The sequence below is a fragment of the Rosa rugosa genome, chromosome 1 (genome assembly GCF_958449725.1).
Source record: "Rosa rugosa chromosome 1, drRosRugo1.1, whole genome shotgun sequence".
In the NCBI taxonomy this organism is placed as follows: Eukaryota; Viridiplantae; Streptophyta; class Magnoliopsida; order Rosales; family Rosaceae; genus Rosa; species Rosa rugosa.
The window spans coordinates 46,500,591-46,567,581 of record NC_084820.1 but is presented as its reverse complement, the minus strand read 5'-3'; the positions used below and the strand labels follow the sequence as shown (position 1 = coordinate 46,567,581).

Sequence of the window (66,991 nt, the reverse complement as noted above, 5' to 3'; positions counted from 1 at the left end):
TTTACAGGTGGAAAAATCACATATTCCCATCAATCAAATACATGTAGTGTTATCCAAACAAGTCATTTGCGTCCTTCCCTGTAATTCCTTCATTTCAAGCTTCCATCACATTGGGGTCCCTGTTTGGCTCCAGTTTTGTTGCACCTGGTCAACAGTCTCTTTTCTGTGCGGGCGTGCCAGCACAGTTCGGGTGCGATCGTCGAGGGTGTCCCTTGACCTGACTTCTTTTGAACGATTGTGGACGAGGAGAGCACCAACCTCATCGCGGGATTCTTTGTGCCTCGTGGTGAAGACTTTTGCTAAGGTTCTTCAAAATCACACAATCGATACTCGACGTCGTAGATCGAGCAGAGCGAAAATCACTGGGAAGTGGGGAGAACTTGCTAAAGCGTAACTTTAGCTTGGCTGGTTTGCGAGGGCGTTACCCTTGCTTGGCTGGTTCAGGAACCGTTGTGGTCATGGTACTACAGTCGGCTCCCGAGGAGACTAGGACCGAAGCACGTTGACAGAGGGTTTGGTGGCACTGACAGTCGGCTCCTGAGGATTCTGAGACTGGAGTGTGGTCACTGGTAAGAGAAGGAGAGGGGTTGCTCTGGGAAGACTTGAGTAGTCGTAGAGATTAGTTGATGAATTGTGTGTGTTGTGTTACTTCGTCGTAACCTCTATATATAGGCTACCAAGCCATAGTGGTTGGCCTTAAACAAATCATGATGGGTTAAGCACTTAAGCACTAATGGAATCATGGTGGTTTAAACACTTAAGCACTAATGGAATCATGGTGGTTTAAACACTTAAACACTAATGGAATCATGGTGGTTTAAACACTTAAGCACTAATGGAATCATGATGGTTTAAACACTTAAACACTAATGGAATCATGGTGGTTTAAACACTTAAACACTAATGGAATCATGATATGTGAGCCCCGGAAAAATTTATCGAGTTTAAGTGAAATAATTCGATAATTTACTTATCGATTTCGATAAAAGTTAAAGTACTCGAGAATATTTTCAGAAAATTTCGTGAAGTGAAATCCTCAATTTAGAAGTTGGATAATGAAGTACACGTCATGACGAGTTCGTGGAAATTTTCGGAGAATTTTTCGGTGACCCGAACTATTTTTTTAACTATTTTCCGAAGTTGAGGAATTTTAGATATTAAATTAAGAAATTAGGAAACAGATGGCGCGATCCTAGCCATCCACCGACTCCACCTCTTGATCCTAGCCGTTCATCCTTAATTGGGTCAGTCTATTTATCTATGTGTGCTCTGTTGGGAGATCCAGAAGGATCGAGAGAGAGGAGAGAATCAGAGTTCTCTCTGACCCGAAACGAAACCCAGAAACCGGCAACAGGGTCTGACCGGCGCTACTTCGTCCGGCCACCGATCGACGACGGACGACCACCATCTTCTTCGCCTCTTCGTCGCCTATAGCCTGATGCTCTTGGATCGTCCATGCACCTGACAAGGACGAAGAGCCGACGGTGAAGGTCCAAGCTTTCGCCGGCGATTTCTGCAAGTTTCCGGCCACCATTCAAGGCGCATTCGGTATGGAAATTCATCCCTTCGTCATAATATACACGATTTGATACTTAGTTTTCGGATTGGAGTGAGTTCTGATGAATTGGGTTTCTGGATTCCTCTCGGTTCCGGTTCTGCTCTTCGACGCAGGCGACTTCTCTGGCCTCTCTTGTTTCGCTCTTCATCTCGTCTCCACATGTTGATGCTTGTCGTTCTAAACTGAAGCTAAATTCCAAAGAACTGCTAGCTGGTGTTGGATTCCCAGTTCGTCATCATCCCTGTTCAATCGAGCTTGCTCGAAGTAGCTTTTCAAGGTATATTTCAACTCTCGAACCAAGTTTTGATCTTGGTGTGATACTTGGAGGTTAGATGAACTGAATGGGTCGTTTGGCTGAGATTGTATTACGCTTGTTCTAAGTTTGGTTGCTCAAGGTTGGGTTTGAAAATGAGTGGATAACCTGTTGTTGTGGCCTTGAAATGGATAGTTGGTTGTTTGAATGTGTATAAGCTCGATTGCATGTGCAGAATGGGTTGTGTGTCGATGTGAATGGATTATGACTATCATGTTTGATTGTGGTTGTTGTTATTTAGGTGATAGCTGTTTAGAATTTATGAATTGGTTGTGGAAAAATCAAAAATATGTTGAAGCTATAAAGCTTGGGTGTCCATAGTAAATTCTGTGGAATTACTATGCCGCAAAACGGTTAAGTAAATTCGAGATCTTTCGTTAGTGAAGTCGTTATTGGTTTGCTTGTGTATTTCGTGGTTTGATAATAAGTAAGGGATTAATATACATGTATTGGGTGGCCTTAGTAATCGGGTGCACTCAATATATGTTTGGTCGATAACGTAACTTCAAGTCAATGTTCGATAATTTAGGTAATTATCGAATCTACCTCGGTTGGTCAAACATGGTCAAATGGTCAAAATAGTCAACCCTTGGTCAACTCCTGGTCAAACCAGGAAAAGTTGGTTTGGACGATATACTAATCGTTGAGATTTCGTTTAACTGTTCAAAAGTTATTAACTATTGAAATGTCGGAATCTAGGACTCCAGTTACCCGAGGAACAGAAGGTTCGTCACTCTCGGAGTACGTGAGAGAACGCATCGGAATCCAGGTAGGGATTCAGGACTCTCCTCGGTTAGTGATTTTCTTATATTGTTATTAAATGATGCATGTTAGTTGGTATGGTTTGGTTATGTTCAAATGCAATGCATACTAACCAAACCATGTGAGAAATGTGATGGCTTGAGAGCGAAGGGTGGCTCTGACTTCCTTGGGTTCGATCCCCAAAACCTCCGGAGGGTTAGTTACACCGGTCGGACGGTGAGCGATCGCAATGACGACCCGATCCGTGTGTGTAGCTAGGTAGCGGACGCTCTCGCTACGCTTACCTGGTGATAAATTAAATTGAGGTAAGGTCGTGTAGTGGGTCTATGGGACCGGCCATCAGGTAAAACTTGGACTTGGCGCCGTAGTTGTTTGAGCATCATGCATCAGTTTTCAAGTTGAAAAACATTAAAGTTTGTCGTTTCTCTTAAACACTTGGTTTAAGCATGTTTTCATACTGGAGCGCTCCAAACACATGTTTGTTAATTTTCAAACCTAGTCGAGTTAGGGTTCCTGTTGAGCAGCGAGGACGAAAGCTCACCCCTACAACAGTATGGATGCAGGTACTGTGCACTGGTGACGGGACAATAGCGGATCGAGCTGGGTGTGCAGAACAAGTTCGGTAAATTACCGTGTGAACCTTATTCTAAATTCTATTTCTCGAACTTTGTGTTCTGGAACTTGTGGTTATCTAGTCTCGTGTCATCATTTAGTTGAATTCTCTTAAAGTGAAATTCAACCTTGTGTGAGTCTTTATCCAAGTTCTGAACGAGTGAAATAGATTTCAGCAACTCAAGTTTTTCACCTCAAGCATATTTGTATCTTCCGCTGTGTCAAAAAGTTTTCAAGCAAAATGCCTAGCGGTTCTCTAGGATGTAAATCGAGCGTTCGGTTTATGTTTTAGAGACTCGCGGCACTGTGACGTGCTTAAGCTGGTGAGGTGCAGCTTGGGGCGTTACAGAAAGTGGTATCAGAGCAATGCTTCCGAGTCTTTGATCTCAACGATTTAAAAAAACCTCTGATACCCGAAAAAGTTTCTGTCGGCTCGTGAAAATTTCCAAATCTTGGTAAAAAGTTGACTTGGGAAATGGTTGTTCAAGAACGTGTTTCGGAAGTCGGAACCTTTGACTTGAAAAGTTGTTAGAATTTCTACCTAACGTTTGAAAAGGTTTGACTTCGGTTATTAAGACCTAGTTTCGAAAAAACGTTCGAGAAAGTTTTCGGAAAGAGGATTTCGAAAATCAGTTCACGAGCGGTTTCAAAGATGTTTTGGGAAAGAGATTTCGGAAAAAGGGAAGTCTTGGCGGAAAACGTTGTTTAACTTTATCGTGGTTTTTACATTTGAGGTTTTGAACAAAACCTTACACTGATTTAAACCGTGTTTCGAGGTTCGTCTAGAGTCTTGAATTCCTGTTATGCGCGAGATTTTAGGAATTCCTTACTATGGAATTCCGGTTCTCTCCCTAGTTGTGAAAGGGTTGTTGCTCGTGTGTGTTCATATAATTACAACTATTCACACGGTTTAGGGCCCGACTGGGCACCGGATCCCCCTAGTGTATACCGAGGTTGAAAGTTGTTAATTACTGAATACAACTTGCGACAAATAAATTACTCTAGAGTTATTCCCCAAAACTTCAACTTGTGGTTAGTCGGAACTATTGTTTGTTTTCCCTTTGGATCCCTTAATTTGAAAATCGTTATCCCTTTTTCGAAAGGTTGACTTATGTTCCGACTTGTCTTTGTAATTGAACTTGTGTTTGCGTGATTTTGTATCATTTTGAATGTTGATATATTGTTGAATTCACTTACCGATTCGGTTGTTTGCCATCGCTCTGTTCAGTGAATCTGGTTTGTTAAATGTTGGACTTGGAAATTGAACTAGATTACTTCCACAGACTCGATTGTTGTGATTTGTCTTAAATTCTTTCAAGTCCAACTGTTATATGTTTATACATTATGTTGAATTGGTTTATGGATTCACTTCCAAAATTGTGCATATTCACGTGAATCCTGTTCATTGAAATATTGTTGGTGGGACTCGATGTTCCATCTGTCTTGTCATCTTTATCGAGTCCAGTTATTGTTCATCCTTTATTTGTTTTTCTTGAATTTGAATGAGTATCGCCACCCAAAGCTCCTCCACAGTGCACAGACCGCGGCAAAGATGTGGGCCCAGTATGAGGTAAAAATAAATGGAGCAAGGTATGTGAACGACAAACTTGGGTTTATGTAAATGTGATTAATGTGGGATGTTGATTGTTGCTCTCATGTTAGCCTTGAAATGTCATTTGACAACTCTCGAGGAATTTGAATCATCATTTCGCGAAGATCCTGTCAAGCGCAACTCGTTGACGTTTCTTGTGCCTTAGGGGTTGTCAAGGAAAAGTGGATCTTCAGCTACTTAATCTACTGAACAACAGAATGAAATTCCTCGCTTAGACCTGTCGGCTTCGAAATTAAGTAAGAGAGATTTAATTGTGCTTTAGTACTCGCCATTTGACGTTGCTTGTGGAGTTTTAGGGTTGTACAATCTGAAAGCATGGTTCGGCGAGTGGTACCATATAAGGCGTTGCTTTGGGTAGCCGGGAAAGCTACGCGATTAGAAGATTTATGGGTTTGACTAAGGTCACCCTATGTTATACTTTGAAGTTTGTAGACCTCCTCGGGAATGATTAAACAAGATAATGCGGATTCAGCATGGACCCGAAGCGTGTCATAAGGGAAGAAGGAGAAGAGGTGTATGTCACTGAGCGACCTCTATGGCGACTTCTCGAATTTTGTTTCTTCGACTCACTCGTATGTGAGGTGGGAACCTCGTGTTAGTTACGGCTATAACTGACCCGAGTTTCTGAACGCCGAGATTCGCGTCTGTACGAGGAAACAAGCCTACTTAATTTGTTCCCTGGATCAATTTGCTCGACTCTAGGTATCAACATGTTAACTATTGCGTGGTTGAGTTCGTTCGGAGCTCCACCATTTGCCGAAGTCAACAACGAAAGGTTATCGAGTAATACGTCTATCAAGGAAGGGCAGGCGAATCTCTGCGAATCTGGCCGTTTACAACAACGCGTGTTACCGGTAAGGACCCTAGGAAGTTTGCAAGTATTTCTTCCTTGCTAATTTTGTTGACTTTTATTTTCTTTTTGTGGTTGGTGTTGTTCTACAGTTTTCTTGCATTATTAAAGTTTTGGTTGTGGTTGAAATCATGCTAGTTCAACATTTAGACTTCTCCATTTCAATTGTTTCCAAGGTTTAAAGGATCTTGTGTTTTGAGAAAGTTTTTCCGGTTGCAAAAGTATTTCGATTAAAGTGATTTGAAAATTGTTTTCAATTCCAACCAATTTCACCCAAAGGTGAGGAATATTAACCCTCCGAAACAGTCTCAAGGCTGAGATTTTTAATCTCAAAGTTTTGCTGATTTTCCCGTTGCAGAAACTGTGGAATCAATTTCTAATGACTTCCAGAGCTTCAAAATTTTGAAAATTTTAACACAACAATGTTCAGCATTTTGGCCAATGATCTGGAAAATTTCACTTCATTTCGACTGGACATAAAGTCGTGGCCATTTTTCCAAATCTGCTTTACGAGAAAGGAAAAATTTGAAAACTTCTCTACAAGTTGTTTTGGTAAAATTTTCACTTCCTTTCTCTTCCCTTCTTGGAAGTTTACAGATTTGGTATTGAAAATCATTTGAAATTTTCTAGAGCTCAAATTCCTGTTCTTAGGAAAGTTGCAAAGCGAAGTTTTGGCATTGTTTTCGGTTGCTTATCCATATAAGCCAATTTCAACATAAATTGTAGTAAGGGAGGATATTCTCTACACTACTAGACAGTTGGCAACCGAAAGGCAAGAAAGAGACGTGCAAAGAACAAAAGGTGGAAAGCTTGCGTCGTCAACATCAGGAACACAACTTGTGACTTCAGCGACATGGCTTGACATGGTCAGAATGACGTGTGACCTGAGAAAGTGTTTTGACGCCAGGTACGTTATGAGTGTTGTTCGTGGTTGCTTAACCATAAGCCCCTCGAATTTTTACGAAGCTTTCAAGATCGACGCTGATCTATACGTGGAAGCGTGTGGGCTTCAGTCTCTATGAGGTAAACCTAAAATTGTGATCCTCGAATTTCGTCGAATCGTGACGGAAACCCCTGCTGGAGCTTGTTATCAAGGTGGAACGTCAGTTCAACTGAGTTAGTGTTCCAAGAAATCCATTGACACGTGGCTGTCGCAAGAAGGACAACATGATTCGATGTTGTTAACACGGGACATATTGTTCACGCAGTTATAGGAAGTACTTCGCCTTCGAGTTCGAGGAGTGCATGCGTTAGCTAAAGTAGTAGTCATAAACGACTACGTAGTGAGCTCGTGGCGAGGAAAAATTGGTAATGTGTCGTCGCGTGGCAATTCGTGGAATAACTTCTAGAAATCGGCTGTTAGGTTCCGTCGTGCTTTTCTCGTATAGCTTGACTAGAAGGACGGATGCTTAGCCAAGTTCGCGGGTATTTGTCCTTCTGAGGACAATGACATCTTCCACAGTGAATTGCGAATTTCATATTAGCGACGACAACGTCTACTTGTTGTTCATAGTTAATGGGAGTTCCACGAGTGGAACATAATTATACCTACGGGTAGTTACGTATGTCTCTGGTTAAGTTCAAATTCCCGGATCACGGTGTGCTTGTTGTGAGCGGGGATTGGTTGAAGACGTGAATCGTCTACGAGTTGCCAACTGTGGCAGTATTGAATAATGGTAATAGGGTTGGTAGTTACCCAGTTTTATTTGGTATAGACATAGATTGTCTATGGAAATGCCAGGTATGGCAGTGTTTGGAGGAGAGTGATAAACGGTTAAATTCCTCATTCTGGTTGTTATGAGAAAGGTCTTGTGGTTACAGAAAAGTGAAAACTAGCGGAGCAAAGTGTATCCTGTTGGTAATAAATGAGGAACACTTGGTAAAGAGAAATGTTAGCTCCGGCGTCGATATGTATGACTAGAAATAGTCGAGTTATACCACAAGGAATTAGGAATTGGAAATGTTATGGGTACTGGAGTCCAACATGAAAGGTGAAATATGGTTGACTGTTTGACCAATCATGAAATTTCGAGGACGAAATTTATTTAAGGGGGGTGGAACTGTGAGCCCCGGAAAAATTTATCGAGTTTAAGTGAAATAATTCGATAATTTACTTATCGATTTCGATAAAAGTTAAAGTACTCGAGAATATTTTCAGAAAATTTCGTGAAGTGAAATCCTCAATTTAGAAGTTGGATAATGAAGTACACGTCATGACGAGTTCGTGGAAATTTTCGGAGAATTTTTCGGTGACCCGAACTATTTTTTTAACTATTTTCCGAAGTTGAGGAATTTTAGATATTAAATTAAGAAATTAGGAAACAGATGGCGCGATCCTAGCCATCCACCGACTCCACCTCTTGATCCTAGCCGTTCATCCTTAATTGGGTCAGTCTATTTATCTATGTGTGCTCTGTTGGGAGATCCAGAAGGATCGAGAGAGAGGAGAGAATCAGAGTTCTCTCTGACCCGAAACGAAACCCAGAAACCGGCAACAGGGTCTGACCGGCGCTACTTCGTCCGGCCACCGATCGACGACGGACGACCACCATCTTCTTCGCCTCTTCGTCGCCTATAGCCTGATGCTCTTGGATCGTCCATGCACCTGACAAGGACGAAGAGCCGACGGTGAAGGTCCAAGCTTTCGCCGGCGATTTCTGCAAGTTTCCGGCCACCATTCAAGGCGCATTCGGTATGGAAATTCATCCCTTCGTCATAATATACACGATTTGATACTTAGTTTTCGGATTGGAGTGAGTTCTGATGAATTGGGTTTCTGGATTCCTCTCGGTTCCGGTTCTGCTCTTCGACGCAGGCGACTTCTCTGGCCTCTCTTGTTTCGCTCTTCATCTCGTCTCCACATGTTGATGCTTGTCGTTCTAAACTGAAGCTAAATTCCAAAGAACTGCTAGCTGGTGTTGGATTCCCAGTTCGTCATCATCCCTGTTCAATCGAGCTTGCTCGAAGTAGCTTTTCAAGGTATATTTCAACTCTCGAACCAAGTTTTGATCTTGGTGTGATACTTGGAGGTTAGATGAACTGAATGGGTCGTTTGGCTGAGATTGTATTACGCTTGTTCTAAGTTTGGTTGCTCAAGGTTGGGTTTGAAAATGAGTGGATAACCTGTTGTTGTGGCCTTGAAATGGATAGTTGGTTGTTTGAATGTGTATAAGCTCGATTGCATGTGCAGAATGGGTTGTGTGTCGATGTGAATGGATTATGACTATCATGTTTGATTGTGGTTGTTGTTATTTAGGTGATAGCTGTTTAGAATTTATGAATTGGTTGTGGAAAAATCAAAAATATGTTGAAGCTATAAAGCTTGGGTGTCCATAGTAAATTCTGTGGAATTACTATGCCGCAAAACGGTTAAGTAAATTCGAGATCTTTCGTTAGTGAAGTCGTTATTGGTTTGCTTGTGTATTTCGTGGTTTGATAATAAGTAAGGGATTAATATACATGTATTGGGTGGCCTTAGTAATCGGGTGCACTCAATATATGTTTGGTCGATAACGTAACTTCAAGTCAATGTTCGATAATTTAGGTAATTATCGAATCTACCTCGGTTGGTCAAACATGGTCAAATGGTCAAAATAGTCAACCCTTGGTCAACTCCTGGTCAAACCAGGAAAAGTTGGTTTGGACGATATACTAATCGTTGAGATTTCGTTTAACTGTTCAAAAGTTATTAACTATTGAAATGTCGGAATCTAGGACTCCAGTTACCCGAGGAACAGAAGGTTCGTCACTCTCGGAGTACGTGAGAGAACGCATCGGAATCCAGGTAGGGATTCAGGACTCTCCTCGGTTAGTGATTTTCTTATATTGTTATTAAATGATGCATGTTAGTTGGTATGGTTTGGTTATGTTCAAATGCAATGCATACTAACCAAACCATGTGAGAAATGTGATGGCTTGAGAGCGAAGGGTGGCTCTGACTTCCTTGGGTTCGATCCCCAAAACCTCCGGAGGGTTAGTTACACCGGTCGGACGGTGAGCGATCGCAATGACGACCCGATCCGTGTGTGTAGCTAGGTAGCGGACGCTCTCGCTACGCTTACCTGGTGATAAATTAAATTGAGGTAAGGTCGTGTAGTGGGTCTATGGGACCGGCCATCAGGTAAAACTTGGACTTGGCGCCGTAGTTGTTTGAGCATCATGCATCAGTTTTCAAGTTGAAAAACATTAAAGTTTGTCGTTTCTCTTAAACACTTGGTTTAAGCATGTTTTCATACTGGAGCGCTCCAAACACATGTTTGTTAATTTTCAAACCTAGTCGAGTTAGGGTTCCTGTTGAGCAGCGAGGACGAAAGCTCACCCCTACAACAGTATGGATGCAGGTACTGTGCACTGGTGACGGGACAATAGCGGATCGAGCTGGGTGTGCAGAACAAGTTCGGTAAATTACCGTGTGAACCTTATTCTAAATTCTATTTCTCGAACTTTGTGTTCTGGAACTTGTGGTTATCTAGTCTCGTGTCATCATTTAGTTGAATTCTCTTAAAGTGAAATTCAACCTTGTGTGAGTCTTTATCCAAGTTCTGAACGAGTGAAATAGATTTCAGCAACTCAAGTTTTTCACCTCAAGCATATTTGTATCTTCCGCTGTGTCAAAAAGTTTTCAAGCAAAATGCCTAGCGGTTCTCTAGGATGTAAATCGAGCGTTCGGTTTATGTTTTAGAGACTCGCGGCACTGTGACGTGCTTAAGCTGGTGAGGTGCAGCTTGGGGCGTTACATGATAGGTTTTCCCTATTGGCCACCATGAAATGTAGTTGAATGCTTCCCCACGTGCATGCCATATTCCTTCATTGAATGGAGTATGAATATTTGCATGGGCGTGCGTTTTCTTGCAGCTTGCATAATCTTCCATAATTCTGTAGGTAGGCTTTATTTAGCCTCTAAATAACATATTTCGAACTTGTCGACAATATATATCTTGAGCCACTGACATTGGCTCAATTTCTCCAAGATACGCCTTGTGAGGCCAAAATGCTCATTTTGGGTTCAAACATTGCCCCCCAGACCTTGAAGTCAAAGGTCTTCGTCTTGACTAAAGAGATCTTGAATCAGCACTGCTCTTATAATGTCGTTGCTCCAAAGCCACTTGTATTGGCTTGACTAAAATTACTTGATTGATTCCATATAGGCCTCTAAATAGGCCATAAAGCTTGAATGCCACAATTTGAATTGCCTTTGTCATGAACTGACGCTTTCTTTGCCAACTTTATTGCCCCCCATGTATCTGATGTTTGGTATGCAGTGAATTGGCGAAACTTGGGCAGGTTGTAGGAGATCAGAATTTTAGCATGCCCCCCATGTGAAGGAGACTGCTTTTGATCGCGAATGAGGATCCTTCTCTTCCTTGGTGGTAGCTTTGCCATGTGTATAGCAGCAAGTTCTTATATCCCCTAGGATAAGGTGTCTGTGTAATATGCAGTGGGAAGGGCCCCTGATAGGCCTCCTCCAAGTTAGGCCTCTGGTTCGCGGCCCTAATCATCTCATCTACCTCTTCTCTCCTTATGTACCCGGGATCCGGGGACGGAGGAGGGACGTGGAATATTGTTTCACCAACTGGCCGGATCAAGGGTGGCGCCTGTGATGTTTGACCAGTCCACGATATGCCGCCTACACGAGCCGTCTTGGGTTGGGCTGACGTCTGCAACGTAAGTCATGCTGCTGTTTGACTCTTCGCGGTCGCGGTGACCTTCGCTGAACTTCCAGCCTGGTCAACCCCTAGAGATTCTTCGAATACGCACTTGTATCCATCGCTGTCGTATTGGGCAGCTATGACAGGCTCAAGGTCGATTCCCCTGGCGCTATTTAAAGTCCCGCTTTTCTGCGTGACCGTTGGTGCCTTATCTACTTTTTCACCGATCGTCAGAGTATTTGCCTTACTCATGGCCAACGTGGTGGTTGTAGCCGGAATGTGGGTTTCCATGCCGCTACCGATGACTTTGTCTCTAGCATTTGGCAGTATGTACTTGCCTGACCCTGTGGGTTGGCCAAGCGAACCAAGGATGGCATTAGGATCTCCCAGAGTTTTATTCAGAACCTCTTTAGCCTGGTCTAAGTCAGCTCTATGCATGGCAACATGGGTCGAGAGATTGGATCCCTCATTTTTGATAGCTGCGACGTCTGTGGCGATGTGTTTGCTTGCGGCCAACAGCTCTTCGTGGTTCTTCTGTATTTTTTGGTTCATGCCATCCAATTGCCCTTGTGTTTGTTGTGCCCCTAGCTCAAGCCTCTTGACTGAGATTGTGAACTCATCAAGCCGTCGGCGGTCCTCCGCAAGGGCTTTTTCCATCTTCTCATGGTATGCGGCAGAATTCTATTGAAGGATATTAAGCCGCTCTTCTATGGTCGCATTCTCTGGAACGGGAATAGGCACAAAGTCAATAGTTGTAACCGCGCTCGCGGCTACCTGGGTGATGCTAGACGCATCACCAGCCTCATTAGGCTGGGTGGCGGGAACTTTCTCGCCTTCAGTAGTAGGCTGTCGATTTCCTCCTTGCTCGGTTGTCATCTTGGTAGATGGCGGATTGAGGGAAAATCTCTGGATTACCAGTTCTTCAGAAAGACCACGACAGTCTGCAAGCGAGTGCGGTCTGTAACTGGAGGTCTTGTGTTTCAAGCAGTTAACGTACACCTTTTGATAAGGGTTTGCGCTTGACTTCCCAATGGCTGCGATCGCGAAGAAACGCTATGCAGTAGGTCCCACCGGGTGTGCCAAAATGTTTGGCTCCAGTTTTGTTGCAGCTGGTCAACAGTCTCTTTTCTGTGCGGGCGTGCTAGCACCGTTCGGGTGCGGTCGTCGGGGGTGTCCCTTGACCTGACTTCTTTTGAGCGATTGTGGACGAGGAGAGCACCAACCTCGTCGCGGGATTCTTTGTGCCTCGTGGTGAGGACTTTTGCTAAGGTTCTTCAAAATCACACAATCGATACTCGACGTCATAGATCGAGCAGAACGAAAATCACTGGGAAGTGGGGAGAACTTGCTAAAGCGTAACTTTAGCTTGGCTGGTTCGCGAGGGCGTTACCCTTGCTTGGCTGGTTCCGTAACCGTTGTGGTCGCGGTACTACAGTCGGCTCCCGAGGAGACTAGGACCGAAGCACGTTGACAGAGGGTTTAGTGGCACTGACAGTCGGCTCCTAAGGATTCTTGGACTGTAGTGTGGTCACCGGTAAGAGAAGGAGAGGGGTTGCTCTGGGAAGACTTGAGTAGTCGTAGAGATTAGTTGATGAATTGTGTGTGTTGTGTTACTTCGTCGTAGCCTCTATATATAGGCTACCAAGCCATAGTGGTTGGCCTTAAACAAATCATGATGGGTTAAGCACTTAAGCACTAATGGAATCATGGTGGTTTAAACACTTAAGCACTAATGGAATCATGGTGGTTTAAACACTTAAACACTAATGGAATCATGATAGGTTTTCCCTATTGGGCACCATGAAATGTAGTTGAATGTTTCCCCACGTGCATGCCATAATCCTTCATTGAATGGAGTATGAATATTTGCATAGACGTGCCTTTTCTTGCAGCTTGCATAATCTTCCATAATTCTGCAGGTAGGCTTTATTTAGCCTCTAAATAATATATTTCGAACTTGTCAACAATGTATAGCTTGAGCCACTGACATTGGCTCAATTTCTCCAAGACACGCCTTGTGAGGCCAAAATGCTCATTTTGGGTTCAAACAGTCCCTTAACTTCAAGCTCCCATCACTTTGAAGTCCCCTGGGCATTTTCCACTCCCTCACCCAAACACTACCAAGAGGTTTTGATGATAGAACTTGAGCATGGAAGCGAGTAGTGACCAGTGAGGATGGCCTCTTTTGCGATCGAATTTTTTAGCAATATTTTTTTGAGTTAATTAATTAGAGTTAGGGTAGATTTAGAAGTTCATAAAAGAAAAAAAAAATTTAGATTGTGTATCTAAATAAATAAAAGAAATGTGCAAATAAAATTTCTCATCGTATTATACTAAAAAACAAACAAACAAAAAACTAATGAGCTATAACATTCTGTAACACCGATTATAGACTGCATGTGTAGAAACTCATCATAGACAGCATATAACAATTATAGATTGCATGTAACATCTATTAAAGAAATTCTTTGGGGTTTCGTGTACCTAACAAAGTGATTATGATATACATCCTAGTGACTGAACCGGAAGAAATTCTCTTCTCACACATCATTGGGGAGTCAAACTTCATTGCAGATGCCTTACATGCTTTGGCTACAAGAATCTACCTACTAATGTCTAGGAGCATAATCTCCCCCTTTTTGAGTACTGCAACTATTATTTTTAATGTGTAATTCGGATTGTATTAGAAAATTGTCTTTGTAATTTTCTCTCTCGTATAAAAAAAAAATAAAAAAAAAATATTTCTCTCCACTTGTGTAGTTGTGTTCTTCAATTTTGTGTTCTTCAATTTTATCTAAATAGGACCACAGCTGCAAACTGTTCCAAGGAATACAACGAAGATTAGGAGATTTTGTGAAAATGAGAAAATCTGTCAATGTTGTCATCGAATAATCTTCACCTGCATCAAATTCCCAAAATTGAGCAACCCGATACATGTTTGTTGCAACATCAATCTCAGAATTCAGAAGGAATTTCAGAAGCTAACCCCAATTTTGCTTCTAAATAAATGAGGTTAACTAGCTGTTTACTTGTCTTATTTATTAGAATAAATTGTGAAAGAAGTCTCCTCCCTGTCCTACCTTAAGGTGCCACCTTAATTCATGAAAGACATGACTCACCATCCCTTCACAACCGTCGATTGGTCTAACTAATTCTTATAAAAATTAAGCTGTCACTTTAGCGTCCGATAGTTCATCTTATCTTCAGATTAGGAGCTTCTTGACAAGGAATCATACAAATCACAACTCATCTTATCATTTACATACCAATTTTTTCAAGACGAATATGACATTTTTTGTCCAAACCAAAGATGTATCACACCACTTGGGCATCATGAACTTCTCTCAGCCTTTATTTAAAAAACCCAGAAACATATCCTCATGATAAAAAGCAGCGGTTGGCAATATGAGTGAGGCCAAAAGTGAAAACAGAATTTATGCATAGCTCCAATATCCCATTGATGTCTATTGTCCTTTGAGCTCTACCAAGAAGTAAGAACCACTCCTTTTAAGGTTTTTCATTTTTTTCTAACACAAAAGTACAAAGTAGAGATACAGAGGCTCTCACATGTGGGTCTCTGATATCTTATAGTATTACTTTGCTAGCTCATGTGGGTTGCGCATCCCAAGCCTAATCTGTTTCATATCCCTCTCAAATAATTCACCACCAATTATTGCTACGTGACCACACTCTGCATCATCATCGTCTTCATCGAATCCTAGCGTTTTTCTGTTCTATATATATAAGCTTATATATACCTATCTTCGATCTTATCGAAAGCTAGCTTCCACAGTTTTCTTTCAACTATGTGGAGCGACCTCCCCTTTGATCTTCTCTCCAACATCTTCTTCTTCCTCTCCCCCGACTCTTTTGCTTGCGCCAAGGCAGCATGTCGAAACTGGCATCAAGCTTGTGCCTCCACACCGAGCTTCAAGAACCCGTTTTTGTTGCAGAAGCAACTTCACCCTCCATGGTTCATAGCATTGCCTCTTCGAAACAACAGCCTTTCTTGCCATGCTCACAATCCAATCAACACCACCAACAACAACTGGTATGAAATTTCTTTAGATTTCTTACCCCACCCAATTCGTCTCGTGGCTCACTTAGAAGGCCTCCTCTTGGTCCGACCCTCGATCTCTACCGTTCTCCAATTGGGTGTCTGCAACCCATTTACAAGGCAATACAAGCAGCTTCCGACATTAAACATCAGAAGAACCAACCCGGCCGTGGGGGTGATATCACTCCCAGCATTTTCAAACACTAAATTAATGTTCGGAACAGATTCATTTCATTGCTTCGGAATCTACGTGGCTGGTGGGATGTCGGAGGCGCCCCGCGGCGGAGCCACGTACGAGCCGACGCTGGAAATGTACGACCCTCAGCTAGACGCGTGGCGAGTGGTCGGGTCGATGCCGATGGAGTTCGCAGTGAGGCTAACAGTGTGGACTCCAAAGGAGAGTGTGTACTGTGATGGGGTGCTGTATTGGATGACCTCTGCCAGGGCATACAGCTTAATGGGGTATGATATTTCTTCGAACAGTTGGAGAGAGCTGAGTGTGCCAATGGCGGACAAGCTGGAGTTTGCTGTGCTGGTTCTGCGCAATGGGAGGCTGACACTTGTGGGAGGGACATGTGCTTTGGGGGTTTGTATATGGGAGCTTGGTGAGGGAGAGAGTTGGGTGATGGTTGAGACGGTTCCTAGTGAATTGGGGATGAGGTTTATAGGGGAGAAGGGAAGTTGGGATAGAACAAAGTGTGTGGGGAGTGATGGGGCTATTTACTTGTATAGGGACCTTTGGGCAGGAATGGTGGTTTGGAGGGAAGTTGGAGAAGGGAATAGTAAGTGGGAATGGTTTTGGATTGAAGGGTGTTCGTCGATTAGAGGTAAACAAGTGAGAAATATGCAAATAAAGGGAGTTCTTATGCATCCTAATCTTGTACCCTCATCCATTTTCTAATCAAATAATACCAGTTGACAACAGAAGATGACTATGTAAACCATGTGACTTGATTTCTTTTTCTTAGCCTTTGCCCTCTTTTTTTCTGTATAGAGCAGTGAAAAAGTCTTCTTCTCTTTCTAGCGTATTTGAAAGCCACCGGCCACCATCAACACTTCAATAGCCACCAACCGCAACACCTCAATTTGGGATGGCAATGGGGCAGGTTGCGTTTCTCATATCCAAATTCATTCTTCGCCCCACTCTCTAATTAAAATTATCGGAGATTCATCATTCTGCGAAAAAGACTGCAAGACAAAAAAAAAAAAAAAAGTGTGCATAAAACTACGTATTTTTTAATTAAAAAAAATTATTAGCGCAAATTCAGAAATGAGAATTGGAATATCATCCCCGCCCCATTCCCCATTCAAAAAAGGGGATCCCCGTCCATTCCACAATTTTCCCCAAGCTCCTTTCCAATTATGATCAGGGATCCAATGAAGACCCGCTCTTTGTTTTTTGCAATTCCTACCCCAAAGCATCTTCTAACAACAGATGAACATAATGTGAAAAAAATTTGCAAGTATAAGAGTCGGGGAAAAGTCTTGAGGTTTGATTCAAATCTTGAAGCATTTGATCCTGAAAATATTGTTGGTAATGTTAATGTGCAGATGGTAGAGAGCGAGGCTATACTCAATTGGTGGAGTCTGCTGTTGCGGAGGAGACGGTGGAATGTGATGTGTCACATTCTAATGATAGTCTAGTTTAATTTTTTTTTTTTTTGTCACAGATTTCAGTGCCATAGTTTTTTTTTGGGCTAAATACAAATTACTACCTTGTGGTTTAGGTCCAAAATCAATTCAGTTATGAACTTCTAATTTCATCAAAAACACCCCTGCACTTTCAATTTTGATCTAATAGGTCCAATTTGTTAGTTTTCCGACAATTGAGTTATTTAACTTGTTAATGTGGATCATATATGGCCTATGTTTTATGATGTGGTGTCGAGGTGGTCTGCCTTGTCAATTTAGGAGTGAGTCCTACTATTAAAAATAAATAGTTTTTCAACAAATAATCCAACTATTTGAAAGAATATTAACGAATTGGACCTATTAGATCAAAATTGAAAGTGCAGGGGTGTTTTTGATGAAATTAGAAGTTCAGGGACTGAATTGATTTTGGACCTAAACCACAGGGTACTAACTAGTATTTAGCCCTTTTTTTTTTTAGGGGAAATTGTCAACTCTTTATTCAAGACTTAAGCGAAATTACAATAAGAAGAAAGTACATTAAGGGCACGTTTACTTACTTGGAATGGAATGGAATGTAATTGAATGATTACGGAGTAAAAATACCCCTGTGTTTACTAACACATAAAGGAATCGGAATGATTCCAGGTAAAAGAATTCCTGTGTTTACTAACACATGAAGGAATGGGAATTGGTGTAGGTTCCACCTATTTATCAGGAATCGATTCCTGAATACTCAGGAATTCGATTACGAAGGGGGGAGATGGGTTTAGGAATCATTCCTCCAGAATCAATACCGATTCTTTTCTTCTCCCATTCCACTTGTCTCCGATTCATGATTATTTTCCATTCCAAGTAAGTAAACGTGCCATAAGAATAAAATTTGGGGGAATGTTTTCCCAAACTAAAGAAGATCTAGACATAGAAGCAAGAGAAGCTAAACAGTGAGCCACACTATTGGCTTGACGATAAGCATGCTTGAACATAGAACCTAGAATGAAATTCAACCCTTCTATGATGTCATCATACACACAACCCAATTGGGAAGTATGGGGAATGACAGCCTGCTTAGTAGCATTAGCAAGAGTTAAAGAATCCGTCTTAAACACTACCGGAGAGAACCCTTTATCTAGTACAAACTTCACAGTTGCTCTACCAGCGAGAGCCACCACATGTTCTGCAGAATAAACATCCTCCAGAGCCTGATAGAAACCCCCAACATAAGTACCAACTGCATCTCTAACAACAATACCAATACCTCCACTAGAACTAGAGCTTGAAAAAGCCCCGTCCATATTCACCTTTAACCAACCTTGAGCAGGAGGTTTCCACCTACAACTCCCCCTCCCAATACTAGGCAATGGCCTCCTATAGAACTGGAAGTCAGTAAGCCTAGCATTTAAGCTGAAAAGCACATCACCTTCCCGGGCCTCTACCTGTTCCCAAACTCTATGATTCTTCTCCTTCCAAGCACCCCATATGAAGAATAATAATTTACACCACCCTCCTTTTGAAAGCTTCTTGAAACAAAAGTTCAACTAATCAAATAAATAAGTAAGATCAATTGCAGTTACCTCATAACAAACTCGTTTGAGCTCCTTCTCCGACTCCAATAAAGTCTTCATAAAAGGACATAAATGATCAGAGGACTCATTCCCCATCCCACACAACACACACAAATAGGACTCAATTTGTACTCCCTTTGACACAAATATGTCAACCGTAGGCAATATGTTCTGAAGCACCTTCCATATGCAAATTCGAGCATTTCCAGGAATACAAGCTTGCCACACACTTTTCCAAACCTTTGAAATAACTACTGCACCCCCACCATTAGCTGCATGTCATAGTCCCAAGAAGATTTTACAAGCACTTTTTACAGTAAATTGGCCTTTTCGGTCAAGATGCCACACTCTTCTATCATTCAAATTTCGTTCTGAGAGTACTAGCTAGAGACTTCACAAGTGCTTCATCTTAAGGAACAAAGAGCTGCTGCACCTTATTCATATCCCACCTCCTTGGAGCTAAAAGAAGATCCTCCACAAGCAAAGTGACATCCACACTAATTGCCCGAGGCACCAGAACAAAAGGATAAGCATTGGGAAGCCACGGATCCATCCAAACTCGAACCCCAGCACCATTACCGATCTGCCACCTCATACCTTGCTTTAGCATATCCCTAGTACCCACAATGCTCCGCCAAGAAAAAGAAGGAGAACTATGATCAGGTGCATCAAAAAAATCACAATCCGGAAAATACCTGGCTTTGTACATTTTGGCAATAAGAGGATCCGGATTCTGTAAAACCCGCCATCCCTGCTTTGCTAACATTGCTTTATTGAAAGCATGAAGATCACGGAAACCAAGGCCCCCTTCCTCCTTAGGTAAAGAAAGAGTATCCCAAGAGCGTCAGTGAATTTTTCTTTTATCCTCCGTACTCCCCCACCAAAATTTAGCACACATATGCTGCAAATCATCACAAAAATTCTTTGTGAGTTCAAAGCAACTCATAGCATACGTAGGGAGTGATTGAGCAACCACCCTAATGAGAATATCTTTTCCAGCCCCAGTCAAGCATTTCCCTTGCCAACCATCCAGCTTCTTCCCAAGCCTTTCTTTAATATGTTGGAAGGTTGCAGTTTTAGCTCTCCCAACATATGTAGGTAGCCCCAAATATTTTTCGTGGGACTCCACCACCACCACCACATTCAACAACTCTGCAATCTCACCCTGTAAAGCTTTTGTAACATTTTTACTAAAAGTAACAGAACTCTTAGAAAAATTTACCTTTTGACCAGACGCCATCTCATAAATGCGAAGCACATCTTTAATCTGATTACAGGTTTTAACAGAGGCTTGAGCATAAAGCATACTGTCATCCGCAAAAAGTAGGTGATTAATCTGAGGAGCTTCAGGACATATAGCTATACTCGGTAATGTTTCCATTGCTGCCCTCTGGTGCAGCAATGCGGAAAAGCCCTCAGCACCTAATAAAAATAAGTAGGGGGAGAGAGGATCCCCCTGTCTCAACCCTCTAGAGGGTATCACATAGCCTCGTGGTTTACCGCCAAAAAGAAAAGAGTAGTGTACTGTAGAGATACACTGCATAATAATATCAATCCACTGCTATGCAAACCTAATACGCTCCATCACCTTCCGCAAAAACACCTACTCCATTCTATCATACACCTTACTAAGATCAAGTTTCAGTGCCATCACCCCATCCTGACCACCCCTCTTATTATGAATATAGTGAGCTACCTCATTAGCAGCTAGAATATTATCAGTAATCAGCCGTCCAGGAATAAAAGCACCCTGACTTGGAGAGATAATCTCTGGTAATAAAAGCTTCAACCTATTTGCAATCACTTTGGAACAGAGCTTGTAAATTACATTACAAAGAGCTATTGGTCTAAGATTAGACATGCAGACAAGATTATGAACCTTTGGGATTAAACAAATATGCGTAAAGTTAATCTGTTTCAGTAACTGACCGGAGTGAAGAAAATTCTGACAGCCATAGTAATTTCAAAACCAACAGAATCCCAAAAATGCTGATAAAAAAGAGGGGGCATACCATCCGGGCCCGGTGATTTTGTTGGGTACATTTGAAATAACACAATCCTTACTTCATCTGCAGAATAGGGAGCACAAAGTTGCTGATTCATTGCTTCAGTAACTCAGGGTTGAATAACATTAAGAGTAGTATTCAAAGCATCAACCTCACAAGCTCCTGTCGTGAACATGTCAGTAAAATACTCAATCACTACTAATTCCAAACCGGTCTCATCCTCCTGCCAAACACCATGGGAGTCAAACAGCCCATGAATCCCATTCTTCCGTCTTCTATTGGAAGCTTTACGATGGAAATACTTAGTGTTCTGATCTCCATCCTTCAACCAAGTAACTTTAGCTCGTTGAGTCCAGTACGATTCCTCCTAAGTTAAGAGCTGCTCAAGTTGTTTATTGAGGACACTTTTCTCATCATTCAATTCATCCGAAATTGGAAGCCCCATAATTTGTTCCAACCTCTCCCGGAGTCTGTGAATGCACAACTTACGATCACTAAAAGTGTTCCTGTGCCAGGCAGTCAAAGCCTTACTGGTCTACTCAATTTTCTTCACAACCTGGAACATAGGTTGTCCAGATAACTCAATCTCCCATTCATGTTGAACAATAGCGTCATAACCTCGCTCCTGCAACCAGAAACTTTCAAACCGGAACCTCCTAAATTTCGGCTTTTCAACCAAAAGCACTGCACTTACCCTTAGAAGAATAGGAATATGATCAGAGCGACTTGGCAGCAAATGAAGAAGCTTAGAGCACCCAAACATGTTTAACCAAGACACTGTGCCCACTGCACTGTCAAGCCGTACCTTAGTCACTGAGTCGCTCCATGTATGTATATTACCAGTAAAACCTAAATCAACTAAATCTGCATATCCCAAGGCTTCACGAAAACCTTGCATCTGGGATTCAGGACGAACCCTGCCTTCTCACCTGAATGAAGGATCTCATTAAAATCTCCAATGGTGACCCACGGCAGAGAGTCTTGATCAGCCAAATCCTTCAAAAGTTGCCATGAAAGGTGTCGATCTCTTTTTCTAGGGTGCCCATAAAAACCTGTCAATCTCCATTTTGGGTCACCTGGACCACCACCAATTTCAACATCGATAAAACGAGGAGAAGAATCACAAACTCGGACGTTCAGACCCTCCGTCCATAATAATCTGAGTCCGCTTGACTGCCCAGTACTCAAGACATGTTCTTCATGTGCAAACCCTAGCGCGCGGTGCAGTTTTTCAAATTCTAGATCAAACTGGATTTTCGTTTCACACAAGAATAGAATAGAAGGCCGGTTTGAGCAATGAGGTTTTTCAAGGCATGAACCGTGGAAGGATTGCAGATACCCCTGAAATTCCAAGACAAAATCTCCATAAAAGAAGAATAGATGCAGGATTCAAAAACCTAAAAAATTAGGTCTTGTTCCCAAACCCTAGAAGAGCTAGGTCAGTTTTTTTGTTAAATCAGTGCCTTAGTTGAATAATTTTATGTCTGCTTCGAGGTTTCTTGGTTTTTGTTAGAATAATGGTGCGTGGATTTCCTACAAGGTGGGTGTACTATGGACTTTTTGGGATTTTATTCTTCTAGAATAGGGTTTTCATAAGGTTCTAAGGAATGATTCTTTCTGTCGACCCCATAGGGGTGTTTCGTTTTTTTTACTACTTGCTGAATTTTAATGAAATGGCTGACCTATTTTGATAGAAAAATTTATAATTGTAGAAGAATTCACTATTGTATTTCCTCAACACCCATATGATAGAAAACATTGTTTATAAGAAATTATATATGCAACGCTTATAATAAAGAAATATTAATTAAATTGATAAGATCAATATACACCTTTAGAAATTGTAATTACAAAATGTGGTATTACAAGTTCATGCAGGTGTGCGTGTCCCTGGATTTTGGAGAAATCAAAGAGAGCAGACCCTGTAAGTGATGATCTCTGAGAAAGATTATATGATTACAACCCCAGAAACAAGGATAAGTACACTGAGCTTGTATCAAGGGCATTGCTAACCACTTCTGGCACTGTTTATTACCCACTTCTGACACTGTTTATTACAGTCAGCATAGCAATTTTCTCGATCTTATTTATTACCAGAACTTATAGGGGGCTTGAGATGGAGGAGGAGAAAACAATTAGAGTGAGAGTGGGAGTGTTACCGGCTTCAACAACTAGTGGGAAAACCAAAGTGAACACCATGATTGACTCTATCAGAAAAATATTTGAGGTGGAATGAATAATTTTTGAGGTGGAATGAATATTCTCATGGAAAAATTTTAAGAACAGTACATGAAGTTGTTTGGACCCAAAATGAACATTTTGGCCTGACAAGGCATGTGTTGGAGAAATTGAGCCAATGTCAGTGGCTCAAGCTATATATTGTCGACAAGCTCGAAATATATATTTAGAGGCTAAATAAAGCCTACTATGGAAGCATGAAAAGTTAACTTTAGCACATTTTCCTACTTCAGCTAGGAGAAACCGAGCTAAACAAGGAAGGAGGGGCGGAAGACTAACCAAATGAAATCTAAATGAGCTAAAACTTTCCAGATTAATACTAGACATCCCAAAGATAATTTCGTATGAAGTGTGACAGAGCTATTTTTGAGTGGAAGGCCTTCAAACAATCAGTCCAATTTTCTACAGAAGCAAAACTGGAAAACTGGATCTGTAAGAGGTCCAGCAGCATTTCCGGCCCAACCGCATGAAATAAAGCTCTGAAACTTTGTCAGGATGATCTACACTCATAGTGGAACATTTTTTATAAAGAAGTCGAAAGCTCATTCTGAATTCTTGTTGGAGAAATAATTGAAGGAATAAAGGGGCAGAAACTGACCTAAAACCAGCTTAATATTCACATGTTCATGTTTCCTACCCACATGAAGAAAGCTAGATGCTTTTCTTTTTTTCCTTGGATATATTTTTCTACTACAATCTCTTTAATAGATCATCATCACTTCCATGTTTCTGCACCTTCATGCTTTGCTTTCATTTCATCATTTCTCTATCTTTTCCATATTTTACAAATCACTTTCATACTCCACTTTCATTATTTTTCTTCCACTCATCATTTCACTCTTCTTTTTCTTCCCTATATAAACACCTTCTCCTCTCATTCTAGACACACATTCACAACATCAAAACATCTCTAAGATGATCTAAGTTCTCTCTAGAGCAACCTCTCTAATAGCAACTCCTCTCCTTCTCTTTCTCTTACCGGTGATCACACTCCTAGTCCTAGTCTTCTCAGAAGCCGACTTTCAGTGCCACCAAACCCTCTGCCAACGTACTTCGGTCCTAGTCTCCTCGGGAGCCGACGGTAGTGCCGCAACCACAACGGTTACAGAACCAGCCAAGCAAGGGTAACGCCCTAGCAACCCAGCCAAGCTAAAGTCACGCTTTAGCAAGTTCTCCTCACCTCCCAGTGGTTCTCGCTCTGCTCGATCTACAACATCGAGTATCGATTGTGATTTTCAAGAAGCTAAGCAAAAGTCCTCGCCACGAGGCACAAAGAATCCCGCGACGAGGTTGGTGCTCTCCTCGTCTACAATCGCTCAACAGAAGTCAGGTCAAGGGACACCCCCGACGACCGCACCCGACGGTGCTGGCACGCCCGCGCAAGAAAAGAGACTGTTGACCAGCTACAACAAAATTGGAGCCAAACAGAAGTATAGGCCGTTCCGAAGTTCGGTGTATTTGGTTTCAAAGAATTAACTTTGGTGCATGAAGTTCCAATCCCGACCCACCTTCAGTACATGACGTCAATAACACCGTTAAACCTATGCAATTATTCAATTTTCAAAGGGTAATTTTGGGTTTTTACCTCTCTTTCTCTCTCTCACATACGGACACCCAATTCTGGGTATCTTTCTCCTTCCTTCTTCTTCTTCCTCCTTTTTCTCCTTCTTCTTCTTCTTCCTCTCTCCCTCCCCGATTTGATTTGGATACCCAAATTATTTGATTTTTTTCCTCCTCCTTATTCTTCTTCCTTCTTCCTTCTTCCTTCTCCTCCTCCTTCTTCCTTCATTCCTCCCTCCCTCTCCGATATCAAGTTTTATTTGGACACCCAAATCTAATTTTCTTCTCCTTCTTCTTCTTCTTTGTTCTCTTCATCCTTCTCCTTCATCTTCCTTTTTCTTTTGCTTCTTCGTTCTTCTTCCTCCCTTCCTCCCCAATTTGATTTGGACACCCAAATCTGATTTTCTTCTTCTCCTCCTTCTTCCCTCTTCTTTTTCTTCTTCTTCTTCTTCTTCTTCTTCTTCTTCCTCCTCCTCCTCCTCCTCCTCCTTCTGCAATTTTTTTTGTTAATTCATGAAGAGACGGATTTGCCCTTACAAATTTGACTAAAATCAGATTGACAAACGGGGGCCGTAACGACATACACTGATTTTGAGTCGGGATTGTAACGTCATGTACCAAAGTTAATTCTTTGAAACCTGATACACCGAACTTCAGAATGGCCAACAATTCATGTACTGTTCTTGAAATTTTCCCTATTCTCATTGATATTAGAAGATTATATACAGACTAGATTCTTGTACAACAAGTAAATTCCTACAAGTGAGGAATACAAGAAATATTACAAATAATCTGCTAAAGATACACATAATTATAATATTAATTATAGAATATTCTTAACAGACTCCACAAGCAGCACTCTACAACTATTACTCGAACTGCATCCATAAAGTTTAGACTTTCAATTTTATGTTAAACAAATCTAAATATTTATAGTGTATGCCTAAACCCTTTATGATCATGTGCAGAAGATAAGATACATTGATTCAGTTTTTGAGATTACTAGCTTGTATTACTCGAATGATGGTCGTTGGACTGCATATAACAGAACATAAAATCCGAATGTCACTTTTTTTTTATATATATAAAATATATGCAACTATGTTAAGTTTTTAACCATTGTTTCTAATGGGACTGGCATTATTCGATACTTTTTTCTTCTTCTTAGAGCCGAGAAAGATAATGCATTGACGAGCAAAGATGACACACGATAGACCGCTATCTCAAGCACGACATTAAGAGACATCATCTAGATAACTTCACATTTCACATATTCTATAGTGCATCACTTTACAGAAAGTGACCAACTATGGGACAAATGGTCCTATTCACCTACTCAGTTAATTCTCTGTTCAGTTGTGCTCAACTATCATTAGACATATACGGCACGGTGGTTTATCGGTAGCATTGAAAAATACCGGGATCCACATATGCCAAGCTGCAGTTTCATTGGTTTAACAGGTTGCCACACTCCCCCACACGTGTGACATTCATTTTCAGCCTCATGCAGTTGACCATCAACTGTGCATCATCTTACTCAATTCTTCACATAAAGTTTGACTTATGGATTTGGGCAGGTCCTATGGATCTCCCCACTCACCCACTAGTTTGATTATTGTCTTTCTCAAGTGTTACTCAATTTAGTACATGCTGCTATATGGTTGAAATCTATCTTGAATGTTCAAAGTGCTTGCTTCATTGTTTGCTGGTGTGGAAACTGGGTTTGGCCTTTGATTGCTTGATGAGCACTGGAATTTGATCATCTTTGATAGTTAAGTTTGCGGTAAAAATCCATTCATTCTTTTAAATTGAAACTGGATCTTTCTTGCTTCATTGATATTGATGGTCATCAAAGCATTGAAAGAGTTGCTGATTGAGTTAAATCTGTTTGATTGTTCATTGTTTCTTTATTGGTAGATTGGTTTAACTTGATAGTTAGAAGGGTCAGCATAGCTCTCTGATATTCAGAATGACAACAGTTCCATTTGATCAATCCAATACGGTGTTTCTCTTATATATGCCTATGCCTATATCCCATTTAAGTGGTCCATTGGGACTGAGGTCAATATCCCAGAGATCAATTTGAATACTTTTGTGAGAATGTGTATTGAATTGGTCACAAATACTTGTCGAACATTGTAGCTACCGCTTTCAGTAATGGATGCTTTGCAAGTCATTTCTTCTGCAACACAGATAGTTTCAAGCATGGTAGGTGCCATTGCTGCATTAGAGCAAGCATCTAGAAACTTAGATGAAGCTCCAAAGAGAATTCGAAGCCTAGAGGAATTTGTTTGTGATCTTGAGAACTTGATTCGACGACTAAAGCACAAGCATGTCAACAAACTTCATAATCCTCAGTTAGAACACCAAATCCAAAGCTTGAATTCCCTGATAGAACGTCTGCATCCAAACATCACCAAGGCCAGGAGAATGGTGTCAAAGAGTAAGATTAAGAACTTGGCTAAGGTAGTTTGGACTTCCATGGCTGGAGACCCACTGGGGAAGCTTGTGAACTCAATAAGGGATGACTTGAATTGGTGGCTTGAATCACAAAGATTGGTCCAGGATGTTGAAAAGACACTTGAGTCAACTGCAAAGGACACCCGCGTTCGACTGAAAATTAGGACCGAACAAGGCTACCCAGTTTCTACTAAATGCTACTTTGTCAGGAATTTACTGGAAAAGAATGGTTCTCAACGTGTCATTCTAATTGTTGGGTTATCTGGTATTGGGAAGTCATTTTTGGCTCGTCAAGTAGCCTCTGATCCCCCTGAGAAATTTATGGATGGTGCAGTTGAACTTGGCTTTGGCCAATGGTGCAGTAGAGCTGCTTGCAACAGAAGTATAGCTGAATACCAGAGGCGCTTGGCAAGAAAACTTTGTAAATTTCTGGTGCAGATTGGATTTTGGAAGAAGATCAGGGATGAATATAGTGGAGATCTAGAATATATATGTTGCTTGCTTCAAGAAGCTTTGTATGGGAAGAGCATCCTTATACTTCTTGATGATGTTTGGGAGCAGGACATAGTTGAGCGGTTTGCAAAGCTATATGATAATGATTGCAGGTACCTTGTAACAACAAGAAATGAAGCTGTCTATGAAATTACAGAAGCAGAGAAGGTGGAATTAAGCAAAGATGACGTAAAGGAGACGAGCATGGAAGTTCTTCTCTACCATAGCCTCCTTAGCAAAGAAGAGCTACCGGTATGAACCAAATGAATCTACAATTATATTTGTCCATAATAACTACACTGCATTGACACAATTATCTCAGCTTCTACATTCTGTGATCTTTTGATGCATGAAAGAAGCATAAAAGAAACATTTGCCTGATAGATTAACATCTGCAAGGATGTAATTTCGATTTGAAATGCATACCAAACAATTGCATGTATTTTTGCAGTGGTAGACTTGCTCCTTGATATAATATAGCTTATATGCAGAATTGCTATTATTTCGTTTCTGTGCCCTTTCCATAAAAGGAGGGGCAAAGTTTGCATTCGAGTGGAAATATTTGTGTTCAGATGGTTTTTTCAATTCAAAACATCTGAGGCTAGTGGGTGTGATACAACACCTATTATGCTACTTCAGGAGGAACTTGAGCAATAATAGTTGGACTACAAGATATATCATTCTAGTTCTTATCAACGAAAAAAACAAAATATACAATATATATATATATATATATATATATATATCATTCTAGTTGATGATGTGATCTATCCATTAGATAAATGATACAGCTCATTAGTCATCTAGACCAGTAGGCTTAATAATGTATTGCACATATCAGTTTCTCCTAATCATGTATGCACACAACCAAGTTCAGTAATCTGGCACTAACACTTGTTAGTTTGAAGGTCAAAGACTTGGGTATTTTATGTTTGCTTCCTAATATTTGGTGTAATTTATTGCTTTAGTATCTCAGATACATTCACTCTCATTTTGTACTCCTCAATCAATCTTTTGCAATATTGTTGACTTCTTTGCTGGAATTTTATTATACTACAGCAGGTAGCAGAGAACTTACTTGAGCGGTGCGGTCACCATCCTTTGACAGTTGCTGTTATGGGTAAGGCTCTCAGAAAAGAAACAAGAGCTGATCAATGGGAAAAGGCCATCACCAACTTATCCACATTTGCTACATGTGCACCTGGTCCTGTATCATATGTCAATGAAAAAGAAGCTGAGAATGCTTTAACCATTTTTGGATCCTTTGAGTTCAGTCTAGATGCAATGCCTGGAGACTCTAGAGAGCTCTTCATAGCTTTGTCAGCTCTTGCATGGGCAGAACCTGTGCCAGAAGCTTGTGTGGAGGCTGTTTGGTCAGTTCTGGGGCAGGAGACCCTGTTCCCACTCATTGTCTGCAAGCTTGTAGAAGGCTCATTGCTGATGAAAATTGATACGGATCCCTTGTACTTGGTACATGACATGGTTGCTCTGTACCTTGACAGCAAGACAAACAATTCAGTCCAGATACTACTAAATGCATCCACAGCCGAAGAAGCAGCATTCATCTGCCCTTGGCTTCTTATATTTGGGAAAGAGAGAGTAAAAGATATTGCCGAAAAGAAAGTAGTGTCTTTCCTTGGTTCTTTTGAGGAAAAGCATGTGATTATCACCTTAAAGGCGACTATCCAGGCTCTAATGGCTAGCAAGTCCATATCAGAACTTGAAGAAAGTAGAGCAAACTTTAGTAGCTTATTGGGTCCTAGGACTGCAGACCTGATCTCCACTGAATCACAGAGCTTGATTGCTGTGTCTGCACAAGCCATCACCACTGTATTTAGCAAGAGTGACTATTGCAATTATTTTCCATCCCTTGAATATACTGGTGCAGTCAGCAAGTTGACTTGCATCTTAGAAAATTGTGATGACCCTGTGATCCAAACAGATATTTCAGTTGTTCTTGCAAAGCTTGCAGAATTCGGAAGCCAAGAGACGGTCGATAAGGTGCTTCAGAGCATTCAATTTCATCAGTTGGCAGAGTTGCTCTCTCCAAATAATGAGCAATGGCATGATAGTGTGTTTTCAATACTGATCTCATTGATGAAAGCTGGGAAATTAAAAGCTGTGGAGAGAATGCTTGCTTTTGAGATTGATAAGACTCTTCTTAGACTCCTACAGAATGGATCCGAAGTAGCTCAACACCATGCAATAGTTGCATTGAAGACATTTTATGAGTTGAGAGGCCCCCATCTGGTTGGATCTCTTGAATCCAAAAATATAAACCTTTTGCCATGGCAAGCTAGACACTGTTTGGAGAGATTTCTTTTGTTGGATCAAAGTGTTCCCCTTTTACCACAGCTGCAAACTTTTGAAGATCTTATTTATAAGGTACTACACAGTGATAGCAAGCTGGTATTGGAGGCAATGCAAGATCTAATACCAATCATTGAGAATGCAGGAGAACCAAGCATCAGAGACATGATTGTAGAAAGTCCCCTCATCAAACAACTCTCTGAACTCTTGCAACGTGGAAGCTCTGAACATAATTCAATGAAATCTCAAGCTGCCTTTCTATTGATGAAGCTAGCTTCCTCTGGTGGAGAATCCTGCATTAAGAAGTTTCTTGAGTACGATATTATACCCGATCTAGTTAAGATGATGCAGTGCAGCACTATAGAGTTGCAGGATGCAGCCTATACAGCACTACACCAAATGCTTTTTGGAAGCAGCGGCGTTCTCGTTTTGAACCAAATCCTCCAGATGGGTCTCATAGAGAGGATGGCTCAGTCACTGGAAAGCAAATCAACGAAGACCAGGGAAGTGAATGTGCACTGTTTTCTGGATATTGTGGAGCTCGGAAACAAAGCCTGTATCGAGCAAATGTTTTCACTGCAAGTGGTGGAGAAGCTTGTGAAAATAGAAAAGGCGAGTGGGGGAACTAGTGAAACACTGCTTGGATTCATAAAGGGAATTGATAAATGTAAGCATCTATCTTCGGCAGAGCGTAGAGTGATGAAACAACAAGTGGTTAGGAAGATAAGGGCTTCCCTTAAAGGCCATAAATTTGAGTTTCAAATTTTGGGAGCTGTTGATGCTTGTGTATCTGAGGGCTCAAAAGTAGGTAGTAGCAGTAGAGGTAATCACAAAAGGGCATAGCTTTCCGCTTCTTGAATGGAGCCTTAGACGTTAGATCATGCTGCCCGAGTCTTAACTTTCTTCTCACCTTACAGTGAGATTTACATGTCAATAAGAATCTTATTCAAAACTCCAACAATTTGGAGAATATTTAAATGATTTTTACTGAACTTCCTATTTAGTGTTTCTTAGTATCCTTTTTCATCAATGGAAAACCTGGTTAACTCTCAATATGATAAGCAGCAACTCATTTTATGTTCAGATTTGATTTGCAGTCGGACGACAAAAATATCAAATCAAACCCATTTCTATAAAAACTGTAAATGACCACCAAACTATAGAAAATGTTGACTACAACCAAACCAAGTTGAATTTGAAATCTCGTCTGTATGCGCATAAAAATGGAAAGTAGTCAATATCAAGTGAATTCTGACTAAACATGACTATGACAATAGTAATGGAGATGAGAACTCAAAGGAGTACCACAAAGTTATTTGCACTCATTTACACCTTTGAACTTGATTATCATGCTTTCTGCAGGGAACTGCCGCACATAACATGTTTTACTGGTATAGCCAGAAATATAAACACTATTAAGAAACAGTAGAAGGACAATTATAATAAAACAACTCAATATATAGAGTTTGAGGAAGAATGACTTCGCAGGTCATGCCCGTTAGGTCAGTCTTTGAGCTCCTCCATCTTGCCCTATTAGTTCAGTACCTTGGTTAGATAATTGGGAATCCAAATGGAGTATTGAAGCTGTCGGGTTTATGAGCATACCTGTGAGATGAGCTGTTCAGCATCAGTTCGTTTAAGAAAATGCATTGAGTGACGACTAAAATTTGCTTTCTTGTCATCGCTGAGTAGTATCTCTCCACCCATGTCATCAAGAACTCTCACCTTGATGTAGGGATCTTTCGGCGGCACCATATCCTGGCAAACACAAATTAGCATAATAATCTTAAACAACAAGGACTCATCTTCTTCACTAACGAAGTACGGAGACATGGCTACAAATTTTCAATCATAATTTGTTAAGCACACCCTTGGAGCATCTACTAAATAATAGGCATATTGCAAATCCTGCACCCATACGATGTCAAGTATGTTTAACATGCAGATACAGGTCACTGTAACATAACTTGGGTGAGTATTTATTTGGAAAGCTTGGCTTCGGAAAAGTTGGAAGTCAATATCATCACACAAATGTGCATTCGAACCAATGAATTATGTGGACCCTCAGCAATTGAATGCCAAGGATTGTTGCTTCTTCTATTTTATGTACTACTGGTCTCATTTCTGCAGCTACTACTAGTATTGTACTTTATAGGTGTTTGGATCCTATGAATACTTGATCTAAATGAGAACTAAGATTTTTTTTTGTTCCTTTCATATGTGGTTACTCCTCAAAATTGCTTTTCTAAACCTACAATTTTCTCCACGGTTCCATTATGCACATAAAAGTTAAAGAGACATCACTGACTATAAATACCAATACATTAACATCTCCAGTAAATCAACAATAATCCTAATATAATCTACAGGAATATCATAATATCAAAGTGAAAGACTCTGATAACCAAATAAAGAAGTGAACTGAGTTAGTCTGATAAAGGTCAACATTTATGTATGCAGTATGCAGAGAGAAAGAGAGAGAGAGAGAGAGATTACCACTTCCAAGTCGAGTTCCACACTTGCCATATATTTTTTTAAAGATGCTGAATGTTTTGCAATGTACTCTTTCTCTGAGTAGCTGAGTTTCTCTTTTATTTCTTCAGGAATTACAGACCCTACCTTCCACATCAGAGCTCGTAAAATTTCTGCTCGGTTGTACCTGCATGGTTATAAGAGCAATGTGCAACAATAGTTGGTGAAGATGATAACAGTAAGACATACAGATCAGCAAGAAGCAGTTTAATCATGTAAATAACACCAGATAAAATATTACAGGTATGCCATCAAACAGCGTTTGTTGCGAACTAAAGAGAGGTGGTGGATGAGTGCCCCATAGTGATCCTCATTTTTAGCTGTCTCGACATTCAATCCTTGTTCCTCCATTCTCCTATTACAACATCAAGTCAGATTAGTTGATTGGGTATACAGACCAGAAGATATATCATATGATATAGAAATGTTACAGAAAGAAAAACAGATGGACAGCTTTCAAATATATGTTACAGGGAGTTTCTAATTAAATAAATAACTGAAATTTCCAGAGGCAACTTCCAAACTCCCCCCCTATTACATGATCGACAACTGAAATCAACTAAAATCCAGACTAAGCTCACAGTAGAGGTAAACTGTAGCACCTACAAGGCAACAACTCACCAAAAAAAAGAGTTTTTGGACCATAAAGAAAGTGCAATGGTAATGATTTGCAAGGAATTGGGTAAACATTCTAAAAGTGTATTAATAGTCTGATATGTCTTAAATGAAAAGAGTCCTTTTTTCCCAGCAACTCTTAAAATTAGAAAACAAAATTTTACAGAGGAAAAACATGGTATTATACTAAAACTGAGCAGAAAGCCAGAGTGACATGATGTAATTATAATATTGAAATCAAGATCTGTGATTGAAGACAGAAAGTAGTAAAAGTTGCTCTACAGAGAATATTAAATGAAATAATCAAAGACTCATTTATGGGAACCAATAGAAGATTGAAAAGAACCTAAATGATTGACAAAATCAACCAAGTACTACAGAAGTGTAACAAGTTTCAGAGCTATCCAACGGTAACTATATGTCAATATTTACGCTAAAGCTTCACCCTACCACATAGGCAAAGAAATCAAATGTAGCTATCTGTGTCTTAGTAGCAGTTGCACTATTTGCAAAATCAAAATTCATAACTAAACTTGGACATAATCATGATTCTGAAGTCTGAGCAGTAAATAAGTAAGTCGGCCCACTAAAATTCAACTCAACAACCAAAACTTATAAAACATCTCAGAACCCTTATATGGATATCTGGAAATGTTTCGATGCATTTGGATCCCGACCCCCACCTTTATCACACCATAGCTACTTACTTAACACAAAAATAAAATTATTAATAAAACAAAACTATTACTGGCAATTACGTCAGATTCTTGCAAACAACATCATCATTCTACAAGATGAAATGCTATAAAGTCAGAGGATTCAATTGGGTTTTACCTTATCAAGCATTCAAGCTCATGATAATGCTGTTTACATTCTTCAATTACTTCATCAAATAGGTCACTCTACAAGATGAAATGTTATTCAATATCATGGGAAATTAGAGAAATTTGGATAAAATTGAGAAATGGGGCAAGTTATATCTTACACTGAAAGGTGTGAGCTGCCCCTTTTCGCCGCTTGCAATTTCTTTGACCAATTGGCTGGCTTTTCTCCCATACATCTTCAATCTTCAAAACACAAAAGTATCGGAATAATTTTCCTGCCTTGCAAACCTGCATTCACTGAAACATTTCATCAAACAGTTTATGTGCGTAAACTGAAACCCCAGAAATACCCAGATGTAAGAAACTCACAGAAGGCCGAACTTGAACGAACTGTGGAAGATGATTAATGGGTCTTGGACTGATTTCAGATTAGGGGCTCACTGAGCACCCAATGTTATGGTTCTGGCGGGAAAGAAAAAGTTTGTTCTGAATCTCGTTTCTTGGTTTCGCGGGTTTTTGCTTCGGAATATTTGAATGGAGCGCTAAAAAGTAAAAACGATGGAATGGTTCCCTTTTATTTTTTTTTTTGGTCTTAATTGTTCTCTTATTACCTACAAATTAAACAAAAAAATATATTATGATTAGCTTATTTCTAGTGTTATAGATATAGTTATACATATTTCTATGCGTGTAATCACTCCATCAATGCGTCTTCCACCCTCCAAACTAAATTTGAACTAAATATTAACTTGTAACACGAGACGTAGGAAGAAGATTAAGTTTGTCTACCCCAAATCATCGATCCTAAAATTGCATAAATACTCCTCATCTCCTCCAGACCATTCTAGATTTTAACGCATAATTGAATGAGAGATTTTTAGATAGGGCAGACGTGTCATGTGGCGGTATGCCCTACCAATCAGTACCTATGCAGGGGATATTTTGAGTATTTCATTTTAATTAAACATAAGTAATTTCGGAATACAATAAAATATATATATATATATATATATATATATATATATATATATAATTGGCTTGGCATACCAGTCATGTGACACGTCTGGAATGGAAGTTATTGAATTGACCCGAACACTAATAATATGAAAGCTCCATTAGAAATGGATCCAAAAGACCATCATAAAACACAATCACCACTATCGATCATGTACTGCTACTGTAACAAAATGGATCATGAAGCTTTTGGAGCAAGCATTATGTATCTAAACATCACCGAAGGAACCCATCCTCCCCATCGTTTCTTGGAACGCATTTGATTTCATCAATCTCCTGGAGAGAGATCGACAAAGCAAATATGCACCACCATCAGAGATCAAGGATTCGTCTAGAATCATAAGGTACACATCCATTGAATCTCTTACACAAATTTTGGAGGCAACACTCGCCGCCATCTCCTCTATCTAAAATACTGGAGATTGAAGAAAGTGCTTCTCACAAAAAAAAAAAAACTCTAACAAACCTTTCTTTGTGACACTTATTATTATCAAGTGTTTATACTAATTTATAGGCATACAGCGATTCATGATTTTCTTCAGGTGGAGACGCCAAAATATTTTTAATTGGAAACCTATATTATTTGACTTGGTTTAGTAAGCAAGGTCGAGTTGCCATGTTTGAAAAACAAGTATGAAATTCTCCAAGTTCAGTGATGGATCGTACACGCTTACCTCACATTTCAAGACTACAACACGGCTACGTATATGATTATTTGACATTCGATATGCACTACAATTTATTCATTTATGTAGTAAATAAAAACGATCTTTTTTACATTACATAGGACCTCACAACTTCAGTGTAGATTTCGATATGTTTTTTGTGTTCCAATTAACTTGAGACCAAAATATGTACCACCATGCATGTAGGAGTTAGTTGAAATGTCCCTGTAACTACAGAAGAAAATCACATATGAACTAATGAAGAAGTGATACAATATAATTGACACATTGAATTCAAAAGTCTCTGAATTACTTAAAAGAAAGGAAAACCCTTAAATGAAGTAATTGATGGAGATAGGCATCAAAACCAAGCGGCTAGCTTTACGTCGACGATGACCATCGATCACTAGGTCAGCCGCCTTGGACAGAAGAAGAAATTCCATCGTTCATACTCATGGTATTACGTACTATAATTATTTAAAAATAATAAACATGGTATTATAATATTGATTATCCAGCCTACAACCTCATCATACAATAAGTTAACTATAAACTTTTTCTATTGACCGGAGCTGCAATTTGATTTTCTGACCTTTTCGACCTGTTATCATAATCTTTGTGATCTCCAACTTTGTCTTCTCGAGCTCCCTATATATATACGCACCAGAAAAATCTTCCTCATAGAATCAACATATTCATATATATTCAGAACTGTATCTCTAGAGAGAAAGCTAGAGATCGAGGGAGAGAGAGGCTAGGGTGATATATGGCTGGTTTGCAAAGATCTTCAATGTCTTTCAGAAGGCAAGGCTCTTCAGGGTTTGTGTGGGATGACAGGTTCTTGTCCGGAGAGCTAAAGCAACAACAACCAGCACAAGACCAAGAAAGCTCTGAGGAGAATGAGATTGTCATAGTTAAGGATGTTAAGCCACTGAGGCCAATCAAGACTGTACAACGAAGCAGATCCAACGGCGGAGGACGCGGCTACCGCAGCTCTGGGAAGATCTCCCCAGCTATTGAACCACCGTCGCCAAAGGTCTCTGCATGTGGGTTTTGTGGGGGTTTCGGTAAATCCTCCAAGAACAATGCGGTTCGGGGAGCAAAGCCTGGCAAGCGTAGCCGATCACGTTACTGATCGATGACGTCGATCTTCAACAATCCGGTGCCTGGAATGGTGGCATACTCCGGTGGGATGTATAGAAGTTTCTCTTATAGGGGTTTAGTGTACGTCAGATATGTAATCACTACTTTTGGGCTTTGCTTGATGTTTGATATATGGATGATGCTCATGTAACAATGTTCATGTTCTAAAGAAATGGTAATGAGTAAATGTAATTAATTATGGGTGTGTATATAGACTTGTTCCACAGTCCACACAGATGGTGTACGGTATTCATTGTAGCATAGAAAACCATGATGGCTTGATCCTGTGACAAGCAGAATCATATCAACAAATGATGATTCATATCAACAAATGATGAGCACAATTAAACTTTATTTACGTTTCTAAAAAACAAAACAAAACAAAAATACTTTGTATAGTGGCATTTACTTGGCCAACAAATCATCAATAGTCTAGTTAAAGAGTACTTTTAACTTGTAAATTAATTGACTTATTTCTGTTGGACTTTAAGCCAATGCAGTAATAATTTCTATTATGTATATATAAATTAGTCGACAGTCGATACTAATTAATCACATGAATGTCTTTTGTAAGTTAAAACTGTTGGCGTGATAGCCAACTTGTTCATAATATTTAGTTTTGAAATCATATTTAGTTTTAAAGACTTCAAAACTTTGAAACAACATAAATGTGTTTTTTTTTTTTGAACAATCAACAACATAAATGTTTAGGAGTAATTTTGCTCTGAACTAATCACTAATCACCTGAACCTGTGGTGGTCCTGAACTCCTGATCGATTAGCAAACACACATGAAATGATGAAACATCACAATCGTTACTATTTTGTGCTTGAAACTTGTCACCAGTTTGAAGTCGGGACAACTTGTCACAATTTTGTGTCATTAGTTTAAGGCGTCAAAATCTCTTGCTTCATGGATCTGGTCTTGCCTTCTGCTGTTATCGGCGTGTAACTTTGGGTCGATTGGCTGGCTCAGCTACCTTCTCCTGCGAGGTTGTGTCCCTCTTCTGACGGCGTCAACCAACATGGAGGCTTCTGGGCTGGACTTTGTTCATCGAGTGGGCTTTGTTCTTATCTTGTTGTATTTGTTGTTTTTAGTTTTCTGTATTTTGGCCCTTTCTTGGCCTTCTGTTGTACTGTTCCTATTTCTTTAATGAAAGTTTGTGTCACTTTGCCAAAAAAAAAAAAAAACTTCACAATTTAATTATTATTATCTAAGCAGACAGTTTCTTTTAATGAAACTAACATGAACCGAATGGATAAAGGGCCTTGCTAGAACAAAAAGTCTCTCTCTCACCTTGAGAAACCCTAGGCTGGGCTCTCCGTTTGCAAAATTGTTCTCATCCGGTGGCGCCCGAACGTCCTGACTGGCCTTCAGCCTCGCCGCCGTCTTGGGATTTGCTGCCGGACGGGAGATCTACTGCCCATGGGACTTCGTCGGAGGGATTTTCTTGGGTTTTGTCAGATGGTTCGACTGGGATGGTGGCGGAGGCGGTGATCGTGCGGTACAGGGCGGTAATCGATCCTTACTGATGGGTTCTTAGATCGACAGCGCCATGGGTCTTGGTCGATGGTGATGGGGATTGCGGGGTTTGGATCAGGGATGGAGTTCTGTGGCGATACAGGTTGTGGCAGCGTAGCTCGAGACGGTTTGGATCCCAGGGATGAGATGGCATGGCGGTGCGAATCGTGGCGACATGGGTCTGGCGACGTGGGTTGGATGGAACTTTGGCCAGACTCTGATGTACGACGGGCCCACATCTGCTCCATAAAAAAAAAGGGGAAAATGATCATTTACCCAATTTTAGCTTAAAAATTGCCCACTTACCCAAACACTCTAAAAGATTATTTCCCTAATACCCAATTAAGTATTTTTTTTTATTCTTTTTTATTTATTTTTGGGACAATTTTGCCATCTCCTTCTTTGTCACTTAGTGAGAGAAGTCATCGGAGACCTTGCCGGACTCCGGCGACCGGTCACCAGAATCCCGAATCAGGCTACCGGACTAGTGACCGGATTCCGGCGTCTGAATTTATTGCCCTCTAATAATACCCAGTAACCATATTATTGCTCCCCAATAATCATATTATTGACTCCCAATAATCATATTATTGCCTCCCAATAACAAGGTTATTAGGGATCAATAATTAGTGAAAAATGAAGATGTTTTTAATTTTGAAAGTTTTAGTAGGTTTATCCAAATAAATAATCTTATTACTGCCCCCCAAATAATCTTATTATTGCCCAATAAATATTTTATTGCCCCTCAATAATCTTTTTACTGCCCCCCAATAATCTCATTATTATATTCCAATAATCATTTCCACACATTTAATCAAACACCTTCTGTGCATTACCCAACTCGCCAATTTCGCAATAACCATTCATCAAACAACACTCTGTCAGCCTCATTGGGCCTCGGAGCGAGCAGAGCTGATCCATCAGATGGTTGTAATTAACCAAAGAGGCAACAAAATCAGGCTTCAGTGCACTCAAAACGCGAAGAACACCCAACGTGCTGTGTGGGGTTTGGGAATCGAGTAGCCTAGCGATGATGACGTTGCAGGTGCGCTGGTCAGGGACACAATTTGAGTCAATGGAGTGGACAAAGCGGTGGTGGGCTTCTTCGAGGCAGTTGGAGTCGCAGAGAGCGTGGATGACGCTGCTGAGGTTGAGCGGGTCGGTGCGGTAGCCACAGAGGCGGAGGTGGTCGAGGAGGTGGAGGGCTTGGTCGACATTGCGGTGGCAGGTGCAGAAGAAGAAGAAGATTGCGAGGACCTGATCGGCGGTGGGAGAAGAAAACGAAGGATCGGTGCGATCAGGTTTGTCGGCGGAGCCGGAGACGAGGTGGCGTCGGAGTCGGTGGTGAGAGAGAGAAAAGAGAGAGAGAGATCAATGTGAGAGTGAGAGGAGGGAGGGCCGGCGAGATCGTCCCGGTCAGTCGGCGCCGGAAGTCGTTCGCCGTGGTGAACGAGTTGGGGAGAGAGAGAGAGAGAGAGAGAGAGTATGAGGGCAATACTGTCAAACACTGTTGGATTGAGTAAATGGGGTTAAAAAACTCTTAGTGAAGTAAGTGGGCAATTATTAGGCTAAAATTAGGTAAGTGGTCACGGCCCCTAAAAAAAAATATTTAACTAAATTAAAAAGAAAGAAAAAAAATAATAAAAAACACACCGAGCATAGTTTGGTACTTATGGCCACTGCTCATCTTATTTCATAATTTAGGCTTTTCTAGTGTCCTTAACCAAGAATCAGTTCTTATATCTGGGCTAATTGCCAAGAGAAGAAAAAAGTGATTGTTCTTGGTTTTGATGATAAAGGTATCCATAATAGTACAAATAATGTATTTCATACAATATTTCACACGACATTAGGCATTTTCAGTTCGAATAGGAGCCTGGAATTGCCGCCCTTATTATGATGTACTGAAAGAACGTATCAAATCAGACGCGTAACCGATGCAGCACAAAAATTGGACCATCCGACTTGGCCTGCATCAAAAGGTAAAATAACATGATCCATTATTCCACCATTGCAACTGTAATCCGAAACCAAAATTCGATGTGTAACAAACCAAGATACAAAACTAAGCCTACATAAGACTTGTTGACATCCTTTGACTGCTTCTTTCAACAGTTAATTGCAAAAAGCTTCATGTAAGACCATGCAAAACCAGCTTTTTTCAGAAGGGATGGAGGACCAAATATTAACTTCAAATCTGATGGCAACTTTTTCAGTAGCTTACAAATATAGATCGCATGGGTGTGGATTTTGAAACAAAGCTGCCTCGTCTGGTCTTGTTCAGCTCAGTATGTAATATGCACAGTTAAGATGAAGAGTTCACCTCAGCCCACGGCAAATCCACATCTGTAAAGACAATCTTTTTATCATAACTCAATTGGTTAATAGATAACTGACATAGCCAGATGGTTGGCAATGGAATGAAATACAAATGTTAGTTTAGTTTATTCTAAACGTTCTTAGTTAATGTAATAGAATTCTCCTATCCACATGTATAGGTAGCACTGGTTTGTCAAAAAAGAATATTTAAATCCTTGGCTTTGTTAAACTTAAACATCACATTAGTAATTTGATGCTTCACAGAGGAAATAGTTTCAGTTAGCTAGTAAGTTAACATAGACAAGCCAAGGTTTTTTTTATTCTTACTAGCACCAACAATAGGCATGTACAATACCACCTAGAACAAATTAACAAATTAGTAAGCACAAAGAACAAAACACAGCCACAGTAATCATGCCTCCATAGGCAAAGCAACAAATTAAACCAGGAAATATGAATCACGTTTGGCTTTCTCAAACATGAATAAGCTTTCAAATGAAAATGAAAGGGGAATAGTTTGTTTACCTGGTTTAATCCCAAGGAAACCCAACAGCGAAAAGCCACACTACTGCCACTCTGTGTTAAGCCCGAGACAGTAAGGCTGGAGAGTGAGACAAAGAAAGAGTAAGTAAATAGTTTTGTTCACATGAATAGGCTTTTGCTTTCAAAAGAAAAAGAATAGGGAATACTTTGTTCGCCTGGTTTGATCTCAATAAACCCAACAGTAAGGCTGGAGAGTGAGACAAAGAAAGAGTAAGTAAATAGTTTTGTTCACATGAATAGGCTTTTGCTTTCAAAAGAAAAAGAATAAGGAATACTTTGTTCGCCTAGTTTGATCTCAATAAACCCAACAGTGAAAGCCACCACCACTGCCACTCAGTGGCATGCCTGAGACAGCAAGGCTGGAGAGTGAGACAAAATCAGAGAAAGTAAGAGACTAAGCATTCAGTTAGTGAGAAAGATGGAGCTTTGTACTATGCATCCAGGAACAGATGTATAGATCGATATTCACCGCTTGAAAAGAAAAATAAAAATAAAAAACAAAACAATGGAAGGTAACACTGCTGACTAAAAAAGTCATAACTGTTACAGCAAGACAGCAAACTCGTCAAAATCAATAAATAAAGAACTGACCTCTTATAGAGTCATGCATTATGTCATGATGTCCTAGGCCGGGTCTCACAAATATCATTATCCATATCTAGCAGATCATACTAGTGAGCTTTGAGTAAGAATGGCAGAGGTAGCAAATGAAACTGATGCAAGAGGAATCTGGAAGATAGAGGCCAGAGGAGTATTTAGCATGAGGCCAGCATTGGTGGGAATTCTAGTTGGGAACCTGATAAACATGTAAACAAACTTTGATTCACCTCAACAAAACTTTGCCCTGGTAATTTTTTCAACTCCTTCTGTCTCATCCGTCATCAAGTTTCTCAACCTAGCTTCGTCTTCCCACCTACCAGCTTCCGCATATATAATTAACATGAGAACATAGAGGGTAGTAGTTTGAGGATCTAACTTGGACAAATGAGCTGCCAAAAGTTCAGCTAGCTCAACATTGCCTTATATCCTGCAAGCACTAAGTAAAGCTCCCCAGACACCAATGTCTGGCTCAACCGGCATCCTCTGAATAAACTTATAAGCTTCTAACAAACAACCAGCTCGACCAAGAAGATCAACTACACAAGCATAGTGCTCTACACCAGGGACAAGGGAGTAGTCTTTAATCATGCTCTCAAAATGCTTTCTCCCTTCGTCTACTAGACCTGAGTGCCTACAAGCAGTCAAAACAGCGGTAAAAGTGAAACTATTTGGTTTAATGCCCTGGTCTTTCATCATTGAGAAAAGCATGAGAGCATCATCTCCATGACTATGAGATGCACAAGCCCCTATTATAGATGTCCAGGACACAAAACTTCTATGAGGCAATTTCTGAAAAACATTCTTGGCCAGATCAATATTCCCACACTTTGCATACATGTCAATGAGTGCATTTGTGACTGAAACATTGGTTCCAAAGCCTTTCCTTTTCACAGGCTCATGCAACCATTTCCCAGTGTTCAATGCACCCAAGCTAGCACAGGTTGAAATTACACTGACTATTGTGATATAGTCATAGTCCACATTTTCATTTTGCATCCTACGAAAGAGCTTTATTGCCTCCGTCCCTGCATTATTCTGTTCATAAGCAGCAATCATTGCATTCCACGAGACCAGGTTTCTTACTACCATCCCATCAAATAAAGATCTTGCTGTCTCAAGATTTCGATACTTACCATAAAATGCAATCAAAGAATTCATGAATGACATGTCTGAGTCAACTCCAACTTTAATTCCATGACAGTGAATCAGTTTTCCTAAATCCAAAAATTCTAAACTAGCACAAGCAGGGAGGATGCTGACCAGTATAACCACATTTGGTTGGGAACCTGAAGCCACCATGTCTCACAAAACACTCAACCCTTCTTTATACAACCCATTTTTCACATATCCTGCTATCATCGTGGTCCAGGAAACTATGTTCCTCACAACCATTTCGTTAAAAACAAGCTCTGAATTCAAAGTTTCACCATTCTGTGCATACATACTCACCAAAGAGCTCTGAACAAATACATAGAATTAAACCCATTTTTAACTATGTTACGATGCACTTGTTTCCCTTCTCTCAAAGCCGATTGCACCGCACAAGACCGAACTACAAAAGGAAAAGTATAGTTATCGGGTGAAAAACCACTTTGATGCATTTTTCTGTACAAAACTATGGCTTCATGACAAGGTCCCCGATCAGCATAACCCCTGATCAAGGTGTTCCAAAGAAATACATCTCTTTCAGACATGGTATCGAACAGGCTCCGTGCATAGTCCATGGTGGGGGCCATAGAAGAAGCCAAAGTTACAAGCTTTGTTACAAGGGGGAGGTTTCGATAGCACCCAGTTTTGATGATTTTAGCATGGATGCATTTAAGGTCTGAAAGAGAAGAAAGTGGTTCAAGGGGAGGGAGGTGATGGGTTTGAGTTTTGTTCAGAGTGTAAGGACAGACAACATGAACTTTTGGGATGTGGGTTTTATGTTTTGCAGTAGGAATGATTTGTAGTCCAAGGGACATCCATCTTGAAGTAAATTCAAAGATGTAGAGACAAAGTTAACAATCAACCACAAGTTCACAACTCACAGAAAAGCAAAACTTTGAAACAATTTCCCCAGTGGCATAAGTGAAACAAATTTCAACATAAGACTTAAAAGCATTACTGATTATGAATCTGATCAAAATAACAGACATAGATGAAATCCCTCAAGCTTAGGACGGAGAAACTTGTTGACAACCTAATCTGAATCATAAAAACAGATTACCAAAGCTTCATTCATGGAAGCGTCCTACTGGCTTCAACAGATGGTATGTTTTATCTACTATAGTAGAGTCTGGTATGAGAAACTTACCGGATGTTTGCAAGTCTGAACTGCAGAAATTGCATCAACCATTCAAGCTGAGAAAGGAGTCTGTTTTACACAATAATACATTTTACTCTGGTTACTGATGTTCTTTTTTAACTCTCCAGTAAACACTTTTTGCTCTTATTCTGAAAAAAAAGAAAAAAAATGTCGTTAAAATTCTGTATCCATGTTCATGCTTTTGACCCAATTGTAAGTCAAACATATAAAATCATATGTAAAAACCACAAACCGACACTTCCGTTGTAATATAGTGTTTTTTCTGAAAGATGAGTTTAAGTAGAGCCTTCTTCTGATCTCTGTCTGACATTCTCTGACACTATGAAAACCCTTCGATTCTACTCATCATCTTCTTCATCTTCCACTTGTCTCATTCTTCTCCTTCATATATTCTCTCTCTTTCTGAGCTCAAATACTACTCCTACTACTGATAGAGAGAAATTTGACTCTCTCTTACGGCTCCCCCAATCTGGGTCTACCAGAACCCGACTTAGATCCAAGAGGGTTCTCTTTGTTGGCGATTTTGGTGCCAAAGGAGATGGCATCACTGATGATTCTAAGGTAACAAATTCCACAACTTTTTTTTTTTTTTTTTTTTTTTTTTTCCGAGCTTTCGATCAGCCACTGCTTATGTTTAAATCTTTTCCATTTTGGGTCTTGAACTTCTATTTGGGTTTAGATAGAATCACATTGTTATTTAATTATTTTAGTGGGTGAGTTTATGAAGTGAGTGATCAAACTTCATTGTGTATGACAACTAAATTCTTCCCATTTTTCAGAAACGATGATTGGTTTAACAAATGTAATACTCATCCGTGTTTTGCACTCATTGATCAGCTGGTTTCTATAGTATGGTGGCTTTAAAAAAGTTCCATTTGTCTTGGAACTAATTAGAGAATTGACCAAACATCTTTTAGCAGAGAAAAAATGTAATTCCTTTTGAAGAATTTTAAATCATTGATGGATTGAGGAAAGGGGCAAAACTGTTTTTGTTTTCTACATACATTGTGTGTAACAGATGAATGGAGATTTATGGTTAAGCCATTCCTGAAATGACAGTATTCACATCCCTTTAGGCTTTCAAAAATGCTTGGGAGGTTGCTTGTTCTATTCCCACACGGACAAGAATTCTAATTCCTTCCGGAAGGACTTACCTTATCCATCCTGTTGATATTGCTGGACCGTGTCGATCAAAGGTGACTTTAATGGTATGAATCGATCCTATTACCTACTGTATTCTTTTTCAATTACGAATATTTATGTGCTAATGCATCTACTATTCATTTGTTACTTAAAACTTTCATTCAATAATTACATTGCTTGTCTTAATAGATCTCTGGTACCATCATTGCTCCCATCAATCCTGATGCTTGGATTGGTTTGAATCGACGCAAGTGGCTTTATTTCCATGGGGTGAACCATCTCACCATTGAAGGGGGAGGAACAGTTGATGGGATGGGACAGGAATGGTGGGCTCGTTCTTGTAAGACCAACTCAACAAATGTATTGTTCTCTTGAACCTGTAAGATTATGTTTTGTTGTAAATAGTGGTCTACCTGTATTTGTCTAACAGAAGGCTACATTTTGGTTTTGGCAGCCATGTCGACATGCTCCAACGGTTAGTGGCTTTTGTTTTCTTTGTACTGCACTTTACAAGGATTTTTGCCTCAGATGATTTAGTAGCCTTAATATCAAATACTTTCCAGGCCATTACATTCCATAGGTGCAAGAATTTGAAGGTCAAAAATATTATGATTGTCAATAGTCAAAAAATGCACATGGCATTCACCAACTGTATGCGGGTATTAGCATCCCATCTCCAAGTTATTGCACCTGCCACTAGTCCCAATACTGATGGAATCCACATTAGTGTGTCAAAGGGTGTTGAGGTCAAGGATAGCATAATAAGAACAGGTGATTTTCCTGAAAAACTGTTAGAATTATAGAATACATAACTCTGTTCAGTCTTCTTGATCAAAGAGATAAATTTATTTAATTTCGAGTTTCTACGTAAAATGCTGTTAGCTGTTAACTTACCTTTAGATGTTAGAGAAGGATATATATATATATATATATTTTGACCAATTGCTTTAGTGTAGATATGACTACTAATATCCAGTTTTTTGGTGATTTCAAAATAAAAAATTTATTGATAGGTATCAAAGATAAAAACCATTTGGTTTATTTAGGTACAGAGAGGATAGAAACTGAGAACTACAAATTGATCGCTTTGATATACTACATTCAAAAGGAGTTTTTATCACAACCTCTCTCTATATAATCATGTTTGAATCAGTAAATATCAATATGCATTGGAACTTTGGAACTCATTCTCTGACTTCTATTGAGTTGTTACACTTAATTCAGGAGATGACTGCATTTCTATAGTTAGCAATTCTTCACGCGTCCGGATTGTGAATATTGTCTGCGGCCCTGGTCATGGCATAAGGTAAAAGAGATTTCATTTTCATTAAGGCTTCACTATGTTGACCACCTTATCTAATTCAGAAATGCTTCCTTAAGCATCGGAAGCTTGGGAAAATCAAACTCTTGGTCACATGTGCGTGATGTAGTGGTTGATGCAGCATTCCTCTCTAACACTGAGAATGGAGTGAGGATCAAAACATGGCAGGTAATTTTCTTCTCTGAGCTTTCTCTTGACATGGACACACATTGGCAATATGGAGGTAACTGAAATTGGTTTTCTTCCATCTTCATCAGGGAGGTAGTGGTTTTGCCTCTAACATTGCATTTCGGAATGTGGTCATGGACAACGTATCAAATCCAATTATAATTGATCAATATTATTGTGACTCCCAGTTGCCATGTTTAAATCAGGTATGAAATTCTAGAAACTCTAAAGCGCAACTTCCATGCGTACCAAACCCTTCCTAAGAATTAGCCTAGTTATTAGAAGTAACTGGTTCTAGAATTAATGCGTTTCTTTAGTTACTGACCAATATTACACTAAAATTTCAAATCGATGTTCTAGAACATAAAGTATCTCTTTTTTGTTTTTTTTTGGCAATGAAGTATCTCATTCATCCATATCCATAGCCTCATACTCTTACTTCATTTATCAGTTGCAATACTTCCTCTTTATCTGTATTCAGTTACTGCTAATGTGTATGTTTCAAAATGTAAATCTGCATTCTTGACTCTTAGTTCATACATCCATAGCCTCATAATCTTAGCTTGATGTAGAGTCCTTCTCCATCAAAGCAGAAAGGCCTATTCAAGCCAAAACACACCAAGTCACTAACATCTATATTTTGAGATAATGCAGACTTTGGCGGTCAAAGTTGAGAATATATCCTTTATACACATTAAAGGGACTTCTGCTACAGACGAAGCAATACGATTTGCATGCAGTGATGATTCTCCATGTGAAGGTTTATATTTAGAAGATGTTCAACTTCTACCATCCAATGGTGAAATAACCAGATCATTTTGTTGGGCAGCTCAAGGCTCAAGTTTGGGTTCAGTTGACCCACCTGCATGCTTTTCTGATAGTGAAGAATTCATTAAACAAAAAGTCCTCATAAACCCTGTAAGTTTGGAATATGGAGGAAAGGCAACCCTATAGATCAGTGTTGTATTGTCTATTATAGCTCATAAAATGGATTTTTTTTGGATTCCATCTTGTTGTTGGAGCTATACGGACTTATAGACCAGAGGTGTTTTGTCTAGATTCCAGCAGTGAATAGGTTTGCCACAAATGGACTATGATACTGTACAAAAAAAAAAAGGGAAAAAAAAAAAAGCCGAGTCTTGAAATAGTTTTGTTTTCTTTCTTTCTTTTTTTTGGTACATATTCATGTAGAGGTGGAACTGATCACTCCAAGTTTGAATATATGTTTGTGAAAATAAAAAATGTAACCATTACAATTAACTAATTTGTTGCTTTTTGCTTTTTACTTCTTAGAAATGCGTTTGTTATGTTTGTTCTACATTCTTTCATGACTTTTTACTTGTTCTAACTTCTGAGAAATATGTCATTTTTGTTTTACTTTCTTACATGGTGATAATCTGTATCTACGTCTACAGCTTCTGAACATTCTTTTGCAGCTTTTGAATTCGATTTGTCCATGTCTGAGTAGGTCTGTTCTCAGGTTTTACCTTTTTCTTCCATTTTATGGAATGAAGTGTGAATTGAAATAAAGAGATTGATCATTAATTTGTACTTTGGTTTTCTCCACCGTTTCAAAAGGAGTCTTGATCCACCAATCCACCATGAACTCTTTAATCCAAGAATTCATCCATATAACCATATAAAATCTTTTGCCCCTGCAGTGAATTGACAGCATCTTGATTGTATAAATTTCCTATTTTCTAATATATAAATTCTTTTAAGCATTTCTGAAATCATACTCCCAGATGCTGTGTTCAAATGAAAAAATTGTATACAAAATAGATGGTGGGGGTTTGATTAATTCCTAAATACTTTACCTCCAAAGTAGCTAACAAACATGAATTTGGCTATCAGCTTCATCTTATTTTTAATCAGTGATTGTAGGTTCTCACAATTTATATCGTTGATGAGGTAAGAGCCTCATAGTTCATACATAGTACACAGTACACTCTTCTTCCTGTTGATAAGGTAAGAGCTTCATAGTTCATACACAGTACACAGTACACTCTTCTTCACGAACTATTTCACCTATCCAGTTCGAGTACATGAACATCATGTGTCCCCAGGTCCCAAAATACAATGGAATTTTCATGGATCTAATGGTATTTCTGTAGTAAACTGCTAGGTTTTATACTAGTTATCTTCCCGAAAATGTCTAACCGATCTGCAGGATGTTGTAGTACTTCTGTAACTGGTTTCTAAATTCCCTCAAGTAAAACAATGATAAAACTATATTGGAATAGGTAATGGGTATCCACTATTTATAAAGAAACACAAGAATATCTTAAAACAACCATTAAGGTCACTCCCAAACCAAAAATGTTGAGCCGATGGGAATTGAGCTTTGTAAAACAGAAAGCAAAATGACACTTGCTGTTAAAGTATTAGATTGATCCCCAACAGTCAATTGCACCAGGAGTACCAGAATCAATTGCATAAATCAGATGGCACCTTTATCTGCAATTCTTGTTTTATCCAAGTCCATATTCATACTATAAGCTAGCGACTTCCAAGCTTGGGACACCCCTCAGCAAGAGGCAAGTCCAAGTTTTCAACTGTTCTAAATGTTCTAGGGAGCATCTTATCAACATAAATAGTTCCTTCCAAATGGTCACACTCATGTTGCAAAATACGAGCCTGCCAACCTGAAGCATTTATTTTGATGGGCTCGCCATTACGATCAAAACCTGAAACTTCAACGTCAAGATATCTTTCTACCACTGCTCTGAATCCATCAACACTGCCAAACAACACAGCAAGAGAAAAATTACTGACCATGGATGACATAAATTGTCCACCAACATCATGATCAAGGTCTAACTGAAATGCAAAAATTTAGCACTTTAATCAATTCAAGATTCTTGAAAAGTTCCACAAGATAATAACTATTTACAAAAACAGGGACATGGATACTACCATCTTGTGTCCAATCATTTTATGAACTGATTATAGTCATTAAACTGAGATGGACTATAATAAAAGAAACACCTTCTGTTGCCCACCATATTTTCATATATGAATAAGTACTGTTTTTCAAATATTTATAGAAGATCAAAAACCATTGTAGTGGTAGTTTGATGACATCCCTAAGAAAATAAAGAGCCTATAAGTTCATGTCATAGCTCCACTCAACCAAGGAGCAACTGGTGACAATATGAGATCAATTTTGTCTAGATTTCCAGGGTGCCAGAAAATGAAATCAGTTAGTGGTGGGAAAATTCCTAATCAAGAAGCTAACAAATAAATTGAGAATGCAGATTGTATATGACCGTAACATTAACAAGCTTAACAAAGCTGTTTTCAACAATCCTTCCACAATAATAAGGCAACACAGAAAACATGGTAATCTCTCAAATGGGAATGATTCATTTACTTTATCCTGCAAAGTGGATTGCAGATTTAGCTCATTTATAATGGGGCAAGAAGTATCAGACAAACAATAATGGTCCCAGAAACAGAACCTCGAGATCAACTTTAGCAAAATTGGAGATAAAAAATCATACATCGAATGTCAGAAACCATGATGTGAAGTAAGGAAAGTGGCTAAAACACTACAAATTCGCTAATTGTAGAGTTTTACAGTTCCAACCCTCACCTTAAGCAGCCTTCAAAGAATACTGCAGTCCTGTTGCTCTTCTTTTGAAGCTTTGGGTTAATAATCACCTGCCTCAAAACAACAAATAAATTTTTAGAGTGAAGTGAAACTGCTTCAATGCAAGGAATTCATACGTTATTTGGATATTCACCTCATACATAATTACGTATTAACATACCAAAAGATCGAAAGGCCGTCTATCTTGAACTTTAATCTCATCCTTGGGTGCATAACTAATATATTCCTTTGTATCTTCCAAGACTATTATCTGCAGATATAAGAATGACAAACTTGTTACTAGACAAAATAAGAGACTGTTGTAACACAATATCCAAACAGCCATTACCTACACACAACCCTCCCACTAAGACAAAAATACTAACGTTCTAACCAAATAAATAAATAGAAAGCAATGTAGCTTAAATCGAACTAGCTACTAGAGTTTTGATACTTCAATTCTTATCAATATCAACTACAGAGCTCATTGTTGATCAAAGTTGACTCTTCAGATAAACGAACACACATTTTCGAAGAACGAAATGATCAAAAGCTAAGCAGAACTGACCCTTAAGGGAACTCCAATCTGTGGAGCAGCAAGACCAACCCCAGGAGCCTTCCTCATCACCTTCACCATATCATCAATTATCTTCTGAATCCTCTCCGACCCAATATCCCCGAGCTCAACATCTCGGGCCGGTTCGTGCAAAACCGGGTCTCCAGCTTTGACTATATCGGGCAGGCTCACGCTCTTGTTCTTCTTCTCTCCGAGGCCCAGAAACCAACCAGCTTTGGCAACTGGAGAAGGAGCTGAGCTGTAACTTTTCTGGCTCGTTAAGAAGGCCGGTTTCGGGTTTAGAATGCCGGGGATAGAAATGGGTAGTCGGATTCTTTTGGATTCCGAGGTGGTTGGTCGTGTAAGGCATAGTGCAGAGAGAGATATGGGAAGGAGACGAAGTGTGGATCGGTGGATGGTTTCCATTTGTTTGGGTGTTCAAATTGGAGGAGAGAGAGTTTTGAAGGAGATCAGACTCAAATTCAACGACACAAGTTATGGTGTCGTACAAGCTTATACGTTTTTAGCTTCTGCCACGAGCCAAAGAAAACATGTACCAAAATACAAGGCATGTATAAATCTTATTGCATGGCAGTGCTACTATGACAGATTGCAACCATTTGCGATAACAGACTTATAGTTGCACTAATCACAAAATTGATGAGATAAAAAGATCCACACACACTAGCAGTGGGGTTCCCATCACGAGCAATGAGGATATTAAGCTGGAACATCTGTGGGATGATGAGATCCCAGACGTTTAGAGACTTGAAGACTTTCTCTTTGTTCATAAGCGGGATGTAATTTTTCTATTAGAAAGGAAGGTGACGTTGTGTCAAATGGGAAAACTGAAGTCTCGTTTAGGCTTGGAGGGATGTTAAGGTGGGTGGTTTTTCAGGTGGTCTGTGTATGATGTATATGGCGGAGTAATTAATGTTTATGTTATTTCTTTATTATCGTCTTGTTTTTTCTATATTAATGCACTGGTCACTTGGGGAGGATGGCTATGTGTGTTGGGTGACTAGGTTTTACGGTGAACCAGTGGCAAGTCAAAGACATTTGTCATGGAATTTGCTGAGACAGTTGGCTAGGGCGAGGGAGGGGCCTTGGTTGTGCTATGGAGATTCCAATGAAACGCTTGAGGCCCATGAAAAGATGGGAGATGATATGCGATCTCAGAGGTTGATTAACAACTTTCATAATGTTCTTCAGGATTGCGGGCTCTATGGTTTTGCTTTCACAGGGTACGAGTTCACTTGGGACAATCGCCGGGAAGGAGCGGCCAATGTTTAGGGAATTCGGAGTTGATTCAGAGATGGGGGTTTTCTTGTCATACCATCTTGTTTCAATGTCTTCGGATCATTGTCCTATTCTGATTGAAAACGTGGCTCCTGTAACTGCGGGTGTGAAAGTACCCGAAAGTATAAGAAACCATCTGTGTGCGGGGTGAAGGGGTGAATAGGCTAACCTAATAAAACCCACAACTATTTTCAAGTGACACAACAGTTTACTTACGGAGGATTGAAGCGAGTTTAGAAATACCAAATATTAAAGAACACAGAAGTAGCAGACTGGAAAGAGCAAAACAACCATACAGCAATCAAGAAGCACAAGAATAGTTTGCGCAGTAAAACCCTCAAAATGAGGTAAACAACTACGGGGGGCCTTAACTCTTGAAGGCCGGCCCTAGTGAAAATCAATCAACTTAATGTATGGAAAGATAGAAGTTCACTTTACGGACACGTTTACTTACTTGGAAGGAAAGGGAATGATTACGGGGTAAAAACATTCATGCGTTTACTAACACATAAAGGAATCGGAATGATTCCGGGTAAAAGAATTCATGCGTTTACCAACACATGAAGGAATCGGAATGGATGTAGGCCCCACCTCCTTATCAGGAATCGATTCATGAATACTCAGGAATTCGATTACGAAGGGGGGAGATGGGTTTAAGAATCATTCCTCCGGAATCAATACCGATTCCTTTCTTCTCCCATTCCACTTGTCTCCGATTCATGATTATTTTCTATTCCAAGTAAGTAAACGTGTCATACATATAACCAATAGCACTTACCTCGACTATTCTACTAGACTTATTCTAGAAGGTTGTCTGATCACGACGTTGTAATTCTTCTCCATTGTTGAACTACTTTCACTAATTTTCTTGAATTGACAAGTATTGACCTTGACCTTTAATCTGCTTGTACATCATTGACTCCAACTAACCTCGAGAGTACTTTGATATGCAGAATGTGATGAATGAATGTGTTTTGACTCACTAATCTACTCAAGCATGGAACAAGTAAATCAATGACTATATGAAGCACATGGTTTTTCAAAAACAAATGGAAAGCTTCTCTAACTCTTAATGGATGCACAAATTGTTTTTCTTTCAAAAAGCGTACACAATGAATAAACTTTATGCAACTATATATTGTATGGCGTCCCTCTACCTTGGAGAGTTTGAGACTCACAAATCTAATTGAATCCTATTTGGAAAGAACATTTCCTTAAAAAAAAAATTAATAAATAAAAAAAATATTCAATTAACAAACTGTTTAAGGACATCTAATTTATGTGTCTGCCCGAAACTCTAGTGACTTGTCCAAGTTGTAATAGGGTTAGTCTAACAGATATCTTCGGATATTCTAATCATTGTATGATTCAATTTTCTTAGAAGACTTATATTCTCTGCTTGTAATCCTCTATATAAAGAGGCCCTATTATCAATGAAAGCACAACTCAATTCTCTCCAAATTTCAGTTTTCCTAAAATACATTATTAGCACGAAGCCCTAACCCTAAAACCCTAAAATCGTAACCTTCAAACTCTAGCTTCCTCCGCCGCACACCTTGAAGCCCTCTTTCCCAGGAGTCCAGAACCAGCAGTGAAACCACCGGAACTGGCCGGAAAATACCCGAACCAGCCATCAGAAAAACTTAGCCGGCTCTGTTAGCCTCGCCTGCCTCCGCGCAGGCCCCTGCGCCTCCTACCGAGCATGTTAGCCTCGCTTCAGCCTTCTGCTAGCCTCACCAGCACACATCCTACCGGCATCTACGCACGCTCCAAACGTGATTAGCCTCGCTACCCCCAGCACGTTAGCCTCGCTCTGTGTGCGCCTTTAGCCTCACTCAAAGGCGTTGTTAGCCTTGCTCCACATCGGCGATTAGCCTCGCTTCAGCAAGTTAACCTCGTTTCCTCCTCGCAGTTGTTAGCCTCGCCTCGGCGCTCTTGCGCAGCAGTTCCGCGCAGTCCCCAAGCACACCAGCAAGCAAGCACGCTAGCACACAGCGCGCACACCAATGCCAGCAGCACGCACACCAGCGCCAGCAACAAGCTCAATCCACGCACAGCCCCTGCACGTGGTTAGCCTCGTTACTAGCAAACTCTAGCCAGGTTCCAACCAGCCACAGCCGGCGACTTTTCCGGCCATCTCCGGCCGATTTTTCCGGCAACTTTTTCGGCGACCTATATTCAGGTAATTTTTATTAAACGTTCCCACTTTCCGTACTTTCAATTTCTTTTCTTTTTCTCGGGGACTTGTAACCTCCCTTCTTCTATCCCCCTTTCTTCTTCATAGGGGAGACCTAAGCCGAACTGTGGGGGTTCGTGTTATCTCCAAGCTTGGAGCTTGTTGTGCCCTCCAAACTTTAAGTTTGTTGAGAAGATACGATCAACCACAAACACATCATTGTTTCGATCTAATCCAATACCTCTTGGAACTGAATTTCTTGGGAGCGATTATATACAGAAATTTCTAATTTCTTGGGAGTGACTACGCTCAGATGTGGTAGCCTTTTTGCTTCGAAACTAACCCTTTTTCTTGTTCCTTTTCAGAATGAGTAACCTGAACAAACTGGACTTTGCTCCATTGGGAACAACTGGCTCTAGATATCACAAGTGGGTTCGTGATGTTCGCCAACATCTCAAGGCCCAAGGAATCCTAAAAATGATTCTTGAGCCTAGCCCGGACATGCTAACTGTTGAGCAAGCTCAAGCTTTGTAAGCAAATAGAGCAGTCTTGGAGGCAAATAAGGCGAAAGCCGTCATCCTAATGACTCGTCATATGGATGATTCGCTCCAGTATGAGTATCTGAATGAAGAAGACCTCAAAAGGCTGTGGGTCTCACTCGAAGAACGCTTTGACAACGTCTGTGACTGCCTGCTTCCTGACCTAGAAGTGAGATGGCATAATCTCAGCTTCTGTGATTTCAAGTGATCAGTTTTTTACTACAACTCGAAAGCACTTCGCATTAAATCCTTAATGGAATTATGTGAAAAATATATCACGGATGCGATGTTGATTGAGAGGACTCTCTCTACCTTCCCCGTCTCTGTCTTGATGGTTGCTAAGAGCTATCAAATCGATATCATTGCAGGACGGATCACAAGATTTCATGAGCTACTTGGAGCCATAAATATCGCTGAAAAGCTTGACAACATCCTTGTGAAGAACTATAATTCGAGACCCGTACGAACAGAGTTTATTGCGGAGTCCAATTATAGTCGCGCTCCTAAGGGATGGCGCTAAGAGTGATTGAAACCTTAAATCTAGGAAACATTCTGGACGTTTTGATCCATATTCTCGCTCCAATGAAAAAGGTAACTGCCACAATAAGCGGACACGGTACCGAAGAGGTCAACGTGGAAAGAGAGGAGGGAGGCAACGCCTCTGGCCATGTTGGTGGCGCCAGCAACACTAAGAGCCATCCTAATGACGCTTTCAAAGCGCCTTAATCAAGGGAGTCTGAGCACAGCTATGTATGTTCTCGATGTAGAGCATCTGATAAATGAGCACACATTTGTAGAGCTCGTGAGAATATTTCCACTGCCTACAAAGCATATTATGAAGCAAGAGAAGCTCACTTTATGGAACAAGAAGATCAAGAAGCTGATCTCGAACTAAGGGTTGAAGACTTCAAATATGGATGGGATCAATAGATCACCGATTTTGCTTAAGTCTTTATTTTTCCAAGAGATGTAATATGGCAATTGCCATTTGCCACAATATTATTAGTGGCTGCGATAGGTTAAGTTTTTCTTCAACTAGGCTCATCCAAAGCGAGCATGATGTCTAGGAAGGTTTTGAGATAAGTGATACTTAAGCGAGTTTTGCTCTACCGACATCTCTCTACTTACCTGGTCATATTTATTTTGGAGATACCGAAAGAAGTTAAACGACTACCTTTGTTTTGCATTAGCTAGTTTCGGATTAGATATTCTTTTGGTCAAAGAAACAATTATGTATACCGTTGGCTTATGAATAAAATTTCGAGTCCTTTTCATTATGACTCCATTTCAATTCTAAGATTTTGAGGAATGAATCCTAGAGAACTTCAATGTCTTGCGGATAGTGCGACTACGCACACCATTCACCGCCATAGGCAATCACTCTTAGAGATGTTGCCTACACTTTCCTCCATGACTACGATGGCTGGGCCATCAAGTTTAGTTCAAGGACATGGAATGGCCCAAATTTGTTTGGCCAAATGGCACCTTAATTGATTACTATCACAAAAACTCTCTACGCTCTAAGGGCAAATCGAACCCTATTGAGCTATTTGACCCAACGGATTCCATGCGGAAATGCATGTAGAGAACGAAAAAGAGTTCCTTTGCACTACCTCTAATGATTGCAAAGGCGCATCTTAGAGCAACTTATGTGTCTCTCTAGTGGATTTTATGTCACCACTATTCGAGCTATTAAATCCAATAAAGTTATGAGAGAAGATCACTTAGATTTAGACACATATTGACTTTTTCATGACAGGATAGGTCATCCTAGTCATGACATGATGATTTGTCGACTAAAGACTTCACCCGGATATCCATTCTTCCGAGCGAAATGAAGCACGAATCAAAGGTTAATTCCTGGACTGAGTGTGACGGCCGTCACTGCCTCTGGCGCCGCCACCGTCTACCACCGGGCTAGGGTCGACATCGTCCCTATCCATGACACCATGGATGGCACCCTAGGTGATGCTGTAATCACCAACTTTGCTGCCAGTAGCATTACAGACGCTCAGGCCCAACCAAAATCCTCATTGGTTGCTTTTAAGGCCCTCGCTCGTTCTACAAAGCATGTTCCTTGGGGAAATCTAGACTGAGACCGTCCTATGCAAAGGATACGAGAATACTCATTCTATTCTTACATAGAATTCGAGGGGATTCAGTAGATCGCTTCAACCAACTTGCAAACGTTTAAATATTTCATGATGTTGGTTAACGTGCAAACACATTGGTCACATGTTGTGCCATTGTCCACTTATAAGGCTGCTTATACTACACTCCTAGCACAGATCATATGGCGACGAGCTCATTCCCCGGATCATCCTATTCAGTCAATTGGACTTTACAATACTAGAGAGTTTACATCGAAGACTTTCGATGATTATTGCATATCACTTGGACTAATGTTAGACATCATATTCCCATGTACACATTCAAATGGTCTCGCGGAAACGACTACGTTGGTAGCCCAAAAATTGGTAATGCACACCAATCTCCCTATATCCGCTTTGGGTTATGCATTATCGTATGCAGCTATGCTAATTCGTCTACGACCCATCGCCACTCAATCTATAACTGCGTTACAGTGAGTGACTGGGTATAAGTATCTCGTACTTACGCATATTTGAATGCGCCATTTATGTGCCAATTGCGTCGCCACAGCGCACCATGATAGGTCCTCACAGACAAATGGACAAATACGTTGGATTTGAGACTTTAAAAATCGTCCGCCACTATCGTCCGCCACTTAATACCCTTGCTAGGCGATCTCTTTACCGCTAGCTCTGCGGATTGTCACTTTGATGAGACAGTCTTTCCGTCGTTAAGGGGAGATAAGAACACGGATGTTCAACAGGAACGACAGGAATTGTCATGGTCTATCCCCACTATGTCTCATCTCAATCCCCGCTAAAGTGACGAGATCACACATATCTGCTACAAAAATTCCTACAATGATGAGCGTCCATACGAGAGGACGTAGTGTCATCCTACGCGGAGGCAGGCATGGCACCATCGCCATAGAGAGTGGCACTCTGGTGTCATAGGCTATAGCCCCAGTTAGGATGCGTGGGAGGCCCGTGGGTTCGAATGATACTTTGGCACAAGTCAATCCTTTGATCATCGACACTCAAAATCCATCTCATGAGAATGTACCGGATTAAGGTTATCGTTGGGGGACGCCTCAACGCCAGAACCTATTCCTGAGAATATAGAACTCTTTAAAAATTACATTAGTGTACATGAGATGTGGGATAGAACTCCATCATGATTGATAATGTATTCGTGCATTTCTTTGCACATGAGTTTGTTGAGTTTGATGATAACGAACCATGCTCCGTTGATGAATGACTGCCAACATAGAGAAAATTGGCCTACATCGAAAGATGCGATCCAGGTTGACTTGGATTCTCTAACGAAGAAGAAGGTTTTTCGAGCCAGTGATGCCAACACCTCCTAACATAAAACTTGTTGACTAATGGGTCTTCGTTAGAAAGCGTGATGAGAAGAAGTTATGGTAATCTCGCCTTATGGCCAAGGCTTCTCACAAAACACCCTGGAATCGACTACGAGGAGACATATTCTCCCGCAATAGATATTATTGCACTCCAATACCCTGTCAGTTTGGTAGTTTCCGATTAACTGAACATGAAACTTACGAATGTGGTCACTACGTAACTTTATAGGGATCTAGATACGAAATATATATGAAGGTTCATGGTGAACATGATTTACCCAAGCAAAGTGGCTCTAGACCACGGCGCGCTTTTGCAAAGAGATTTAAATGCTCACTAAAGTGACTACTTGATTGTGAAGGGATATGTCAATGATGAACTATGCCCGCGCGTTTCTATGACAAATTTCGAATTCTATCGTGATTCATGTTGGCGACATGATCTTCATTAGAAGCCCTTAAAGAGTTAAGAAAAACCGCTGAACACTTGAAATCCGAGTTTAAGATGAAGGATCTTGGGAGAACACGATTATGTCTCAATTTGGAACTTGAGCATCGTGTTGATGGATGCTTAGGCGTTTTGACAAGGTCAAGCCTTCAAGCACGCCCATGATCGTCCGTAGTCTTGATCCTAAAAAGGATCCTCTTCATCCAAAGAATGATGTCGAAGATGTGCTAGAGGCAAAAGTGCCCTACTTGAGTACAATATGTGCATTATTGTACTTAGCTCAATGCATAAGACCAGACATCTCATTTGCAGTGAACTTGTTAGCTAGGTATAGCTCTGCGCCAACGCAACTCCATTGGATTGCTATAAAAGATATCTTTCGATATATACTTGAGATGTACGATTGATATGGGCTTGTTCTATCCCTATAGAGAGATGATGGATTCGGACCCATCACACACCAGGAACTCCGCCAACACTAGCCTGCGTCCTCTATCCCCATCACAAAACGGAATAAGTGTTTTGGAAGGTTGTGTTGATGCTAGGTAGCTCTCTGACCCATACAAAGGTCGTTCCCAAACTGGTTAAGTGTTCACCATGTGTAAGATCGCCATATCTTGGAGGTCTATAAAACAGACCCTAGTATCTATATCTTAAAACCATGCAGAAATTATTGCTCTTCACAAAGCGGTTCGTGAATGTATATGGATATATTGGATCCATAATTACGCATGTTCGAAGCAATTGTGGTTTAAAGTCTACCACAGATGAGCCTACCAGCATTTATGAGGATAATGTTGCTTACTTTAAACAAATGAAGCAAGGCTACATCAAAAGCTACAACACCAAGCATAATCAGCAACAACAGACTCTCCTCAAGATCAGAGTGAATCAGGTTCGATCTGAGGACAATGTGGCATTGCCTAAATCCACATTCGACAAACATGTTGCAAGCATCGGTGTACAGAAGTTATCCGAACTCCCATGTTCATATTCATCAAGGGGAGATGTCTACATGTTTGGTTCGAAACGTGAAGGGTGTGTTGTACTATTTTTGTCCTTTGACAGAGGTTATTTTTGTCCCATTGGGTTACTCGACGAGGTTTTTGACGAGACAACGAGAGGAGCACTACGTTTGGGCAACACAAGGGGGAGTGTTTAAAGACATCTAGTTTGTGTGTCTGGCCCAAACTCTGATTACTTGTCTGAATTGTAATAGGGTTAGTCTTACTGATATCTACGGAGATATTTGAATCATTGTATAATTCAGTTACCTTGTAAGACGCAGCTTCTTTGCTTGTAATCCTCTGTATAAAGAGACCCCTATTATCAAAGAAAGATACAACTCATTCTCTCCCAATTCTCTCTACTATTCTCTATACATCTCTTTTTCTAAAACAATAAGTACATTAATTTTCTAAAATTCAAATATGTAAGGAAGACTAAATACATAACCAATTAATTAAATACAAAGAATTTCTCATTGGATAACATAAATCTTCATCTTCTTCACCTAAATTTGAATTTATTACTTTTTTTTTTCTTTTTGTTTCCTTCTCATATGTTAATTCGTTATTCAATTCACAAAACCATTGGTATTAACTTCATCAAAATCAACCACCACAGGTAGTCGAGTTGGTAAGAGCCTCCAGGTGTGGAACCCCCACACCCGGCTTCGAATCCCGCCGACGCTTATTGGAGTTACATCCCAATATATTCTTGTGGCCAGGGGGGAGGAAGCGTTCTAACATGATCCCCCGACATGGATTAGTCTCTGGGCCTAGGAAGTCTTTGAGAAACCGTGTGATCTCAATCAAAAAAAAAAAAAACTTCATCAAAATCTTTGCAATACCTTTGGCGAGCACCTAAAGTAAAAATCATGAAAAGAAAAAATCAATCTCGTCTTCATTGCTTATAGTTGCTAACTTACTAATTATTTGACATGGATTGAAATAGACGAACATTGAAACTGAAAGAAAAATAAAAAAATGGAAGTAAATCAAATTAAGATTTTATTAGAAAACTTTAATATAATTTAATTTTTTTTATTGGTATAAATTAAATGAAGACATTTCTTTTTTATTTGATTTCATATAAAGATTTTTGTTTTTTTTTGTTTTTGAAATGGAGCTGATGCGGCTGCCCTCAAGCCTTGATTAATGAAATTGCAAAATACAAGGGGGGGGGGGACATAGAGCCTGAACCCCAAATTACAATAAGCATAGAGAGAACATCTTGAAATAATACCAGGATTCATATAAAGATATTTTTGGAAAGAGAAATAGGTTAACGAAGTAAAGAGCAAGTAGGGTGAACGAAGAAAATAGTAGGGTGGCAATAGTCGCACCCATTATAATTTCATTCATATTTAATTGGAATTTAAGATATACTTTCCAACAAATACGAGAGAATCATCATCGATCGTAATTAAATTTATTACAGCACGTTATGACTTATTGCTTGATTCACATATCCCTCTGACCTGCAAAGCAATATCATTATAGATTGTGACAACTACAATCAAATAAACAGTCTTATACAATCAATTATATATCACGTACAGAAGTTTTATGACAGTAGTAGTAGATCATGAACATGCATCATGGAAGTTTTAGGTTGATATATGATCTCTGTTAGAGCCCCCTTGCTAGCATTTGCTCGTAATTCTCGATCGACTCTAGCCTTTGGATCATCAGCTGATTCCTGAACTTCTTGATGAATGCATCGGCGCTTTTATTGATGTCTTCGGTTGTCTTCCTCTCTAGCTTCTTCGGTGCTGCAGCTGCTGCCTCTTTGTTTTGATCCATATCAGCATGAGACCTTGCAGCAGGTCCTTTCTCGAGTACCCTAAAGCTTTTGGCGTCTTGTTTCTCAGGCTCTTCGAGAATGGGAGAGTAGAAAGGATGAGGAGGCATGGAGCTCTTCTTCATTGTTGCAGCTTCTGTTTTTTTCTGAAATTAACAATAGATGGTGCCTTTCTGAGCTCCTTTGCTTCCATATTTATATGGGAAAAAGTCGTATAGCTTGTAATATTCATTTATTTTATTTTATTTTTAAGCAAGCTGCTAATTATAAAAGATAAGGACCTCTTCTGAGTTAAAGTTACCATGAAAAAAAAAACGGATAGGGAGAAGGAAAAAGCAAGATACTGATTTTGACCGGATAAAAAGTGCAGATGCTTAATTTCGAGGTTGAGGGGCTTGTCAAATGCTTTTCGTCCAAAGATTTTCAAACCTATTTTTGAGTTTGAGTTACATGCATAGAGCGGACTAATGGAACCCTGCTAGCTAATTATCTTAACTTTAACTGACCATCTGCGTGATGATCAAAATCCCTTTCAATAACATTTCATATCAGTTATATGAATTTCGACTTCTAGCTGTACGTCTTAATCCGTTTAGTTAATTTCCAGTTTTACGTAGGAACAGCATTCCTTTTATTAGGTAGATCAATGAGGAATATCATACCTTGCTAATCACATGGGTTTGGTCAATGAAATACAACTAGTTTATCTGTCATGGAATTAATAAAAGTGTTTGGCTTAACAAAGATTCCAATAATGCCGAATGCCAAATTGACAACCTCTAATCCACCAATTTTTCATAAAGTAGTTAACCACAAGCATGTGAATTAAGTAGACCTTTCCAATAATTCGTGCGGCTAAAGAGAAGGGGATTCAGGCCGAAAGGTGCCTTGTTAGGCGCCATAGTTGTTGCACCAAGGCATTATGTCGATCTATATATATACCTTGAAATGCAGTTTACGTGTTTATATCTCTATCTGTGTATTATTGGATCAATCAAGGAGAAGAAACTTTCAGCAGTTGACTGGCTCAGAAATAAAGAATAGTATGGGCTAGTGGGGCATCTAGACCTAACTCTCCAGCTGCCTAGCTACGGTACACTGCATGCACACGTTCTATGCCAATTTTGTATTGAAATTTAAGGAGTAGAAGGCACATGTTTGTAATAATTAACAAGGGATGGCAGGGGGTGTCGCCCATATGGGTGCCCTAAACTTTAGGGATGGCAAGGAGTTCGATTGGATCAGGTTGAAGAGACAAGAATTTGGCATTCGTGCCCTTGCCCTTTAACTTTGCCTCTCTTTTATGTTTCGGTGGAGAAGAATACGCTAGGTAGCTAGAACCTATAACTCCAAACTGATCGAGAACGTAACTGAAAGTAGGTAAACTGGATATATGATATGGATTAGGCCTCATTTGGGGATTGAGTGGGATAAGGCATATTTAACAACTTCGATTCTCTGAGAAAGTTTTGACAGAATTTTTTAGAGGTTTTTAGATATAGGTCTAATTTTATTCTCTCATATTTAGCCCAGAATCCCAACAAAGAATATTGAACTATCAATATTCTTTCTTCTCTTCTTGTTGCGTTGTTGATGTAAAATCGTGTACATACCACTGAATAGAAAAAAATTCCTACAATCTTAATCTAACTGGTATAGAGCATCAAGTTCCAGTAAAATTACCATTCTCATTGGTTTGAAGGAATTACAGGGTCAGGGTACGTAGAATAACTGGGAACTAGCACTGATTTGAAGGTGAATGAATACACAAAAGCTGAGCTGCTCAAGGACTTATTCAGGAATCTGATAGTTATTAATGTGGAGTTCACTAAAGGACAAGGCTCTCTTTTGAGTTCAATCCATCTCCCATGATGACGACAAACCAATTCCTTCTGTTCCAACCAACACTGTGGGATTCTAAGATCTCTACCAAATTGTCAAATGCCTTGTTCACTAAGGCAATATCCCTCCTAGCTAGAATTTGACCTAAAGCTAGTTTCTTTACTTAGAAAGCCATCCACAAGGTGAAGCTAATTAAGTCTCAGGGATATGGAACCTCATCCTGGCAAATTGAACCCCTGTTTCCTGAGATAAGGTGACAACTTGAAGTCAAGTGCTACCTCGGCTCTAACATATGAATGCAATCCTCTAAAACTTGTGCATAGCTAAAACAAGAAAGGAAACAAAGATATAAGTGAATCAATTTTAGCATCCCAGCACAGTTATGACACTAGGGCATGCAATACCAAACTCTATGGCATGAAGAACTAACAACCACTCTACTGCATAACATATTCAGTTAACTGTGGAGAAAAGATACATTTTTGTATTGATGCCTACGATTCCATATATTTGTGTGCAGTAATGCATATTTGTTCAAAGGACTCTTAACTTTTAGGTTTATGTGATCGAGGGAGGAGCTGGGAAGCACTATATTCCATGCGACTTTCTTATGGGACCATCAGCCCAATAAGTCCCAAGTTTTGGTCGTTTGTTTCACAATTTGTTAAAACCGTACCATTGGGTACAATATTGACAGGAATTTCAAACATTTTTATAAGACACGTCCTACTCAGTTCAGTTAAAACCCCTGCCTGTATGCATATCAGTTATTAGATCATACATAGATAAGGTGTATCAAGGGTACTTCAAATTTACCCAGCAAATCTCCTAATACACCCAGCTCATACATGTACCCAGCTCGCAAGACATTTCAATAGGATTACATGAAAAAGCTCCTGGGTACTAAAACTCCATACTCTTCTATTGAAACCAGCAGCCAAAAGATTTCTAATCAGGCCAATAGATTAACTAACTACCAGACAAAGGATGTCTCACAAATGTAGGCAAATACATCAACTGACTAACAGTAGCATAGCTCACTACAGTACTTATGCGCTGTGCACAACATATAAGAAAAGAAATCAATCAAGAAATAAAAATCATATGACACATTCGCAGTTACGAGACAAAAGCAACCTAATTATAAAGCAAAAAGGAACAAAGATCGATATACTGTATATTATTAAACCACAACCCTATGTAGGGCATTCAATTGTTCATGCTAACCACACAAGGAAGCAATGTATACCTTATTCCAACAGTGTATGCGATTGAACCGTCTGCAAAGCTAACATAGGTAACACTGAAAAAGAGTCGGTCTACCAACCTTAAATCTTATCAATATCTTCATCCTCAAACTCGAGGTAGTCATCAGCAGCACCTTCATTGCCATCTTCAAGACCAAAACCAACACCCTCGCTAAGACGTACATTTTCTGTCAGCTCTCCATAAGCCTTGAGCAGCCTAGCCTCATCAGGCATGTACTTGAGAATGACATCAGCCTTGTCATCCTGATAGTCACGAAGGCCAACAAGAATGATATCCCCAGCTGCAATCCAAACCTTCTTGTGCATCTTACCACGGATATGGCAAAGTCGCTTGGGCCCATCAATGCACATGGCTTCGCACCGACCATTACCCAGCATGCGAAGCACTTGGGCATACTCCTGTCCATCTTCCTTGAAGACAAGCTCACGCTTTTCGTCGTCAGCCTCGTTCTTACCTCTCTTCCTGTTCTTTCCTCCCTTTCCCTTGTTCTTTGGCATGATTACTGCTTCTGCTTCTCTATTTCATGAAATGGTAGCAGATCAAATAAATTCAATAAATTATCCACATGAGTGGATTAATGTTGAGAAACCAAACTTAACAACAAACCTTTGATGTAACTCTGGCTCTGATCTAATTATTCCTTCACGAAACCAAACACCACGTCCACAGCAACAACCACCGTCGAATAACTATGGTAAACAACCCAATCGAAGCCACCAACCACCGCCAAAAGGTTTTCTTCCCTTCGTTGTTTCCCAGATCGAATAACCTAGATCGAGGGTTTGTTGAAGAGAGAAATCTAAGGCATGTTTTAATAATTTTTTATTTTTTTCTGTTTAAGTATTGGAGAAATTCCCTATATTATTTTATATTTCAAATTGTTTTAGAGAATCGATATTTGGAAGAGGATTTGCTATGCTATTTGGAAGAGGATTTGCTATGCTTTTATTGATAATATGGGCCTGTTTACATAGAGGATTACAAGCATAGAGATAGAATTGTACATAGAAAGTTAGAAACATAATCGTACATTGATTGGCTATCTACCAAGATTCTCCGAGATTATCTCTAATACAAACTCTATTACAACTAGAGCAAGTAACTTAGAGTTTGGGCCAGACACATATTTTGGATTTACTTGAACACAAATCAAATTTTATAGGTAGGTTAAATGACCAAAACATACATCTATATATTAAAAGGAAAAAAATCGAATCGCTCCTAAATTCTTTTTTAGAAAAAAAAAAAAAAGTAAGATGACCAAAATAGACATTTAGATTTTTTTTCTTTGGCCAAATAACATTTAGTTTTTTGAGTAAAGTTTTCATTTTGCAGACTATATTGAACAAGTAGTGCATGGTCATCTTGCACACCATATTGAATAAGTAACATTCCTATATATACATGGGCGGATTTAGGGCGTGGCAAAACCAATTCATACTTCAACGTTGGCACCATATAATGTTCTTCATTTCCAATAACTTGTCCGTATTTAACTCTATGCATTCATTGTTGTAAAACCTCTGTCGAAGGATACTATCTTTGAAGTAAATCCAGCTCTCCCTCACCTCTTTATCGGCACATCTGACACTACCAAATTTTTCTTTTTCCCAAGCTTTCAGTTCAGATTCTACCAACTTCAAACGATCACCCACATCAAGATGACAACCACTCCTCCAGCTTTGATCAATAATCTGTCCGCACTCTTCTTCTTTAGTCTAGTCCACATATTCTCGAAAACAAATCTATTAAACCTTTTACTAAAACCGCCACCTTGTTAGTATAGGATATATATGTTGTATTTTGGCATTCCTAATACAAAATTTAGAGTAGGTCTAAACTAGAATTGTATTGATGTTCGAATGAAGACTCTTTCGACTGAAATGGTACTCAGTGCTTTAACTGATTCTCCAAGTTACTTCACAAGTAATTGCACTACATTTCATAAAGGTTTCTTTTGTCTTTGTACATTATGGGATTGCAGTTTGTGTTAAAATCTCAGTTAGGTTAAGATGTGACTTGGTCAGTTTTTGTTCTGTTTGCTTAAAAAATATTTTCTCATTCAATGCAGTTTATCACTAACATGTAGAAGGATATTCTTATAAATTTGGTTAGTAAAGTCTATCATTTCTCATTGGGGATAAAATCATGTTTGTGTTTTAGGAAAACTGAAATTGGGAGAGAATTGAGTTGTACTTTCATTGATAATAAGGGTCTCTTTATATAGAGGATTACAAGCAGAGAATATAAGTCTTACAAAGAAACTGAATCATACAATGATTAGAATATCTCCGAAGATATTTGTAAGACTAACACTATTACAACTTGGATAAGTCACTAGAGTTTAGGCCCACTACTACAATTATGGGCTATAAGGACACCAAACAAGGTTTATGTGGAGTCCTTGAAGGGTTATAAGGACACTCAACATGTAAATGATATTTTTAAGAGGGTGGAGACTATTTTGACGACACAGCCGAAGTCTTTAACGTTGTCCAATTTCACTTTAATGCTCCAAAAACAGCTCCAAAATTTCACTTCGCGCTCGAGCTCACTCCCTCCCCAAATTTCACTTCCCTGCTTCCCCAAATTTTCGACTTCCCTCTTCAATTGAAACTCACTAGAA

At 39.8% G+C, this 66,991-nt stretch overlaps 8 protein-coding genes, 1 long non-coding RNA gene and 1 pseudogene across 10 annotated transcripts; 5 read left to right on the top strand and 5 right to left on the bottom strand.

The window, feature by feature from the left end:
* Nucleotides 1-1,319: 1,319 nt before the first annotated feature.
* Nucleotides 1,320-3,313, top strand: LOC133739001 (uncharacterized). The gene is made up of 3 exons (XR_009860388.1): nt 1,320-1,835; nt 2,571-2,640; nt 3,186-3,313. It is a non-coding gene; the product is annotated as an uncharacterized LOC133739001 (long non-coding RNA).
* Nucleotides 3,314-14,653: 11,340 nt separating this feature from the next.
* On the top strand, nt 14,654-16,435 carry LOC133738993 (protein UNUSUAL FLORAL ORGANS-like). The gene has a single exon (XM_062166701.1). The coding sequence runs from the start codon at nt 15,162-15,164 to the stop codon at nt 16,311-16,313; it is 1,152 nt and encodes a 383-aa protein (XP_062022685.1). The 5' UTR covers nt 14,654-15,161; the 3' UTR covers nt 16,314-16,435.
* Nucleotides 16,436-25,957: 9,522 nt separating this feature from the next.
* Nucleotides 25,958-30,714, top strand: LOC133725131 (uncharacterized). The gene is made up of 2 exons (XM_062152260.1): nt 25,958-27,614; nt 28,422-30,714. Exons 1-2 carry the CDS (start codon nt 26,568-26,570, stop codon nt 30,513-30,515), a joined length of 3,141 nt encoding a protein of 1,046 aa, XP_062008244.1. The 5' UTR covers nt 25,958-26,567; the 3' UTR covers nt 30,516-30,714.
* Nucleotides 30,715-30,912: 198 nt separating this feature from the next.
* Nucleotides 30,913-34,237, bottom strand: LOC133725132 (uncharacterized). 2 transcript variants are annotated; one of them, XM_062152262.1, is made up of 7 exons: nt 34,013-34,237; nt 33,805-33,940; nt 33,654-33,721; nt 32,446-32,559; nt 32,169-32,331; nt 31,278-31,430; nt 30,913-31,202 (listed from the first exon to the last, which is right to left on the bottom strand). In XM_062152262.1, the coding sequence occupies exons 2-7, from the start codon at nt 33,877-33,879 to the stop codon at nt 31,176-31,178; spliced, it is 600 nt and encodes a 199-aa protein (XP_062008246.1). In that variant the 5' UTR covers nt 33,880-33,940; nt 34,013-34,237; the 3' UTR covers nt 30,913-31,175. The 2 variants fall into 2 exon arrangements, with proteins under 2 accessions (XP_062008246.1, XP_062008245.1); XM_062152261.1 differs by having other exon boundaries at nt 33,805-33,931.
* A 1,851-nt stretch (nt 34,238-36,088) lies between these two features.
* LOC133729174 (uncharacterized protein At1g15400) lies at nt 36,089-36,457 on the top strand. Its single transcript, XM_062156661.1, has one exon. The coding sequence runs from the start codon at nt 36,089-36,091 to the stop codon at nt 36,455-36,457; it is 369 nt and encodes a 122-aa protein (XP_062012645.1).
* Nucleotides 36,458-39,658: 3,201 nt separating this feature from the next.
* On the bottom strand, nt 39,659-43,737 carry LOC133725129 (pentatricopeptide repeat-containing protein At1g08070, chloroplastic-like; annotated as a pseudogene).
* A 252-nt stretch (nt 43,738-43,989) lies between these two features.
* Nucleotides 43,990-47,716, top strand: LOC133725130 (probable polygalacturonase At1g80170). Its single transcript, XM_062152259.1, has 9 exons — nt 43,990-44,317; nt 44,833-44,964; nt 45,089-45,259; nt 45,354-45,374; nt 45,463-45,670; nt 46,124-46,205; nt 46,280-46,388; nt 46,478-46,594; nt 47,043-47,716. Exons 1-9 carry the CDS (start codon nt 44,078-44,080, stop codon nt 47,340-47,342), a joined length of 1,380 nt encoding a protein of 459 aa, XP_062008243.1. The 5' UTR covers nt 43,990-44,077; the 3' UTR covers nt 47,343-47,716.
* Nucleotides 47,717-48,620: 904 nt separating this feature from the next.
* On the bottom strand, nt 48,621-50,991 carry LOC133738983 (peptide deformylase 1A, chloroplastic/mitochondrial). The gene is made up of 4 exons (XM_062166690.1): nt 50,549-50,991; nt 50,162-50,251; nt 49,984-50,051; nt 48,621-49,128 (listed from the first exon to the last, which is right to left on the bottom strand). The coding sequence occupies exons 1-4, from the start codon at nt 50,960-50,962 to the stop codon at nt 48,888-48,890; spliced, it is 813 nt and encodes a 270-aa protein (XP_062022674.1). The 5' UTR covers nt 50,963-50,991; the 3' UTR covers nt 48,621-48,887.
* A 9,782-nt stretch (nt 50,992-60,773) lies between these two features.
* On the bottom strand, nt 60,774-61,433 carry LOC133725128 (uncharacterized). Its single transcript, XM_062152258.1, has one exon. The coding sequence runs from the start codon at nt 61,377-61,379 to the stop codon at nt 61,083-61,085; it is 297 nt and encodes a 98-aa protein (XP_062008242.1). The 5' UTR covers nt 61,380-61,433; the 3' UTR covers nt 60,774-61,082.
* A 2,819-nt stretch (nt 61,434-64,252) lies between these two features.
* On the bottom strand, nt 64,253-65,283 carry LOC133738972 (eukaryotic translation initiation factor 1A-like). Its single transcript, XM_062166681.1, has 2 exons — nt 64,972-65,283; nt 64,253-64,881 (listed from the first exon to the last, which is right to left on the bottom strand). Exon 2 carries the CDS (start codon nt 64,860-64,862, stop codon nt 64,425-64,427), a length of 438 nt encoding a protein of 145 aa, XP_062022665.1. The 5' UTR covers nt 64,863-64,881; nt 64,972-65,283; the 3' UTR covers nt 64,253-64,424.
* Between the last annotated feature and the right edge of the window lie 1,708 nt (nt 65,284-66,991).

Bases quoted from the DNA above. Each gene is read 5' to 3' on its own strand.
- LOC133738983 (XM_062166690.1), bottom strand. From the start codon at position 50,962: ATGGAAACCATCCACCGATCCACACTTCGTCTCCTTCCCATATCTCTC. The intron at 50,052-50,161 runs GTATGTTAATAC...GTTTTGAGGCAG, and splicing joins GACGGCCTTTCGATCTTTTG to GTGATTATTAACCCAAAGCT. The intron at 49,129-49,983 runs GTGAGGGTTGGA...GTTGTTTGGCAG, and splicing joins TTCTTTGAAGGCTGCTTAAG to TGTTGATGGATTCAGAGCAG.
- LOC133725132 (XM_062152262.1), bottom strand. From the start codon at position 33,879: ATGTATGGGAGAAAAGCCAGCCAATTGGTCAAAGAAATTGCAAGCGGC. The intron at 32,560-33,653 runs GTAAAACCCAAT...ATGTTGTAATAG, and splicing joins GAGCTTGAATGCTTGATAAG to GAGAATGGAGGAACAAGGAT. The intron at 32,332-32,445 runs GTAATATTTTAT...ATAACCATGCAG, and splicing joins CGCTGTTTGATGGCATACCT to GTACAACCGAGCAGAAATTT.
- LOC133725128 (XM_062152258.1), bottom strand. From the start codon at position 61,379: ATGAAGAAGAGCTCCATGCCTCCTCATCCTTTCTACTCTCCCATTCTC.
- LOC133725131 (XM_062152260.1), top strand. From the start codon at position 26,568: ATGGATGCTTTGCAAGTCATTTCTTCTGCAACACAGATAGTTTCAAGC. The intron at 27,615-28,421 runs GTATGAACCAAA...ATTATACTACAG, and splicing joins TTAGCAAAGAAGAGCTACCG to CAGGTAGCAGAGAACTTACT.
- LOC133729174 (XM_062156661.1), top strand. From the start codon at position 36,089: ATGGCTGGTTTGCAAAGATCTTCAATGTCTTTCAGAAGGCAAGGCTCT.
- LOC133725130 (XM_062152259.1), top strand. From the start codon at position 44,078: ATGAAAACCCTTCGATTCTACTCATCATCTTCTTCATCTTCCACTTGT. The intron at 44,965-45,088 runs GTATGAATCGAT...TTGTCTTAATAG, and splicing joins GATCAAAGGTGACTTTAATG to ATCTCTGGTACCATCATTGC. The intron at 45,671-46,123 runs GTGATTTTCCTG...CACTTAATTCAG, and splicing joins GGATAGCATAATAAGAACAG to GAGATGACTGCATTTCTATA.
- LOC133738993 (XM_062166701.1), top strand. From the start codon at position 15,162: ATGTGGAGCGACCTCCCCTTTGATCTTCTCTCCAACATCTTCTTCTTC.
- LOC133738972 (XM_062166681.1), bottom strand. From the start codon at position 64,862: ATGCCAAAGAACAAGGGAAAGGGAGGAAAGAACAGGAAGAGAGGTAAG.